The 60,948-nt window shown below is 46.6% G+C and overlaps 1 protein-coding gene and 1 non-coding gene across 2 annotated transcripts; one reads left to right on the forward strand and one right to left on the reverse strand.

Annotated features, from left to right (window-relative positions):
• Positions 1–31,251: 31,251 nt before the first annotated feature.
• On the reverse strand, positions 31,252–60,315 carry JAM3 (junctional adhesion molecule 3). Its single transcript, XM_019954976.2, has 9 exons — positions 60,168–60,315; positions 36,186–36,251; positions 35,618–35,731; positions 34,591–34,743; positions 34,061–34,263; positions 33,552–33,651; positions 32,343–32,472; positions 32,205–32,259; positions 31,252–31,952 (listed from the first exon to the last, which is right to left on the reverse strand). The coding sequence occupies exons 1-9, from the start codon at positions 60,298–60,300 to the stop codon at positions 31,917–31,919; spliced, it is 990 nt and encodes a 329-aa protein (XP_019810535.2). The 5' UTR covers positions 60,301–60,315; the 3' UTR covers positions 31,252–31,916.
• Positions 49,011–49,083, forward strand: TRNAG-CCC (transfer RNA glycine (anticodon CCC)). The gene has a single exon. It is a non-coding gene; the product is annotated as a tRNA-Gly (tRNA).
• Positions 60,316–60,948: the final 633 nt, after the last annotated feature.

Consider the following 60,948-nt stretch of genomic DNA (forward strand, 5'->3'; position numbering starts at 1 on the left):
AAAATGAAAAAAAAAATGCTGACTCTATTGCCCTCAGGCCATAGTGACCTGAGCTGGTGTCACATACCTGGAGCCAGACTGGCTTCATCTCAAGGCTGGAGTGTCCTGGGGCTGAGGGAGCTGGGAGCATGGGGCAGGTAGTGTTTCTCCACAAAGAACATGGAGTGCCTCTTGCTCACTGCAGAGCCCCCAACCTAGAGATACAGGAGGGATAAATTAAGAGTTTTGAATTAACATATACCACTTATATATATATGAAATTTAGAATCAAAGTACATACTTAATAGCACAGGGATGTTTATGAACATACTATATGAACATACTATATAATTATCTATATGTGAAAAGGACCCAAAAGAGAATAAACACCTATGTATAACTGAATCGAGTCCCCATACGCCTGAAACAAACGCAACATCCGAAATCAACTATATTACAATATAAAATTACAAGGAAATTATAGGGGCGGGGAGAGGGGGTAGAGATTGTGCCAAGGAGACGCGCTGCCCCCTTGTGGCCATTTTCTGTAACAACACCAAGAAGAGCTATGCTGCTGAGCTTGTAATATTCATAAGAATCCAGGGGTTGAAAGTGAAAAACACTTGCCCTAGAGAAATTTCCTAAAGGTAGTAATTGAAAAGGAATTCAGAACAAGACATTAGTTCAAGAAGCCAATTTCAAGTGGTAAGTTTAACAAACACCCTTTAAAAAAAAATCACATGAAAGATGTCAACGTTACTAAATGCTGCTGCTGCTGCTAAGTCACTTCAGTCGTGTCCGACTCTGTGTGACCCCATAGACGGCAGCCCACCAGGCTCCTCCATCCCTGGGATTCTCCAGGCAAGAACACTGGAGTGGGTTGCCATTTCCTTTTCCAATGCAGGAAAGTGAAAAGTAAAAGTGAAGTCGCTTAGTCATGTCCGACTCTTAACGACCCCATGGACTGCAGCCTACCAGGCTCCTCCGTCCATGGGATTCTCCAGGCAAGAGTACTGGAGTGGGGTGCCATTGCCTTCTCCTACTAAATTCTAGAGAAATGCAAATTCTAAACTACAGCGAGGTATCACATCACACCAGTCAGAATGGCCATTGTCAAATGCTCTATACACAATAAGTGCTGGAGAGGAAGGATGTGGAGACAAAGGGAACCCTCCTTCACTGATGCTTGGAATATAAATTGGTAAAAGCCACTATGGAATACACTGTGAAGCTTCCTTCAGCCATAAAAATGACAATGAGATTAGATTACTCCCCAACACTGTGCTGCTAAGCTGCTTCAGTCGTGTCCAACTCTGTGCGACCCCATGGACTGCAGCCCACCAGGCTCCCCCGTCCCTGGGATTCTCCAGGCAAGAACACTGGAGTGGGTTGCCATTTCCTTCTCCAATGCATGATTGCATGCTAAATTGCTTCAGTCATGTCCGACTCTGTGCGACCCCATGGACAGCAGCCCACCAGGCTCCCCTGTCCACGGGATTCCCCAGGCAAGAACACTGGAGTGGGTTGTCATTTCCTTCTCCTCCCTAACACTATGCACAAAAATAAACTCCAGATTGTATAAATATCTAAATGTAAGGACAGGTACTATGAAATTCTTGAGAAAAATATAACCAGGGCATGATTTAACATAAATTGCAGGAATTTTTTGTGGATCCACTTTTTAAAATAATGAAAAATAAACCACAAGTCAGAAACCGGAATGAAGTAACCTTCAAAGCATTTGCATAGCAATGAAATCCATAAACAAAAGACAAGGAAAATGATCAGGATAGGAAACATAACCCATTACACATACCCACAAGGAATACAGCTCCAAGACATATAAACAGCTCTTGCAACTCAGTATCAAAAACACATACAACTCAAGAAATAATGGGCCAGAGATTGAAATGGATATTTCTCTGAGGAAGGCCTCCAGAGTGCAACTGGCACATGAAAAGATGCTCAGCATCACAAATTATTAGAAAAAGGCAAATCAGAAGTCCAGTGAGGTGAGTACTTATACAGATCAGAATGGCCTCTCAAAACATCTTAAACAACACATGCTGGAGAGGGTGTGGAGACAGGGGACCCTCCTTGCACTGCTGTTTGCAATGTGCACAGGTACATCCAGTAGGGAGAATAGTATGTAGGTTCATTAAAAAATAAAATAGAAGCTCGTCAGGAGCCAGCAATCCCACGCCAGGCCATAAATTCAGGCAGAATGAAAAGGTGAAAAGATGTGGGTATCCCTGTTATCTCGGGCCCACGAGGTACCACAGCCAATATAAGGAAGCAAGCTGACTGTGGCGTGACAGATGACGGGTACAGATGATGCCATACACGATGCGAATACTCTCAACCACAAAGAAGCAGGAAATAAAAGCCAAGTCCAGCCACAGAGACCAAAGTAGACATGAGCTTTCCAAGTGCAGTAAGGGAGACGGAGATACAAGTATCATATGATATCACTTCTAGGTAAAAACGGATACAAATGAACTTCTTTTCCAAAGAGACACAGCCTCACAGACTAATAATAGAAAAGGAACTTCCTGTCACCCGAAAAGTCAAACGTGGGGCAGGGAGAAGTGAGCTGCTTCACACTAACATATGCACATTACTATTTAAAAAGTCACCAGACCCAGTATGTAACACAGGGAAACATACACAACATTCTGTAATAATCTATAGGAAAAAGAACCCCTCCAAAAAACATGTGTACATCTATGTGGAAGTGAACTAGTTGCGATAGCTTGGAAAGGAAGAAAACAAAAATACCAACAAGATTGTAATTCACCTGTATATTCCAGTTCAAATGATAGGATAAAAGCAGAAAAAAAAAAAGAAAAAATAATTCTGACTCTCAAAAAAATAATTCCAGTTCAAATGATAGGATAAAAGCAGAAAAAAAGAAAAAATAATTCTGACTCTCAGGCCATAGTGACCTGGGCTAGTGTCACATCCCTGGAGCCAGATTGGCTTGTGTCCCAAGGCTGGAGTGTCCTGGGACTGAGGGAGCTCGGAGCATGGGGCACGCAGTGTGCCTCCAAAATGGACTGGGAATGTCTCTTCCCCTCTGCAGAGCCCCCAGCCTAGAAATACAGGTGGGGAAATTAAGAGTTTGGAATTAACATATGCCATTTATATGTATCAAGATCCAAAGTAACTTGAAAAGCAGAGGGAAATTTATTGAACATTCTGTAATCACCTTATGTGAAAAAGGACCCAAATGAATAAACATCTCTGTATGTATAACTGGATCAAGTTCCTGTACACCTGAAACAAACAATATCAGAAATCAACTATATTCCAATATAAAATTACAAGGAAATTACAGAATTTAAAAAACAGAAAAGTGTGGCATGGAGAGGTGGCGCCACCTTGTGGCCACCTTCTGTGACAAGCCCGTGGAGCGCTGTGCTGCTGGGCATTACTATTCACAGGATCCAGGGGCCTAAAGTGAAAAACACCTGCCCCAGAAACGTCCTAGGAGTTGTCATCAAAAAACAATTCGAAACAAGGCAGCCATTCAACAAGCCAACTTTAAGAGGTAAGTTTAATTCACACCCTTTAAAAAAAAAAAGTCACATGAAAGATGGCAACATCACTAAATAGTAGAAAAATGCAAATTTTAAACTACAATGAGGTATCGCATCACACTGGTCTGCGTGGTCATCGTCAAGCACTCTGCAAACAAACAGCGCTGGAAAGGGTGTGGAGACAAAGGGAAACCTCCTCTGCTGGTGCTCATGATGTAAATTGGCAGCAGTCACTATGAGGATACCGTGAGGGTTCCTTCAACCATGAGAATGAGGTGAGAATACTCCTGAACACCATACACAAAGATAAACTCCTAATGGTATAAATATCCAAATGTAAGGACGGGTAAACTCCAAACGGTATAAATATCTAAATGTAAGAACGAGTACTATGAAAATTTTGAAAAAATATAAACAGGACATGATTTGACATAACCTGCAGCAAGTTCTCGGAGAAGGCAATGGCACCCCACTCCAGTACTCTTGCCTGGAAAATCCCATGGACGGAGGAGCCTGGTAGGCTGCAGTCCATGGGGTCGCTGAGAGTCGGATATGACTGAGCGACTTCCCTTTCACTCTTCACTTTCCTGCATTGGAGAAGGAAATGGCAACCCACTCCAGTGTTCTTGCCTGGAGAATCCCAGGGACGGGGGAGCCTGGTGGGCTTCTGTCTATGGGGTCGCACAGAGTCGGACACGACTGAAGCGACTTAGCAGCAGCAGCAGCAAGTTCTTTGTGGAGCCATCATTTAGAATAATTAAAAATAAACCATAAATCAGAAACTGGACTGAACTAACCTTAAAAGTATTTGCATAGCAAGGAAAACTCCACAGAAAAGACAAGGATATCATTCAGGGTAGGAAAAAATGTTTCCAATCGGAAACACCCACAAGGAACTTATCTCCAAAACGTAAATAAAGAGCTCATGCAACTCGATATCAAAAATACATACAACCCAAGAAAATAATGGGCCAAAGATCATAATGGATATTTTTCCAAAGAAGACCTACAGATTGCAGTTGGCACATGAAAAGATGCTCAGCATCACAAAAATTATTAGAAAAAGGCAAATTAAATGTTCAGTGATGTAAGCACTCTTATGTGTTGGAATGGCCATCTGAAAACATCTTAAGGATACATACTAGAGAGGCTATGGAGAGAAGGGAACTCTCCTGCACTGTTCTTTGTAACGTGCATAGGTATATCTAGTAGGGAGAACAGCATGTAGGTTCATTAAAATATAACTTAGAAGTAATTTGCTGCTGCTGCTGCTGCTAAGTCGCTTCAGTCTTAGGACTGAGCAATCCCATGCCTGGGAATAAATCAGAGAAAAGAAAAAACTGAAAATACATTCCTACCTCTGCTATCTCAGCTCCATGAGATACAAAAGCCAAGACAAGGAACCAAGCTAAACGTATCAGGACAGATGAATGGATATATAAGGTGGGGTACCTATACACAATGAGTATTTCTCAACCATAAAGGAGTAGGAAATAATGCCAAGTCCAGCCACAGAAAGTAGACATGATCATTTCCAGTGATGTAAGGGAGACAGAGAGAGACAAGTATCATATGATATCACTTCTGCTGCTGCTGCTGCTAAGTCACTTCAGTCATGTCCAACTCTGTGCGACCCCATAGATGGCAGCCCACCAGGCTCCCCCGTCCCTGGGATTCTCCAGGCAAGAACACTGAAATGGGTTGCCATTTCCTTCTCCAGTGCATGAAAGTGAAAAGTGACAGTGAAGTTGCTCAGTCATGTCCGACTCTTAGCGACCCCATGGACTGCAGCCTCCCAGGCTCCTCCATCCATGGGATTTTCCAGGCAAGAGTACTGGAGTAGGGTGCCATTGCCTTCTCCTAGGTGTAGTCTAAAGATGGATAGAAGTGAACTTCTCTCCCAGAGAGACACAGTCTCACAGACTTAGAAAAGAACTTCCAGTCACCAAGAAAGTAAGATGTGGGCAGAGAGAAGAGAGGTATTTCAGACTAACATATGCACGCTATAATTTATGAAATAAGTCACCAGGACCCACTGTGTAACACAAAGAAACTTACACAATACAGGCTAATAACCTATACAGAATAAGACCCCCCTCCAAAAACAAAAACAAAAACATGTGTACATCTATGTGGAAATGAACCAGCTGCACTAGACTGAAAAGGAAAACAAAAGACGCCAACAAGATGGTAATTCACCTATATACTCCAGTTCTATGATAGGATAAAAAAAGGGGAAAAAAAAAAAAAAACCAACAAAAAAAAAAAACAAAACAGGCTGACTCTCTTCCCCTCAGGCCACAGTGACCAGGGCTGGCGTCATGTCCCTGAAGCCAGATTGGCTTGAGTCCCAAGTCTGGAGTGTCCCGGGGCTGAGGGAGCTGGGAGCACGGGGCTGGTAGTGTAAAGAACCTTAAGTGCCTGTTGCCCCCTGCAGAGCCCCCAGCCTAGAGATAGAGGTGGGAGAAATTAAGAGCTTGGAATTAACATATACACATGATTCCTGGGTCGGGAAGATCCGCTGGAGAAGGGATAGGCTGCCCACTCCAGTATTCTTGGGCTTCCCTTGTGGCTCAGCTGGTAAAGAATCTGCCCGCAATGTGGGAGACCTGGGTTCTGATCCCTGGGTTGGAAATATCCCCTGGAGAAGGGAAAGGCTACCCACTCCAGTATCCTGGCCTGGAGAATTCCATGGACTGTATAGTCCATGGGGTCGCAAAGAGTCGGACACGACTGAGCAACTTTCACTTTCACATTAATATATATCAAATAGATGATCCAAAACTACTGAAAAGCAGAGGGAGGTTTATCAAACAAACACACTGTAATCTACTATATATGAAAAACAACCAGAAAGAGAATAGATTAAGGCCTATGTACAGCTGACTCAAGTTCCTGTACACTGAAACAAACATCAGAAACTGACTCTATTCCAATGCAAAATAACGAGGAATTTACAGAAAAACAAAAAACGAAGTGTGGCAATGAAGACGTGCTGCCACCATGTGGCCATTTTCTGTAATAACAACATTTAGCTCTGTGTTCAGTTCGGTTCAGCGGCTTAGTCGTGTCTGACTCTTTGTGACCCCATGAATCGCAGAACGCCAGGCCTCCCTGTCCATCACCAATTCCCCGAGTTCACTCAGACTCACGTCCATCGAGTTGGTGATGCCATCCAGCCATCTCATCTGTCGTCCCCTTCTCCTCCTGCCCCCAATCCCTCCCAGCATCAGAGTCTTTTCCAATGAGTCAACTCTTTGCATGAGGTGGCCAAAGTACTGGAGTTGCAGCTTTAGCATCATTCCTTCCAAAGAAATCCCAGGGCTGAACTCCTTCAGAATGGCCTGGTTGGATCTCCTTGCAGTCCAAGGGACTCTCAAGAGTCTTCTCCAACACCACAGTTCAAAAGCACCAATTCTTTGGCGCTCAGCCTTCTTCACAGTCCAACTCTCACATCCATACATGACCACAGGAAAAACCATAGCCTTGACTAGACGGACCTTTGTTGGCAAAGTAATGTCTCTGCTTTTGAATATGCTATCTAGGTTGGTCATAACTTTCCTTCCAAGGAGTAAGCGTCTTTTAATTTCATGGCTGCAATTACCATCTGCAGTGATTTTGATGCCCCCCAAAATAAAGTCTGATGCTGTTTCCCCATCTATTTCCCATGAAGTGATGGGACCAGATGCCATGATGTTTGTTTTCTGAATGTCGAGCTTTACGCCAACTTTTTCACTCTCCTCTTTCACTCTCATCAAGAGGCTTTTTAGTTCCTCTTTACTTTCTGCCATAAGGGTGGTGTCATCTGCATATCTGAGGTTGTTGATATTTCTCCCAGCAATCTTGATTCCAGCTTGTGCTTCTTCCAGCCCAGCGTTTCTCATGATGTACTCTGCATATAAGTTAAATAAACAGGGTGACAATATACAGCCTTGACGTACTCCTTTTCCTATTTGGAACCAGTCTGTTGTTCCATGTCCAGTTCTAACTGTTGTTTCGTGACCTGCATACAGATTTCTCAAGAGGCAAGTCAGGTGGTCTGGTATTCCCATCTCTTTCAGAATTTTCCACAGTTTATTGTGATCCACACAGTCAAAGGCTTTGGCATAGTCAATAAAGCAGAAATAGATGTTTTTCTGAAACTCTCTTGCTTTTTTGATGATCCAACGGATGTTGGCAATTTGATCTCTGGTTCCTCTGCCTTTTCTAAAACCAGCTTGAACATCTGGAAGTTCACGGTTCATGTATTGCTGAAGCCTGGCTTGGAAAATTTTGAGCATTACTTTACTAGCATGTGAGATGAGTGCAATTGTGCGGTAGTTTGAGCATTCTTTGGCATTGCCTTTCTTTGGGATTGGACATCACATGGACATCACCAGATGGTCAACACCGAAATCAGATTGATTATATTCTTTGCAGCCAAAGATGGAGAAGCTCTATACAGTCAGCAAAAACAAGACTAGGAGCTGACTGTGGCTCAGATCATGAACTCCTTATTGCCAAATTCAGACTGAAATTGAAGAAAGTAGGGAAAACCACTAGACCATTCAGGTATGACCTAAATCAAATCCCTTATGATTATGCAGTGGAAGTGAGAAATAGATTTAAGGGCCTAGATCTGATAGATTGAGTGCCTGATGAACTATGGACGGAGGTTTGTGACATTGTGCAGGAGACAGGGATCAAGACCATCCCCATGGAAAAGAAATGCAAAAAGCAAAATGGCTGTCTGACGAGGCCATACAAATAGCTGTGAAAAGAAGAGAAGCGAAAAGCAAAGGAGAAAAGGAAAGCTATAAGCATCTAAATGCAGAGGTCCCAAGAATAGCAAGAAGAGATAAGAAAGCCTTCCTCAGTGACCATTGCAAAGAAATAGAGGAAAACAACAGAATAGGAAAAACTAGAGATCTCTTCAAGAAAATTAGAGATACCAAGGGAACATTTCATGCAAAGATGGGCTCAATAAAGGACAGAAATGGTATGGGCCTAACAGAAGCAGAAGATATGAAGAAGAGGCGGCAGGAATACACAGAAGAACTGTACAAAAAAGAGCTTCATGACCAAGATAATCACGATGGTGTGATCACTGATCTAGAGCCAGACATCCTGGAATGTGAAGTCAAGTGGGCCTTAGAAAGCATCACTACGAACAAAGCTAGTGGAGGTGATGGAATTCCAGTTGAGCTCTTTCAAATCCTGAAAGGTGATGCTGTGAAAGTGCTGCACTCAATATGCCAGCAAATTTGGAAAACTCAGCAGTGGCCACAGGACTGGAAAAGGTCAGTTTTCATTGCAATCCCAAAGAAAGGAAATGCCAAAGAATGCTCAAACTACCGCACAAGCTCTGTGTTGCAGGGCATTTAATATTCACAAGGATTCCAGATCTGTAAGAAAAAACAAATGCCCTCAAGGAATGTCTTAGGGGTTGTCATTGAGAAAGAATTCAGAACAAGGCATGTGTTAATGAAGCCAATTTCAAGATATAAGTTTAACTCACACCTTTTAAAAAAAATCACAAGAAAAGATGTCAACATCGCTAACTAATAGCGAAAGGCAAAGCTAAACTACAGTGAAGTATCACTTCACATCGGTCAGGATGGCCATTGTCAAACACTCAAACAATAAGTGCTGAAGGCAAGGGAACCCTGCTATTGGTGCTTGGGTTGTAAATTGGTAGCATTCACTGTGGAGGATATTGTGAAGGTTCCTTTGACCATGAGAATGAAATTAGAAGACTCCTTAACACCATACACAAAAATAAAGTCCAAATTGATTAAATATCTAAATTTAAGGATGGCTACTGTGAATTGCTTGAGAAAAATATAAACAGGACCCAATTTGACATAAATGCAGCAAGTTCTTTGTGGATTCTCCTTGATGGATGAAAGCTTAGAGTGTTCCGCCAGATTTCTGGTCTCTGAAGGATAAGGTTTAACTCAGGGACCAAAGATAGTCTCAGTCACTCAGAGCTTTGTGTAGTAGAATTTTTATTAAAGTGATAATGGCAGAAAAAATCTTCTGACATAGACATCAGAAGGGGGTAGATTACCGCCTTGTTAGTTTGAAGCAGGGCATTATATACTTTTCTGTTAGCTGTTGAGAATAGAAAAAAGAAAAAAAAAAAAACAAAAAAACTCATGGCTGTGAAAATTTTTCCCACACCCTTTCCTGTAACATACATCCTGGGATGACATCAGCACGAGATTCAGTTCAGTTTAGTTCAGTTCAGTCGCTCAGTCGTGTCCAACTCTTTGCGATCCCATGAATCGTAGCATGCCAGGCCTCCCTGTCCATCACCAACTCCCGGAGTTCAATCAGACTCACGTCCATCGAGTTGGTGATGCCATCCAGCCATCTCATCCTCTGTCGTCCCCTTCTCCTCCTGCCCCCAATCCCTCCCAGCATCAGAGTCTTTTCCAATGAGTCAACTCTTCGCATGAGGTGGCCAAAGTACTGGAGTTTCAGCTTTAGCATCATTCCTTCCAAAGAAATCCCAGGACTGATCTGAGAAGTACCAAAGGATGAAGCAATCCCATTTTTGGGCATAGATCCAGAGAAAACCATAATTTGAAAAGACAGGTGCATCCCAATGTTCATGGCAGCGCTGTGAACAATAGCCAAGTCATGGAAGCAACCTAAGTGGATAAGGACACGTGAATCAGCAAACAAGACTGGGTACTCACACACAGAGCAGTATCATTGAGCCACTAAAAGGGTGACATCATGCCATGTCCAGCAACAAGGAAGAAAGTAGAGAGGATCATAATAAGTGAAGTGAGACAAAGAAAGACAAGTATCATATGATATGATATCATATGGATATATAGGAACTTCTTTCCAAACAGAAAGGGCCTCACAACATAGCAAAGCAACCTCATGGTTACTGAAGGGGAAAGGTGATGTGAGGGGCAGTGAGAAATGAGCAGGTGGAGATGAATATACAAAAATAATCAACAAGGACCCCTAATCAACACTGTGTAATAAACTATATGGGAAGGGAACCCAAAAAAGGACATGTCCACATCTATGGCAAAGGGAATCATGTTGCTGTACAAAAAACACCCTACGACATTATAAGTCACCTAATTCACAAATACAAATTATGAAAAGAGAATGTTGACTCTGTTCCCCTCAGGCCTTGGTGCCCTGGGCTGCTGGCACATCCCTGAAGCCTGGGCAGGCTTGGTTCCCAAGGATGGACTGTCATGGGGCTGACAGAGCTGGGGAGGATGTACCAGCCAATGAGCCCTGCCCCATGGACCTGGCATGCCTGCTCCCCTCTGCAGGGGCCCACAACATCCAGATCCAGGGGGTCCTCCTGCAGTGAAACTATGCCTACTGCACCCAAAGGATGTGGAGCCTCTGGGCTGGAAGAGATTTGAAAAGCCCCAAGGGCTCCATGTCTCGTGGTGTTGGGGTTCCCACCTCCAGCCTCCTTCCTTGGGGTTCTCCCACCTATGGATGAAACCACCCTCCACAGAGTGGGTGTTAAAGGAATTGGGGTTTGTCCAGGGGATGGGGGAAGGAAGAATGAATGGGACACAGGCCTTGGGTGTTTCTCCTGGCACTTTCCACTCTGACAATCTAGGAACTGGACTTTCCCTAAGGCTACGGTTCCCCCAGTAATCAAAGTTGGGCATAAAGACATGCTGCCCTGTGCCCATTTCCACAGCAAATTTGAAACCAATGCTGATGGGCACTTAATATTCACAAGGCCTGCGGGGCTGGAAATAAAACACACCTGCCCTCAAGAACTGTCCTAGGGGAGGTCTTCAGAAAAATATTCAAAACAGGGCAGGTGTTCAAAAAGCCAATTTGAATAAGTATGTTAATTCACATTGTTTATAAAAACATCACCATGTAAAGATATCAACATCACTAACTGTGAGAGAATGTGAGAGAAACATAAATCAAAACTTGAGCGAGGTATCACCTCACACCGTCAAAATGGCCATAGGCAGAAACTCTACAAACAACCAGTGCTGGAGAGGGTGTAGAGCAAAGGAACCTTCCTGCACCGATGCTGTAAATGGGAACTGAGAACAGCCACTGTGGAGGACATCGGGCAGCTTTCTTAGCAATGAAAATGAGTGGAGTTAGAATACTTCCTAACACCATACTCAAAAAGAAACTCCAAATAGATTAAAGATCTAAATGAAAGGACAGCTACTATGAAACTCTTGTGGGAAAAAGCAGAACAGGCTTTGACATAAAATCCAGCATTTGTGATCCACCTCTTAGATTCATGAAAAGTAAAACAAATGTAAACAAATAGGATCTAATAAACAATAAAAGCATTTGCACAGCAAAGGAAACCATCACTGAAAGAAAAAGACAACCCTCAGAATGGAAAGTATTTTTGCAACCAAAGACACTCATAGGGAATTTATCTCTAACACATACAAAACACTCCTACAAATCCACAGCAAAACAAAACAAAACAAAACAAAAACCTAATAAAAAATTGTCCAAATATCTCAATGCACATTTTCCCAAAGAAGTCATAGAAATGGCCATAAAACACATGAAAAGATGCTCAGCATCACTACTTCTTAGAGAAAGGCAAATCAGATATCCAGTGAGGTATCACCTCACACTGATCAGAATGACCATCTCAGAAAATCTACAAGTATAAATTCTAAAGAGGGTGTGGAGAGAAGTGAACCCTCCTACACTGTTGGTGGGAATGTAAACCGGTACACCTACTGGGGAGAACATTATGGAAGTTAAAAAAAAAAATAGAAGTACCACCTGACACAGCAATTTCATTCCTGGGGTAGATCCAGAGAAAACCAAAATTTATAAACAACACCTGCACCCAAAGATCACGGCACCACGGGGTACAATAGCCAAGACGTGGGAGCAACTTAAGTATTCATGGATGGGTGAATGGATACATAAGATGGGGTATACACACACAGTCAGTATTACTCAGACATTAAGAAGGATGAAATAATGCCATTTCTAGTTACAGGGAAGAAACTAGAGGTGATCATACCAAGTGAAGTGAGACAGGGAATGACAGGTGTCATATGATACCACTTCTGGTGGAATCTAAAAATGGATACGAATGAACTTCATTATAAAGAGAAACAGATTCACAGACTTAGGAAAGAAACTTATGGTTACCCAAAAAGAAATACAGTAGCGGGCAGAGAGTAATTAGCTGGTTCCCATCAACATATACACCTTAAAACAGGGGCTGCTGCTGTTAGTCACTCAGTCGAGTCTGACTCTTGGCCTCCCATGACCTGTAGCCCCACCAGGCTCCTCTGTCCATGGAATTTCCCAGGCAAGAATACTGGAGTGAGTTGCCATTTCCATCTCCAGGTGATCTTCCCAACCCAAGGATCAAACCCGCATCTCCTGCAAGTCTCTTGCAATGCAGGCAGTTTCTTTACCACTGAGCCAGCAGGGAAGCCACAAAACAGATGCTGAAGGGCTCCTAATAGTCACTAGTCCAACAGGGCTTTAAATGACACCTGCCCTCAAGAAATGTCCCTGAGTAAATCTCACAGAAGAATTCCAACAGGGCCAAGTTTCAAGAGGTAAATTGCACTCACAAGGTGAAAAAGAATAAAAGCACATGGAAACATGGAAAGATACTCCACATCAATAATTATTAAGTCAACATCAATCAAAACTACAATAAGTTATCACCTGACACTGGTCACAATGACCATCATCAAAAAGATCTACAAAGAATAAATACCGCAGAGGGTGTACAGAAAAGGGAATCCCCCTACAATCTTGGTGGGAATGCAAAAGGTGAAGCCACTATGGGAAAGAGCATGGAGGTTCCTTGAAACACTAAACACAGAGATAGCATATGATCCTGCAATCCTGTTCCTGGGCTTAGATACAGAGAAAATCACCATTCAGAATGACATGTGCACCTCAATTTTTAGGGCAGCACTATTTACAATAGACAAGACACAGAACCCACCAAAATGTCCATTGACAGAAAAATGAAGACTAAGTGGTACATCTGTACACTGGAATACTGTGCGTGTGTGCTCAGTGACTTCAGTCGTGTCCGACTCTTTGCAGCCCTATGGATTGCTGCCCACCAGGCTCCTCGGTCCAGGGGATTCTCCAGGCAAGAATACTGAAGTGGGTTGCCATGCCCTCCTCCAGGATCTTCCTGACCCAGGGATAGAACCCACGTCTCGTTCATTGTAGGCGGATTCTTACTGATAAGCCACAAGGGAAGCCCCACACTGGAATACTACTCAGCCATAAAACAAAACGAAATAATGATACTGGCAGCACCATTGATGGATTGAGACATTTTCATGCTAAGTGAAGTAAGTCAGAGAGAAAGAGACAAATATCCCAAGATATCACATGCTGGTGGAATCTATAAAGTCATACCAATGAACTAATTTACAAAACAGACTCACAGCCTGAGAAAACCAAATTATGATAATCCAAAGAAAGTTAGAAGGGAGGAATAAATTAAGAGTTCAGGATGAAAAATGCACACTAATATATACCAAATTGATAATGAAAAAGGACCTACTGAATAGAACAGGGAGCTCCATGGTAAAAAAAAAAAAAAAAAACTGTAGCGTCCTATATAAGGAAAAAAACAGAAAAATAGATATACTTCTATGTATACCTGAACCAAGTTCACATACACCTAAAACAAACAGAACATTGGAATTGGAAATCAACTCTATTCCAATATAAAATAACAATAAATTATAAATTAAATTACATGAACTCAGTCTAGAGGAAACCAGACCGTGGCGACCCTATGAATTAGGTATGTGATATGCTATGATATGACTGTCGCATCACCAAAGGTTTTCACTCAGCAGAACACAGAGCAGCAACTCACTCAAAAGTGCCTGACCTCAAATGAATGGGACAAGATGATGAGAAGAAAAAGGACCACGGGTTAATCAGGGCAACATCCTCAATTCAGACGCTGGGAATCTCAGAGGGGACAAGACACACTGCAGGTAGAGAGCAGGCTTGGGGTCTCCAGGTGCAGGATCCTGACCCGTGCAGCTGGGATGAGACCCACACAATCCCCAGACCTGGCACCTGGGGACACAAGTCCACAGTCTGTAAGGTGACACCTCCTCCCCAGGCCCTGCACCTGGGGTGGCATGACCCTTGGACAGGACACCAGTTTCCGCTGGTTGGGTCCTTAAGGTAGAAATGAGTGGGTTGCGGTAACCTCCTGGGATGGTAGAAAGAAGTGCAGGGTCGGTCCCCTCTCCCCACACTTTTCCGGAGAAGTCCTCCTCTTTTCCCTTTGGTTCTGTGTGATATTAACTGCTTTTACAGCTGTCATGATAATGTTGAACACACTATTTAGTTTTGGCAAGCATGGTCCTTTCTTGTCCCACTGAAATGCTGAGAAAATACAACACGTGCAAGGCAGGAAGACTAGGGGCAGGTCTGGTTTCTGTTGAGTAGAAACAGTCAATCTGATGAAGATCACAGCAGCAGCCTCACCTGCTGCCCGTTGACTTCTTCCCCGATCCGTGTGCCCTGCAATCAGTTCATCAGGGGAACCTGCCTCCCTACTCAATGTGAAGGCGCTAGAAAATTGGAATAATTACCAGGTAGCCCACCTGAGGAGTCTCCATGAGCCCCAGGGAGGGTGAACCTAGCAGGGGGAGAGACTCAGAGCCCACTGCAGCCCCGACCCTGGGAGGGCCACGGAACCCCCTCAGAGAAGAGCACGTTGCCCAGAGAAGCCACCTCAGGTCCAGACCCCAGACATCTGAGCACTGACATTCAGACGCAGGCGCGGAGTTTTCCAGGACAGAGGCAGGCCAGGTCCCACCCAGGACTCCAGTCCTAGCGCACAGAACAGGGTCAGGTGTAAATGTTCTCATTGTAGAAAGCCCATGGTCTCATCTACACATCATCAGTGTATACAGGACTTAGGGGTGTAAATCCACCATGTAGACTGAACTTGGTCAGGTTTTAACTAGTTTAAAGCTGCTCTCCCAGGAGGCACAGGTCACACACTGGCAGAATCACTCATTGTTGGAGGGGGTTCACCCTCATGTGGGAAATAGGATGTATATTTCTTGAAGAAGAAATTGTTGCTGGGCTCCACACTGCACCTACACCAGGGAACTGAAAGAATCCGTGCCATTGCAACAGGCAAAAGAAAAATGTCTTCTCTGACCATGTGATGGCCAGGATCCAGGGGAGAGCCAGGAACTTCTTACAGTGCAGCCTGGTGTCCTGTAAAGCCAGGACGTGGCCTGATTCCAGCATTCCAGGCTTCCAGCAGGAGGCAACCACACTGGAAGCCTTCTGGAAAAGGATATTCTTTATCAGAATAAAAATATATTGTTGAAATTACAAGTATACTAGCTATCATTTGCAAACCTAAAATGTTCTTAAAAGCTTGCCACCCTGATCTTTGTGGTTCCCCTTGGTTCCTTGGTATTCAGATTTTCTAGGTAGAAGCAAGCCATCATTTCAAATTAAGTTTCTTCTATTTATATTATTTCTTATCAATGAAAAGTCACACTTAAAAAAAAAAAGAAAATTCCTGGAAACAATTAGTGATTCAAAGAGTCCATAAGCTGTGTATACTTCATCTTCTAGCAGTTTCATTTTTCTCCCTGAAGAAACCTGAAAAAATAGGCCCGCTGATTTTTTGCTTCTCTATTCAAACTGAGATTAAATGAAACATAGTCATATCAACAGGTGAGAATCTCTGAGGTTTGAGATGTCATACCAGGGTAACAGTGCCTGGAGAAAAGGGAATGCTCCTACGCTTTTGGTAGACAAGCCACATCCTAAAAATAAAGCTTAAAATAAAGCTTTTGGGTGCAACGTGATTCCTTTAGGATCTGTTATGGGCTGAACTATGTCTCGCTGCAACCCAAATTCTTATCTTGAAGCCCTCACCCTCAGCACTTCAAAATGTGACAATACGTGGAGATAGGGTCTGTAAAGAGGTAAGTTAAAGTGAGGCCAATCTGACTAGTGTTCTTAAGAAAACAGGAGGTTAGAACACAAGGGATGATGTGTGTGCAGAGGAAATATCATGCAAAAACACAGTAAGAAGGTGCTCACATACAAGCCAAGGAGAAGCCTCAGAAGAAAGCAACTCTGCCAGCATCTTGGTCTTGAATAGCTACCCTCCACAACTGTGAGAAAAACATCTCTGTTGTTTAAGCCACTTAGCCTGATGCTGTTATGGCATCCTAGCAAACGGACACAGGTTCTGTTTACACTTTCCCATTGTTTTTCCTTTCTGCTCCCAGACTTGATAATGTCAAGTTTCCCGTCATCCAGCTCACTGACTCTCTTGCCTGCTCAAACATGCTGTTTATCCACTCCAGTGAATTTTTCATTTCAGTTACTTACTTTTCAGGTCCAGAATTTCTTTTTGATTTCTTTTTATAATTTCTCTTTGTTTATACTTTGTTGCTCATAAAAATTCTCCTGATTTCCTTTCCATGTCTTCCCTTAGCTCTGAGCATATGTAAGACAAATGATAATAGTCTTTGTCTAGTAAGTCCAACATCTGGGCCTTCTCTGGGATAGTTTCTATTCACTCATTTTGCTCCATTGAATGAGCCACATTCTCCTGTTTCTTTTGTATGCTGTGACTTTTTTGTTGAAAACTAAACATCTATTATGAAACAGTTCCTATGGAAATCAAATTCTCCCTACCCTGGGTTTGCTGTGTGTACTCAAAATTATTGTTGTGGGCTGGAGGAGTCCGTTTGTCTTGAGTTCCAAACATTTTTCTCAAACATTATTTCCTTTTGAGGATGATCACTGAGGTTTCTTTACGTCATCTTCAAATTAAGATCCCCTTGACTGCCAAGAGCTGAAATAAAAACGAGGGGAGAGGAAGAGAGGGAGGAGCTCCCTCTCCCAAGTCTTTGCAAACTGGCTCTGCAAAGAAGGACGTTTCTCCTCCTTCCCCCTTCAGCTAGGCTTGCTCTGAGTGCAGGCATTAACGTGAGATCCAGCATGGTTGCTTTCACCCTAGTATCCCTGTCTCACCACAGCTCCTCTCCTCAGCCTCAAGTGCTCTGTTGTAGATAGACCTCCACCAGTATCTTTTTCAGGCAATTGAGGCTTTGTCATCCCCCTGTCGGAGAAGGCACTGGTAACCCACTCCAGTACTCTTGCCTGGAAACTCCCATGGACGGAGGAGCCTGCTAGGCTGCAGTCTGTGGGGTCGCTAAGAGTTGGACACGACTGAGCGATTTCCCTTTCACTTTTCACTTTCCTGCATTGGAGAAGGAAATGGCAACCCATTCCAGTGTTCTTGCCTGGAGAATCCCAGGGACGGGGGAGCCTGGTGGGCTGCCGTCTATGGGGTCGCACAGAGTCGGATACGACTGAAGCGACTTAGCAGCAGCAGCAGCAGCATCCCCCTGCAGCACTCACAAGCAGTGCCTGCTGCCTTTCCCACCCACATCCCAAGTCACGGAGACTAAGACACGCCCCTGATGCCCATCCTTCACTATCCCCAAGCAGCTAAGAACAATGGACATGATCATCTACAAACAGGATTTGCTCTGCTCCCTCCACTTTGGTGAGAGGAGGAGAAGCGGGTGGAGCGTCAAGGGTTGAGTACATGTGTTAGGAAGCTTTCCTACCATTTTGAATATCTTTTTTTTTGATCGGGCATTTACTTGGTTACTATGAATTTTCAACTATTTCCAGGACTACAAAGCCTGTTCAGCTCCTGTTTGCTTCTCCAATGTTTCTGTTGGGGAACAAGGGCCTGGAGTTTCCTATTCTACCTCTTCCTGATGTCATTCCAAATAAGCACTGCTGCTCTTTTTTTTTTATTATTTCATCCATTCTTATGTATCTTTGCACCTCCAATTCCCTACCATCATACGTGAGATGCAAGGCTTTTTGAAATGTTATTGACTGCCAGTGAAGAAGAGACATGATTTCAACACAGTGTGATAAATATCATGAAAGAAGCCTGCAGAGCATGACAAAGCTGGCTAGAGTGCCAGGATCCAAGCTGAGAACTGTCCCACTCACTGTCTTTGCTCTTTTGGTATCATTTCTGGGAAATGTACATTGGGAAACTGGCAGATTTGGGTTCCATGATTTCCCAGGATTCATTGCTTTAAGTGGGACTGACAATGTGTTTTCAACCCAGAAGAACTAGGTGATCTGTCCAGGACAGAGGACTGATGAGTCTTGGGCTTAAAAGTTTCATTTTCAAATCTATTCCATATGCTAAAGCTATGAGCTAACAAGAAATCTGGGCACTATTTTTAATATTCCTACTGAGTCTCAGTGTGATTTTGTAGCCCTCACTTTTTCCAACTGTAAAATATTATCAGAATATTTCACCAATTGTTACTACTGTTTAGTCACTAAATCATGTCTGACTCTTTTGCAACCCCAAGGACTGTGCCCACCAGGCTCCTCTGTCCATGGGATTTCCCGGACAAGAATACTGGAGTGGGGTGCCATTTCCTTCTCCAAGGGATCTTCTTGACCCAGGGATTGAATCTGACTCTCCTGCTGGCAGGCAGATTTTTACTTCTGAGCCACCTGGAAAGCCCATTTCACCAATAATTGATGATAAACACTTAGAAGAGCAGTCATTTATTATCATTTTTATCATTATATTTTCTTTATAGGGACCAACATCCTTCTAGTGGCCCAAGAACATTAAGTTTCCAATTTAATGGCTCTAACCCTGAGATCAGAAATTATATTAACCCTGAATACCATGAATAGAATAGTATGAGTGAGAATCCCAAGAAAATTCAATGTCTGAGAAAGGAGGATGTGAGGCAGGCTAAAAAAGAAAAGGGAAGGAAAGAAAGGGAGCAAGAGGAACTGAAAAGGAGAGGCCTGAGAGGCAGCAAAAAAAAAAGAAAACATCAAAGTGATGATTCCTGACTTTACACCAAATGCAGAAATTCTAAACTTTTGAGCATCAACATATGCTCACACTCAGCTGGCAAAGGCTGTTGGTCTTCTGGCTCACTGGTGTTTAAACACAGCTGGAGGTCAGATCAGTTCTGAAGATGCGCACACGGAGTCTACTCCTGGGTGGCCCGTCTCTGAAAGTGAGCAGAGGTGACAAAGGATTTATGAAACCCTACAGAATGGCATTTCCAACTACGTTAAGGAGAAAACCTGACCTCAAAGTGGTCTGTTCTCCAGCTGATAATAATTACAAAAATATATCAGCTTGGTGCTGAGCCAAGGCTAAAACCCAGGAGGGAAATCTGTTTTTCCCCCTTTCTTCTTTCTTTTCCTGTAAATAACACCCAAAAGGCTCTGATTTTATTTTTACAAGCAAAAAACACCACCGCTTGGCCACTGTGAGAGTCAATATGTGCTTTCTGCCTGGAGGTAGCTCGTACTAACCTGCCAGCCACGCCGCCCACACAGCAAGGCGGGAGGGCCAGCTTAGAAGCTGAGGGCACAGGCCAGCATCACGGGCCTGTCTTCCTGTTCTTGTCCTCTGTGACCCTCTTCATATTGTTCTAGGAGCAGCAGTGGTCATTCCATTCTCCACGGGGCCTAATTGCTCGAAAAATATTTAATTCATATCTCCAGAGGCATCATGCTTTGATGGCTTATTACAATGGCATTCTTTCTTATTCTTGAAACCAAGTCCATCAGAGGTGGCACAGGCCAGGGCTGGGGACAGAGGTGAGGATGACTCTGACCCCTTCCTCAGTTCACCCTTCAAGACGGTGACGGTGAGTGGCGTCTCCAGGCTATGGAGCAGCAGCAAGGGACTGGCCTTCGCAGAGGGTGAAGCTTGTCCTGAGACTCCGAGTCCAACACTCTTTCCACCTCACTGTATTTCTACGGTTTCTTCTTGTCCCCACGACTCCATCAAAGAATTTTTAAAACGTGGCTGGTTTTATATGTGGTGCACGTGTGACAGGAAATGTGGCAGATGATGGAAAAGTCTCAGAATTCTTCCTCTACAATCTAACCACTTATTGCCCTGATGCTAAAGGACACTAAAATGGTCCCCTAAAGGCAAGGCTATTCCATGATGTGTCAGGGCCAGGCCCCATGGTGCCGACCACAGCACGTTACTAGAGCACCACGGGCACCCACCCCTTCTCTGTAAGGCTGACAAGGTATAAGCAGCAGGACTTGGGGAGGAAGAGACAAAGCCAAGACTCAGGTGACACATGGACACGCCCGGCCATGAGCAGTGGTGTCTGGCACAGGTCTTCCCGTAGGCAGAACTGACCAAGGCTGACTGCGGTCCTAACTGGTCACTGAGCCATGTCCACCGCATGTCTCAGACCACGCCGTAGTGCCCTTGCTGAATCTGGGTGCTGAGTCAGGGAGTTAAGGTGCTACTGTGAGGGAGGGGGCCAACTTGGGATCCCACCTGGAGAATTCAGACAGGCCCCCAGCCAGGAGGTCTGCACTCAGACACAGACAACAGAATCCTACACACAGGGATCTGCGGGGCCCGAGAGCCCGGCCTTAGCCAGAAGCCGACAGAGAGATGGTGGTGGGGCGGGCACGGAGGCGTTTCACTGCACGAAGTCACCGCTTGGACACCCTTCTTTGCCCCCTTGGCTGGGGCGCCAGTTCAGCAGATGCAGAGTAGGAGCCAGAGGGCCAGGTCAGTGTCTAGTCCCAGTGTCATCTGGTTAGGAGACTGAGCTCTGGAAGGATAAGGACCCCACCCCTGCAGACAGTGGTCTGCAAGGGAAACGGGTGCTCTTCCTAAGAGACTGTGGTGGGCAGCGGCGAGGCTGCCAGATGGAGAACGCATGTCAGGGTCAGCAAGGGGAGGAGCAAGGCCTGGACACGCACCAGCAGCAAGAGTGAGGTCGGGGCTGCTTGTGGCTTGACCATTCTCCTGCTGAGAAGGAGAACTGAAGCGCTGGGGTTTTTCTCAGAACAGGACTGACACCTAGCCTGATGAGGAAAGAGCCAAGCAGGAGGGGTGGCAAGGCCTGGGTGCTGTCGGGGTTTTACCCTGTGGGTTGGCTCAGCACTTTCTGAACGCACTGCCCCGTCCCAGATCCCATCAGGGGCGGGGTGACCATGCACCCCGATGGTTCACATCTACTTCTGTGTTTATGTCCAAGAGGTACGGCCCCTGGACTTGACAGGCTTCCTGGTTCCAGGAGAGGGTGCCACCCACATGGGGGCCAGTGGGCAAGGGGAGTCAGGGCCACGCAGGCCCAAGTCCCTGCCAGGCTGCCCCACAGGGCAAATCCCAATGCCCACACTTGAACCAGCATCACTACCCCACACAGGACTCAGAGCATTCTGAGGTTAATCTCATCAGTAGAAGGAAACAGCTGTACCTGGAATCCAAAACAAAACCTTAAAGGCAGTTTTGCTGACTTAGAAAGGCCTCACAGGATGTTTAAGTGGATTTAGCACAGTTCGGGACTCAGAGATCTAGGACAAAGAGATGGAGTCTCAGGGGATGTAGAGCCCCCTGCCGACCCCCGGGGGAGACAGCAAATCAACAGAAAACTAGAACACATGCAGAGTGCTCAACCAGAGGTGGCAATCCAGGGCTGCAGGCAGAGGGGCCTTGAGGAAGAGCCAGCCTCAGAAGTAAAGCAACCGAGGAAGGAGAGGCCCCAGTCTGAACCAGGACGGTGTCCGCCTGAGCCTAGGGGCCCGGGATGCATGAGAAAGAGGCAGAGACACAGCCCTGAAGGGTGATGAGCCTCACCTGACTGCTGGCCAGCCCTGCAGTGAGGCCTCCCTGGCACCCCACAGGCCCCTTGATATAAGTCAGTGCAGCCTCTCACTAAGCTGGATGGTAGGCCTTCCTGGAGACTTGCGGCTCTGTCCTCTGCCACACTCTCTGTTCCCTGGCCTCCCTCCCTCATCTATGCAGCCCCCACTAAGCTCAGGCCCTCAACTCCCCACCTCCACCTGCTCCCCCCACCATGGACGCATGGCCTCAGGGCAGGTGTTGGAGGTGGAGGTCTCCAGCAACCCTTGGCCTCCTCTGCTTCCTCCCAAGGCTGGAGTCTCCTGCTCCAGCATCTGGAGGCACACGGGACTCACCCCCAGCACAATCTGACATGGAACTGCTCTAGAGAAAGACATGGGGACCTACATTTTTTATAATCCCCCCTGTCCCTGGGTGCCCATTGTCAATGAAGGGCAGTGGGTGCCCCCAGCCCCTGCAGCTGCTGGTGACCGCTCTCCCACAGCCGTTTTACTACCCATGTCCTCTCTGGGGCGGGCCTCGGCACTGGGGGCGCCTTCTGGTGCCGGTCTTTCCGGCCACACGCCCCTTCCAGGACCACTTTGACTAAGCTGGCAACCTACCAGGTCTTTGAACCTTCAGTGGTTCCCCTCGGCTTCCGAAGAGCTTACCTGTCCTTGCGGTGGTCTTTTCCAAAAGCTGAGCTTTGCAGTCACACATGGGACCAGTGTCTCAGTCCACCACTGAGCATCTAAGTATCGTGGGCCAGTTGGTTAACCTTGTAAAGCCTCGGTTACTTAGGTCAAATGGGGGTTCTAAACTCTCCTTCCCTGGTATTTGTGAAGATTAATTTAGTACCTGCACCAGCTGTTACCAAACCAAACTAGGGTCTGCTGGGGTAGGGGTGGGGAGTGGGGGAATCAATAAAGCCACATTGGGAGCTCAACTCAGTACTCTGTGACAACCTAGAGGGGTGGGATAGGGGTTCAAGAGGGATGGGACATAGGTATACTTGTGGTTGATTCATGTTGCTGTATTGCAGAAACCAATACAACACTGTAAAGCAATTATTCTCCAATTAAAAAAAAAGCCAACCTATTGATGCCAGGGTGCTGGAAAGAAAAGTTCAGCATTTATTGTAGGACCTGGCCAGAAGTTCAGGCAGCTTGTGCTTAAAGGACTCAGAGGCCCCAAAGCCTTTTTTTTTTTTCTGATTTTTTTTTAATTGAAGGATAATTGCTTTACAGAATTTAGTTGTTTTCTGCCAAATGTTCCCCAAAGTCTTTTAGTTCAGTTGTTCAGTCATTTCTGGCTCTTTGTGACCCCATGGACTGCAGCCTGCCAGGCTTCCCTGTCCATCGCCAACTCCCGGAGCTTACTCAAACTCATGTCCATGGAGTTAGTGATGCCATCCAACCTTCTCATCCTCTGTCATCCCTTTTCCTCCTGCCCTCAGGCTTTCCCAGCATCAGGGTCTTTTTAAATGAGTCAGTTCTTCACATCATTTGGCCAAAGTATTGGAGTTTCAGCTTTAGCATCAGTCCTTCCAATGATATTCCGGACTGATCTCCTTTAGGATGGACTGGTTGGATCTCCTTGCAGTCCAAGGGACTCTCAAGTCTTCTCCAACACCACAGTTCAAAAGCATCAATTCTTCAGTGCTCAGCTTTCTTTATAGTCCAACTCTCACATCCATACATGACTACTGGAAAAGCCATAGCTTTGACTAGATGGCCCTGTGTTGGCAAAGTAATGTCTCTGCTTTTTAATATGCTGTCTAGGTTGGTCATAACTTTTCTTCCAGGGAACAAGTGTCTTTTAGTTTCATGGCTACAGTCACCATCTGCAGTGATTTTGGAGCCCCCCAAAATAAAGTTATATGTAGAGTACATCATGAGAAACGCTGGGCTGGAGGAAGCACAAGCTGGAATCAAGATTGCCGGGAAAAATATCAATAACCTCAGATATGCAGATGATACCACCCTTAGGGCAGAAAGTGAAGAGGAACTTTCATCACTCTTGATGAAAGTGAAAGAGAAGAGTGAAAAAGTTGGCTTAAAGCTCAACATTCAGAAAATGAAGATCATGGCATCTGGTCCCATCACTTCATGGCAAATAGATGGGGAAATAGTGGAAACAGTGTCAGACTTTATTGTTTTGAGCTCCAAAATCACAGCAGATGGTGATTGCAGCCATGAAATTAAAAGATGCTTACTCCTTGGAAGGAAAGTTATGACCAACCTAGATAGCATATTAAAAAGCAGAGACATTACTTTGCCAACAAAGGTCAGTCTAGTCAAGGCTATGGTTTTTCCAGTGGTCATGTATGAATGTGAGAGTTGGATTGTGAAGAAGGCTGAGCGCCGAAGAATTGATGCTTTTGAACTGTGGTGTTGGAGAAGACTCTTGAGAGTCCCTTAGACTGCAAGGAGATCCAACCAGTCCATCCTAAAGGAGATCAGTCCTGGGTGTTCATTGGAAGAACTGATGCTAAAGCTGAAACTCCAATACTTTGGCCACCTCATGCGAAGAGTTGACTCATTGGAAAAGAGCCTAATGCTGGGAAGGATTGGGGGCAGGAGGAAAAGGGGACAACAGAGGATGAGATGGATGGCTGGCATCATCGACTCGATGGACATGAGTATGGGTATACTCCGGGAGTTGGTGATGGACAGGGAGGCCTGGCGTGCTGCAATTCACGGGGTCGCAAAGAGTCGGACATGACTGAGAGACTGAACAGAACTGAACTGGAAATAGTCTGTCACTGTTTCCATTGTTTCCCCATCTATTTGCCATGAAGTGATGGGACCGGATGCCATGATCTTAGTTTTCTGAATGTTGAGTTATAAGCCAACTTTTTCACTGCTTTCCACCAAATATTCCCCAAAGGCTTTCAGGGGTTATTTTAAAGACCAGGTGATGGAAGGGGGTCAAGAGGTGTGTGGAACCAGGTTGCAGACATTCTTCTGACTGGTGAAGTAATCAGGAACCAATATCCTCAACCTGGTTCCAACCCATCCAGGTGTTTGTGAGCAGTACACAGTTAACTTCTTCCACTTGGTGGGGTTTCAGTCTCTGCAAAACAGCTCAAAGGACATGGCTCAGAATATTATCTGTAGCACCTGAGGAGGAGCTAAAGTCCTTGACTTTGTTTAATGGCTAAACTGTGATTTTGTTTTGGTTGACTTTCTGCATTTTCTTACCTCATTGCATTTATTCTTTGACTAAAGTTTTCTACGGACGAAAGGCAGGTGGAGGGTGTGGGGCAGGGGTGCGTTCTGGGAAGGCCCTGTAGGGTCCTGCTGTTACACTAACTGCTAAATAAATGCTAACGGCTCACCCTTCACTGGCGAGCTCAGTGCTGTTACTGTTGTGTTGGTTTCTAAGCAGACGATGCTTTGTTTTCTCCCTAGACCCCTTCAGTCACAGTGCAGGGGGCGCATGGAGCCTGGCCGTGCGGTGGGCATGGTGACAGAGGTAGTGGGGACGGGGTGGGGGCATCCTGGGGCACTGGCATCCGCTCTCACGTGGAGACAGGTGGAGGGGCGAGCCCTCTGAGCACAAGTGGATTTGGACACAGATGCCTTTGGTGATGAGGGAGCCCCACCAGCACATGGCAGTGGTGGCTCTGTGTCCTCAGCACTCACCTTGTGCTGACCGAGCACCAAGTGAGGACTTAACCCAGATGATCTCATTTAAACCCTGAAACTCCCCTGAGGGAGGTGCCTGTCTCCCTCCCAGAGACAAAGGTTCTCAGAGTAGCTTACACAGCTGCTGGGATGAAAAGCCCAAGTTGGACCACGGTGGGAGGGTGAGTGGCAGTGAACGAAGCGGGCAGCGGGCAGGGCAGCATCTTCAGGGGACGGGAGGGATGGCAGAGAGAGGGTGGGATTCGGGGGCTCTGAGCTGTGGGGGGTGCGGGGGTGGGGCTCAGGCACAACAGGTGGCTGGGGAGGAGCCGAGGCTGTGAGTGCTGGTGCTTGGAAGGCGGTGAGGGCAGCCGTCGGGTCCTACAGGGGAGCTCAAGGAGGGAGGCCAGGCTCTGGCACTGCCCTGGTGGACACGCAGCTGGACATGCACCCACCGTTGCTCAGCTTCTCTACTTGAAGGCCTTTGCTAACCTGCAAACCATTCTTCTGACCCAGGGACCAGCAGTAATACATCCGGAGAGGACAGGAAGTCAGAAGCCAGTCCCTCCAGACCAGGACACACGCCCCAGGGAAGCTGGATGGCATCGAAAGCCCCAGACCCGGGGAACAAAGTAGTCCCTGGTGGTTCCTAGAGCTGTTCCCTCCTGGGGGGTCCCGCCCAAGGTCCCATTCCTCCTATTTCCAGGCCCTCAAAGGCTTTCCAACCCACACAGGTACTTCCCTGCAAGTGAATGCAACATCTCCCACAAGAGGCAAGTGCCACAGGGCCCCTGGGATGTTCAGCCCCCAGAGCTGGAAAAGAAAACCAAACTGAGTCTGTTAAGTTCTCAGAGGGCACGTGGCCACCAGCCCACACTTTAAATGCTCACCCATGGCAAGGGGCTATGATGAATAAAACTGCTGTATCCATTTGTGTGCAGACTTTTGTATGAACATCAGTTTCCTTTGCTCTGGGACAAGTGGCCAAGAGCACAAAATCTTGTTGTATGTTGTCTCATGGGGAGAAACTAGCTGTTTTCCAGAGTTGGGCTGGACCAGAAATTCCTTATAGGAAAGTTTTCTTTCTAAAGTTTTGTTTTTAGACTTAGTGGGGGTACCGTGGACCACTCTGTATTACCTGTGAAACTTCCTGTGAATCTATCATTATTCCAACAATAAATTGGAGAACACGACTCTATTTCTAAAATGATGATCCTCAAATCAGTATGGCATTTGGAATCTACTGGGTATGCCAGAAAGTGATGTAAGTTTTAAAAGTGTTGATATTTACACCAGCATAGCAGACAGATTCTTTACTGTTTGAGCCACCAGGGAAGCCCATACACCAGAAATCATATACCTAATAACTATACATATTTAATGATTTTTACTTAAGGCCTCCTGAATTCTTTCAGTGAACATGTCAGGTAAAACATCAGCTGGTGTAACTGCATTCATGACCACAGGGTGTGAAGGGGATGCTTGTGTGGTCACGGATAATCTGCAGTGCATGTCACTCAGCAGTCCTGTCTGAGGTCTGGCTTTCAGACTCTCGAACCATGAGCATCGGGAGTCTGCTCTGCTACCCGACTGAAGGTTAGTGAAGAGAGTCAGTCAGGGTGACGTCAAGATTTCCCCTTTACCAAATGTAGCATTTTTTATCTTGGGAGATTCCTACAACTGAATATGACACGAGGGCCCTGTCTTTGTATTCCCACTGTTTTTCATTTTTCCCACATCCTCACCATCATCACTATTTAAAAATATTGCTTATCCCGGTACAACATATACAACATAAAACTTACCATTTTAACCACCCTTACATGTATAACCCCAGTGGCAATACATTCACATGTGCAATCAACACCACCATCCATGTCCACAACTTGTTCACTGTCCCAGACACTGTCCCCAGCAAACAGCAGCTCCTACTTCTCCAGAACCTGGCCCCAGGCAACCTCCAGGCCACTGTCTCTGGATTTGCCTACTCGAGGGACCTCACTAAGTGGGACCCTACAGTATTTGTTCTTCTATGTCTGAATTATTTCTTGCAGGGGGGGGGCGGGTGCGGTTTCCAAGGTACATCCATGTAACAAGCATCATTCCACTTTTAAGGCTGAAGGATATTCCACTGCACGTGTACAATCATCCCTTGGTGATGAACCAATGTCTTGGTGAACCAGGGCATTGGTTCCAGGACACCCCTCAGGAGCAAAATCCATGGGTGCTTAAATCCTTCATATAAAGTGGCCTAGTATTTGCATATAACCCACACCACCTCTCAAGTACTTTAAATCATCTCTAGGTTACTTATAATGCCTAATATAGTGTCAGTGCTATGTGAAAAGTTGCTGAGGCTGTGATCGCTGGTGCTCAGAAAGTGGTCACGGGAGCCGGAGCAGGGAGGTCAGGCTCCAGCACTGCTGTGGGATCCGCAGCTGGACACACACCACTTATGCTCCACCTGCCCCAGCTTCTCTAAGACATCTGCTGTGGGGGAGATAGAAGACCTGAAACAAAGCTTGGGTCCCTTTTCCCTAAGGGAAAAGATTTGGTTGTATTCTTCTCAGACATTCTGTCTGTTAAATGACTACTGATAAAGCCCTGTGGTAAAAGTACTCGGAGGCTGTACTCCCTGTACTCCCAGCTTCTCTCCCTGAAGGCCTCTGCCAACCTTCTGCCAACCATTCCCCTCACCAGGGACCATCACATTCAGCTCGGAAATCAGCTACATGGTCTCACCTGGGCCAATGCTTCCCCTCACAGGCCAGTCCCTTCCAACCCAGTTCAGAAGTCGTGCAGCCAGGCCTGCTAGAAGCCCAACTGACTGCTTCTCCCCGGAAGCTGCCACTGTGAGCAGTTCCTTATAGTCAGTACATAGCTTCCTATGTCTGATGTCAAAATCCTGACTATATTTTGTTATTTGTAAATGTCAAACTTTTTAAAGATTCTTCAAATGCATAAAGGTTAAGCATGAGTACAGTCTCTGAGTACTTTTAGCACAGGGCTTTTATCAGTAGTCATTAAACAGACAGAATGTCTGAAAAGAATACAACCAAGTCTTTTCCCTTAGGGAAAAGGGACCCAAGCTTTGTTTCAAGTCTTCTATCTCCCCCACAGCAGATGTCTTAGCATAGACTGCAGTCCCTGCTTAGAGAAAACCTGTGTTTTTTACCAGAGCAACAGGAGCACTGCTTTACGTCTAATCCACTTAGGGCTATCCCTGCGGTGGAGGGGGCCTTAGGTTCCTCTGTACCACCAGTCTCCTTAAAACACTGGCAGGTGTGTGCTCTGTCCAAGAATGAGCAGAAAGAAACTGGGCTGGCTCAGGTTTCATCCCAGTTCTGCAGGAACAAAAGCACAGGGTTTCTGTTTGTGTGCGCCACGTGTGGAGTGGTGGGAGGATGAGACAGTAGATGCTGTCCTGACCCCCAGCTTCCCATGTGTGAGTGGGCATGTGTGCACATGTCTGCACGGCATACTCCGCATGTACGCACAGCGGGGTCAGAGGGTGGCCCCTGGGGGAACGCCCTCACCTCCGTCCAGCCTTTCGAACCCAGGGTGTGCCTGACCCGAAGCAGGAAGGAGGGAAATGAAGAGGCTGAGCTGCTGCCTTTTTTTTTGAGAAGCTTTTATAAATGAGGTTTAACAAACACCAACGTGCAGGTGTGTTAGTAGCACAAGTCCGTGGCACCGGGCGCAGCCGCAGCCACACCAAGGCCACGGCGGCAGGGGCGGCCTCCAGGCTCCTGCCTCATTTACACCTTAAAATCTCCCGAGACTCCTTTTCTGTCTGCATGTCGACAGTGACGGGCAGCGACCTTCCAGACCCACACTCACTCCTCTCTCCTCTGTCAGAGCCAGGGCACGGGGCAGCGGGGTGGAGGTTTTAGGGTCCAAGAAGGCCACCCCGTCACCAGAGCTGCCCTCGGGACAGAGGGTGCCTCCCTCTCCGCCGAGAGGAGTTGAGAAGGAAGGATCCTCTCAGGTCTAGCGCTTTCAAGTCACAAACTCAGAGAAGATGCTACCCCAGGAGGATGAAGAGCTGTCTTCCGCTGCTACCAGTTCTCATGGCAGTGTCCACACCACTTAGAAAAGAAAGGTCAACACAGTCTTGAGTGTTCAATTAAAAAACCCAAAGTATAAAAAATCATGACCCTGAACGTTTAGCCCCATGATGACTATGTTCTTCTACGTGAAAACCATCCGGTGACAGATGAGCGGGAGCAACCTTCTGCGAAGCTCCTGCTCCAAAAGGCTTCATGTCAGGAGTGAATGCAGCGGCGTGTCTGAGGCTGGGAATGCCTGCTCGCAAGGAACAAAGGCCTCTGGATGGTGTTCCTGACGTCCCTCGAAACAGGCAGCGGGTCGGGTGGACAAAGACTTCATCACCGTCAGGAAACTGTCTTGGACCCAGGCTCATGCTTTGCCCACCGTCAGTTGGGCCGTCGCCTGGCTACCCTTCCTGCCATCTTTAGAGGCTGGCCTCATGACCCCGAACAACAGCCTCCTGGGAGATGAGACGGAACCTGCACTGTCTTCATGGCAGAGGGACAGCGGAGGTTGCTGTCTTGAAACAAATGTAAATGTGGTTGACAGGTTTGATTTCAAAACTGCCTTTGGCCCTGGACCATCCCATGAACTGCATAAGTAGTGTGTGTGTGTGTGTGTGTGTGTGTGTGTGTGTGTGTGAAAGTCACTCAGTCATGTCCAACTTTTTGTGACCCCATGGACTATACAGTCCATGGGATTTTCAGGCCAGAATACTGGAGTGGGTAGCCTTTTCCTTCTCCAGGGGATCTTCCCAACCCAGGGATTGAACCCAGGTCTCCCACAATGCAGGCAGATTCTTCACCAGCTGAGGCACAAGAGAGGCCCGCATGAGTAAGTAGAAGGAATTTAAAGGCCTGACAGCAGAGCTGCTTTGTTTACTGAGCCACGCACAGCCACGGAGCTTGGGCTCCGGGAAGCCAGGCTGGGGGACCACACGGAGGACCCACCCTTGGACCCCACCCTTCCAGCCCCCTTGGCACTATCCTGGGTGGACCTACATGGCAGGTGAAGGGCACTGTCAGAGCTGTTCTGCCCAGGGCCCGTGTCGCGGCATCAGGTGGATGAGGGCATGAGGGCTGGCCTGGAGGCTCAGGAGCCAACTCCGCTCCGAACAGGCGTGCGGCTGGCGCACCTGTGTCTCAGGGCCTGGGGTAGGGGTGGGGGTAGGCCCAGGGAAGGTCACCCAGGAGCCCTGTGTCTCTTGTGCACGGACACAAATAGACCATGAGGTTACTCAGCTGGAGTTTTCTCAAAGGTTTCCTAAGCCACCAGTGGTGTTTCCAATTGAACAGGAGCAGTTTAAGCTCCTAGTTTAAGTTGAACTTAAAAAAAAAAAAAAGATACAGTATTTAACGGCGTACGACAACTTATTTACAATTTAAATAGAAATTTTCAATAATCAAAATACATCTTTAGCAAAAATTTAGACTGTAAAATTTTATAAAATAAACACCCATAGAAAAGCAGAACATCATGTCAGTACCATTTCAGATTCAGCACAAGATGAAGGCTCTCCAATGCTGGGACCCTCTGTGGATGAGCAGGGTTCCCACAGCTAAGAAGATCCCTCCTTCTAACAAGCTGTTTACTGTCCTGATTTGGGCTGCTGTTATCAAATGCTGACCCAAAAAGAATCCCTCAGATGGACACCAGGACTATCTTGGCAAAGCCTGGGGATGAAGTGGCCCCGGGGCCACTGTGAAGCCCTGTCACTGCAGCCAAGGCTCGGGTCATGACCCTGGCTGCCAGCCCTGGATGCTCATGCTGGCGTGGCCCCACCACGGGACAGGTCACCATGCCTCCTGAGCCCAGGCTGCCCACCTCAAGGCTGGCAGACCCCATGGGGTTGGCTCCGCGAACCCGGCCACTTCCTCGCCTTGTGGTGACTTGCCCATCTCCAGGAAAACTCTTTTATTCGTGTAGCTTGTTAAAAAGTAAGAAAGGAGTAGCGGTCAACTTTGGCCAAAACAAAAGCTTTTGTGCATGTGTCTAGCCCCATCTGGCGCCCCTTGCGGGGCTGCTCCTGGCAGGGTCCCCCGTGGAGGTGTCTGTGTGTGCACACTGCCGCGCCACCATCTAGATCACGAACGAGGACTTGTGTCTGAAGTCACCCTGAAAGGCCAACATAGCAGGTTAGAGGGTGGCCAGCAGGTAGGAAAGGAGCCTGACACCACTTCCCTCGATGTGCTTTTAGATGGGAATGGCCACAAGGCCTGCGGACCGAATGCCCCACAAGCACACCGCCGGGGGCATGCTGAGGGGCTCGTGTGCTGGACATAACTCAAATCTCTCTCCTGGGGACCCGCCTGGTTTTCGGGGGGATGCCATCTTCCCTGTGGAGACACCGTCTCCAGGCTCCCTTACCTCCTCATCTGTCCTGATGTAGTTAACTCCATCTGGCTTCCCTGGGTTCTTGTAGCTGAAACAGAGCAGAGGAGCTGGGTGACGCCTGACAGGCCATAGCAATGCTCAGGGCACGCTGTTCACGCAGGACAGGCTCACCTTTCCCCGCTCCGGTCGTGGCTGATGAAGTAGCCACGTCTATAGGCACAGCAGATGCCCCCTGTGATGAGGGCCAGGACGGTCAGCACGACTAGGACCCCCCCAATGATGCCGCCGATGTTGAGGTCATCTGGAGAAAGCGAGGGGTGAGAAGATGCTGTCCCCCCACCAATACCACCCCCAGCCTGGAGCAGCTCTGCCCACAGGCTGTGACACCACCTGCTGCACCACAGCCGCCACAGCCACGGAGCATGGCCTGCGCCCTGGGGAGTAACAAGCCTCTGGGGCACATCCTAGGGCTTTCTTAATGAGAAACGGTTCCCCTACAGATCAGAACTAGGAGCCAGAGTCCTAAGGAAGAAAAACCCCTAAATTTCGAGGGCTTTTCTTTGCTGATTATTTAGCTTCAAGTGGTCGTTAAAAGGGCAAATAGGAGCTAAGAACATGGCCTTGCAGCCACCAGCCATCCCTCAAGGAGACCCTCAGCTGCACTCTCGAGCTTCAGTGTGGGGCCTGAGGCTGCACCCTTTGTGCAGATAAAAGCACAGTGGAAACCACACAGGGGTGTATCGACCAACGCTGTCCAGGCTGGGAGCTGCTGCAGTTCTCCCTTGTCTGGTAGAGGGTTCTTGAATGTGAGCACATGGTTAAAGATGCATTTGAATTCTGATTTCATAACGTCAGTTTCCAAGCTCCGTCTCTCGGGTCAGGAACTCTGGGGCACAGCCCAGGAATCTTCTTCCTGCCCAAGAGCAGCTCCCCAAATCTGGCAGCAGCTGGGGAGTCCCCTGGGGACCGGTTCCACGGGGTCCCTGTGGGGACCTGGGGTGGGCCCTGGACCCTGCCCACCTCCACTGAGCCCCGACAGCCCAGAGGAAGAATCACCCCAACAGCATAAATTACTGGGGTGAGCCCTTGTTTCTGCTTACTGCAAAAAAGTTAGACTGGGTAAATTCCTAGAGACCTTACACAACCTTACGTTTCCATGATTCTATCAGTTACCAAAGAAATGGAGTTCAGGATACTTCAGTGAAAGCTGTGGGTTGAGCAGAGAACCCGTGGGTCAGTCCTTCAGAGGGTCCTCCCACCAGACCCGGCAGACTCCAGGGAGCCCGTGCGCACTGCAGAGAGCAGCTGGCACTGAGCTGAGGGCACCAGCGAGTGTGACCGGCCCGCCAGCCCCCGGGTCGAGGCTCAGCAGACACTCACACACTTCCATGTCCTGCTCCTCGCAGCGCGCCGAGCCCGCGTCGTTGGATGCGATGCAGTAGTACTGGCCTGAGTCCTCCTTGTGGACGGCGCTGAACACCTGCCAGGCGTCGGGAGTGAAGGGAGACCCAGTGCTGTCCCACCTCCCCACCAGGGGCTGTCCCCAAACACGACAATGTGGCTCAGTCTTGCCCACGACACCATGAGCAGCCCGAACACACCAACAATGTTGCAATGTCATTGTGTGGCCAGTGAGAAAGGCCCACTGCCTCCCGACTCTGCTCCAGATGGCGCTGGGCAGGCTGCCCTGCACTCCCCTTGGCCACTGTCCCCTCAGCTCTGCCTGCCCTCCTGCACCCACTTACAGGCTTTCCTGTCTATAAAGGGCGGGGTTGGGGGGAAGTGGTGGTTCCTGATATTACAGTCTGTAGCTCTGGTCTCCTGTCTGCTCACAGGTGCTCTGCCCACAGCACAGACGCCCATACCGCACCTCTTCCCGGAGCTCTTACCAGAGTGCCCGTCTCAGGGTTTAAGACGAAAGAGGAGTTTCGAAAGCGGGGGTTGGCCCTGGAGTCTGTGGGCAGTGGCACGTCATTGCGGTACCAGCTGTAGTGCGGCCGCGGGAAGCCCTCGCCCTCCTGGCAGGACAGGGTGGCCGCCTTGCCCACAGGCACGGCCCTTGGCACCCTGCACACCGGGGCCACCGGCTTCACTGTGGGAGGAGAGTGGGCGGGGGTGAGAACCAGCAGCAAGGCCTGCTTTTACCCGAGCCCACTCAGAAAGCTGCTCCACAGCGGGAATCCCAGCCCCCGTGAAGACCCCCAGCCTTTCCAGTGCCTCCGGCTTGTGAGGGGCGAGGCAGAAGCTCCACTTCCCTCCGCGCCCCCGACCTGTAGCTCTCAAAAGCCCTCCCTGCCTAGCCCCTGTGGGTCCTGCCACACCCACAGGGACGTGACTCTGGAAGAAAAGGAAGCTGGTCTTTTCCACCAGCAGACGCCGAGCCGAGGGCAAGGGGCCTCTGCCCTGCGTGCACCCCCACCTTGCACGGTCAACTCGATGACGATCTCGTCGATCTCCTTGCGGTCATTCCGAGCAACCACCTCGCAGCGGTAAAGGGCCGAGTCTTTCCTCGTCACGTTCCAGATCTTCAGAGACGTCTTCCCCAGCAGCTCTGCACGGTCGGTCAGGTCTCCTGTGAGAGGAGAGGCACTGAGGGACTCCCTGCAGATGCCTGGCTCCCCCTAAGGCTTCCCCGTTAAAGGAGAAAACTAGTCACCCGGCACCAAAAGACAAGGAGCATTCCACAGACAGTGCTGCGACCACAGGGTACCCCCGTGCAAGAGCGACCTGGACCCCGACCTCGCAGCCCACACCATACACAACACACCTTACTGCACGAGCTACACTCAAACCCTTAGGAAGAAAGAGATGTGAACCACATGACCTTGGACTAGACAGTGATCTCTCAGATATGACGCCAAAAGCACAAGCCCTGCACAACCCCTAACACACACAGTTATATTGTTCCAAATTGGGAAAGGAGTACGTCAAGGCTGTACATCGTCACCCTGCTTATTTAACTTATATGCAGAATACGTCATGAAGCTCCCTATGCTTCCATGTCTTTGTGCCCCACATGCTCCTGGCCCAGCACCCCCTGCAAAGAGTCAGACACAACTCTGTACCCCCGCCTTGCTCTCCTGCGAGGTGTTATCGGCATCCAGGTATATGCAGTGGTCACTGCTGTCCCGCTGCTGCTGAAGTCACTGAACTTGTAAGTCATGGCTCACGAGAGGGAGGTGGCCTCAGAGAACGTTCACTAGATACCTCAAAGAGATGGCTGCACGGAAACTAAAGTCCTCCTGAGGAGGTGATATTTACTGAAGCAGAGAGGCAGCTACAGGGAGGCTCCACCCCTATCCTCACCACTTCTGCAGGCTCGAATTCGCCATAGGAAAACAGACAGAAAACCAATTCCGGCTCCAGATGTAGGTCCACGCAGAGCCAAGTCTTGGCCACAAGTGCACGCCAGGGCCTTCTGTACAAAGAGGACCACAGGATCATACCCTGAATCTTGTTGTCGAAAAACACATAGGTGGTTTGTTCATCTTGGATCTTCTTCCATTCAATCCTGGGGTCATTTGTCTGTGAATCCGTAATGATACAAGATAGTTCCACACCTAATGAGAAAGGGGTTAGAAAAAAGGGAGAGAGAACTCTCTGTGATTGTGGAACAATTTCAGGTTCACCTGTATACCCAGACCCTACGAGCTATGTCTATTTAGGTCTGTCGTGTAGATTAAAAATCCAGCTAGCGCCAGACTCTGAGAAAATTTAATTTTAGCCAGAAAAACAATGAAGATGATTAGCAAAGAGAGTGCACGTCCCCCTCATCCTGTGCTTCTACGTCAGAATGCTCTTGGCCATGTAAATGCAGACGTGCCAGGGACCAGGTGGTGGCCAGCAGGGAGCCTGCTGAGTTGCCGAGAGCCGCCGAAGCCGTGCTGCGCTGACACGCGTGCACACCGGGGGTGCCGACGGGCCTCTTGGGCATGCACGTCCGTGCGCCTGTCCTGTGTCGGCCGCCAGGCCACCGAGTAATGCCCCTTTGCCTCAAGCCTCCCTTGTACTTACTTTCAAATTCCTGAACCACTGGGGTTCGGTTGCTGGATTTGAGATTCACAGCCCCGATCAAGCAGCCTGAGAGGAGAAAGAAAAGCCAAGTCAGAGACGATGTGGCTCTGAAACGGCAGAGAGCCTGCATCTGAGGCCAGATTTTCCTTCATGGAGGCTGCAGTCACTAGCCACAGAGGATAGAAGACATCCTATTCCACAACCAAGTCTTTTAAGATATGGCAGGGTGACGGCTTTCTCTCAGTCTGACCTTTGCCAGAAGGAACCCGGAGAAAGGAGAGTTTCCAGAGTGCGCTCTCTTTCTTCGCCCCAGAATAAAGACGCTAGAGCTCTCAGGACCTTCCCTCTAAGTATGTATTTGTGAGGGACAGTAAGAGAAGAGCTACACATTGACAAACTGGACGACCCAGAGGAAACGGACAAATTCTTAAATTTATACAACTTTCTAAGACTGAATCATGAAGAAAGAAAATCCAAATAGACCCATCACTAGTAAGGAGATTGAAACTGTAACCAAAACCTCCCCTAACACAAAAGTCCGGGACCAGACAGCTTCCTTGGTAAATCCTAACAAACATTCAGTGATTTGATACCTGTCTTTCTCAAACTACGCCAAAATGGAAGAGGAGGGAAGGCTTCCTAACTGATTTGTCAAGGCCAATATCACCCCGATACCAAAACCAGACAAAGGTGACACACAAAAAGAATATTACAGGCCGGTATCTCTGAGGAACATAGATGCAAAAAACCTCAGCAAAGTATGAGCAAACGGAATATAACAATACATTGAAGAGATCATACGCCACGAACAAGTGGGATTTATCCAGGAATGCAAAAATGGTTCTACTCAACGTTAGATATGACTGAGCAATTCCTCCACTCCTGGATATTTATCAGAAGAAAACAAAACATTAACTATAAAAGATATATGCACACCAATGTTCACTGCAGCATTATTTACAGTAGCGAAGATACAGAAACAAACTAGGTGGCCATCAGTGGAAAAACAGATAAAAGGTGTGTGTGGCGGGGTGGGGGTGGGGGGCAATGTGAATGTATAAATCCGAGTGGGATGGAATATTACACCGCTATACAAAGGATGAAATCTTGCCATTTGCAACAACATGGATGAAACTTGAGTTGTTATTCCAAGTGAAACGTCAGATGGAGAAAGACAAGTACCGTGTGATTTCAGTCACCGGTGAAATAGGAAAGCAAGCAAAGGAAATGAGAAAATAAATGAACAAACCAAAGGATGATAGGTCAAGAAGAGAGAGTAACGGTTACAGAGCGGGTGGGGACGGGTGTAGGTGTGAGCAGTACAGTGACAGATGGAAACTAAACTTTTGGTGGTGAGCAGCTGTAGTGGAAACAGAAATATAATGTTGTACACATGAAGTTTATATAATGTTATAAATCAATGTTATCACAATAAAAAAAATTTTTTTTTTAATTTTATCTTGCTTGGAGTCACTGTTAATCTTTCTATCATCTCCCAGATCCACATAGGCCTTCCTGCCATTCCTCCCTCTGGCCTGGCACTTCCCAGTAGGATGGCATGGACATTCTGGGTACAGTTACCAGCCACGCAAGGGTTCACTTCGCTGGATTTGCTGTTTATCTAACCTGTGGTTCCCAACATTAAAGGCTTTCTCCAGTCTTGAGTAAAATAAGAAAAATAACAACATGGTGATTTTCATGAAGTTTAGTTGAGTGAAGCTAATGGATGAAATCAAAATATGCTATTTGCATGGTGATCCCTTTCAAAACTAGCTCCTGACTCTCCATGAGTTTAAACAATGTTGTAATTGGTTATCATGGTCTCAAAATGTTTTAGCCGATTTTCTTGGGTGAAAAGATTAAGTAGGTACACTGACCACCTATGAAGAGTCCTTCGGCTGCTTGGCCTCTAGGAAAATCTGCCATCCCTAGAGACGGCCTTCCTGGGCCTCAGCTGACAACACAGGTAAGAATATGTGAAGACCTGTGCTCTGAGCTCCAGGTCACAACCATCCATTCAATAAGCCAGAGAGATGGTGGGGCGGGCATGGAGGCGTTTCACTGCACGAGTCACCGCTTGGACACCCTCCTTTGCCCCTTGGCTGGGGCGCCAGCTCAGCAGATGCAGAGTAGGAGCCAGAGGGCCAGGTCAGTGTCTAGTCCCCGTGTCATCTGGTTAGGAGACTGAGCTCTGGAAGGATAAGGACCCCACCCCTCTAGACAGTGGTCTGCAAGGGAAAACGGGTGCTCTTCCTAAGAGACTGTGGTGGGTGGCGGCGAGGCTGCCAGATGGAGAACGCATGTCAGGGTCAGCAGGGGGAGGAGTGAGGCCTGGACACACACCAGCAGCCAGCATGGGGTCGGGGCTGCTTGTGGCTCGACCATTCTCCTGCTGAGAAGGAGAACTGAAGCGCTGGGATTTTTCTCAGAACAGGACTGACGCCCAGCCTGCTGAGGAAAGAGCCAAGCAGGAGGGGTGGGAAGGCCAGAGTGCTGCCGGGGTTTCACCCTGTGGGTTGGCTCCAGCATCTCCTGAAAGCACTGCCCCCTCCCAGGTTCTGTCAGGGGCGGGGTGACCATGCGCCCAGCTGGTTCACATCTATGAGCACAGAACCAAAACCAGAAGCAAGGAGTTTCAATGCACAGTCCCTACTTCACTGCTCAAATAGTCCCTTATTTATAGAGAGAGCAGCAACAGCAGGTGAGAAGAGGATCTGGGGCTGAAGGAAGCCTGATTCAGACCCTGAAGTCCCGCTCACATTACTCTGTTCTGCAGGACCTTCCTTAGCCGAGAGGCCAGGGAAACAGCCTTGAGGAAGCCTCTGGAAGGCATGGCAATGGTGTCTTGTCTCCAGCAGCTCCCTCCTTCTTCCAGGAAGCCAGGACACTGAATCTGGGGAGCAGAGGAGCGGGCAGGCAGGGAGGAGGCCTCGCTGGGTCCTGCAGCCTCCTGTCCCCGTCCCCCACCACCCAGACGCCTGCGTCGCTCTCCTGGTCTGGAACAATGCCACAACTCTGAGTAGCAAGTACATATTTCTACTTTGTTTTGCAAGACCCCCAGGCCTGGGGGTCTGACGCCAGGCAGGCTGTGGGGGGATTACTTCGGGGCCCCATTTAAAAGCCCACGTCCTACTCCACCTTCTTGGCCCGAGAGGACATACCCCAAATTCTAACTCAGCAGGCTGGGAAGGGCCCGGGTCTGTGTCTCTCCAAGCCCCTCATGTCAAACCAGGGCCACCCCAAGTGCAGAGCCCGGTCCCCAGAAGCACAGGCCTGTTGCTGGGTATGAGGACTCGGCTTGTCCCCCCTTTGCTTTCTCAAGAATCACTGGCTACCAAGTGCTTCTGGATCCGCAGGCCGAAGGAACTGATAACAATAAAAAACGGTCATAGAAAAGTAGACTGTGAGCTGGAACAGCTGCTGAGGTAAGGCCATCTCGGCCGCAGGCAGCCAACTCCACAGACGGTGCCCTGCTCTGGTCACTTGCCCCGGAGCCCACACTGGTGCCTATGTCCTGAGGCAGTCTGAAACAGAGGGAAAATGAAACCCCAAAGGCACCACCCAACCCACATCCATACACATCAGATGGCGAAGTGCAAACTGCCCATCTTCTCCTCCCGTGGAAACAAAACCAATCTGAATAGCAAGACAGGCCTGCTGGCTCCTGGGCCAGGCCAGGCGGGGGCCTTCCTTTTGCCTTCTGAGTGCCTGCAACCATCTTAACTGCAGAGACAGCTCTCAATGAAAAATCACACTGATCTGGGTTTACATTCATTACTGTAAACTGAGAGGGGAAAGCGACTCTGTTAGAAAATGTTTCCACTAAAGCCGGATGCTTGGCTCACTCGGGACTCGCCTGCCTGCGTGTGTCTGTAAAGAGTTATATTTAGCTGCTGACATTCCGTCCAGTCCAGCGAGCGGGCCTGGGGCCGCGCGGGCGCACAGAGGCTCCACCGCGAGCCGCCTCGCAGGTCCCAGGACTCCGGGCTAAATATAAACAGCAGTGCAGGCCTTCCAGTGAGAAGGCTGCACATCCGCCCTTCGAGACCACGCCTGCGTGCCTGGTGAGCAGGGCCTGTCCCTGGAAGAAGGCCTCCCATCACAGTACGTTTTCAACATTGCTTCGGTTCCTTAAGCAAGTTTTATGGAATTTAAGAGCAGGGGGAGAAGGTCCATGTCAGTGATATTTTCCAGACACATTGTAGAGGGTTCTGATGAGAACACAGGCAGCTGAAGCTCTGGTTAAAGCTGGCCTGTTGTTACTCTGGCTCAACTAAATGGTTATTCAAAGAGACCCTTACAAATCAAGTATGAAGAGAACCAAGCAAGCATCATGGAGTTCCAGGTAAATCTGACTGCGATGGTCCAAGTGTTAACTTGAGAGTGTTTGTGTTGTGTGTGTGTGCTAAGTTGCTTCAGTTGTGTCTGACTCTTTGCGACCCTATGAACTACAGCCCCCGAGGTTCCTCTGTCCATGGGATGCTCCAGGCAAGAATACTGAGGTGGGTTGCCATTCCCTTCTCCAGGGGATCTTCCCGACCCAGGGATAGAACCTGTATTCCTTAAGTCTCCTGCACTGGGAGGCGGGTTCTTTACCAATAGTGCCACCTGTGATTAGTATTAAATTGTGGACTTTAACTGCACTGTCCTCTTTAATGTGTGTGTGTGGGATGGGGTGTGGGCAGCGCTCATCCAATCAGTCAGGAGGCACCAACAAATCAAAAATGCCAGTCTCCCAGGCAGGAGGGCACTCTCAGCCCTCCTGGTCTCCAGCCTGCAGGCCTTCCCTGCAGAGTTTCAAGTCACCAGCCTCCATAATCACACAAGCCAGTTCTTAACAGTAAATCTCTGTGTGTGTATAGAACATACATACGGAAAGGAAATGCATTCTGTTCTAGCCACACACACACACACACACACACACACACACACACACACACACACTCTGTTTGCTGCATTTCTCTGGGGGACCCTGACTTACACCCTGGACACAGAGCATCTTGTCTTGAATCCCAGATTTATTGGGCACAGCACGTGTACCCCCGTGACTCTAGACAGAGCCTCAGCACTATCACATCCTGCTCCAGGGCTCCGCTAAGCAGCAAGACGTCAGCGAGGCCCTGCTGACGCCAATTCAGATTGCTATTTCCTTTAACTCATCTCCAGGCCAAAGCCATAGAAGATTCCTGACCACAGCTCCCACTAACCAGGCCAGGGCACAGCAGATGAAAAGTCTATCAAGTGGTACCTGGACAGTGTCTGAAGAGCTAATGCCCTGGAGGGAGCCCTCCCCTCACCCTCCCTCCTCAGGCAGAGGGGTTCACACAGTCCAGGGAACCCTTCCAGGGTCACAGTGGGAGGAGTCCCATCACTAAAGTAAGCTGAGGGGGGCAACCTGGCGAGGGGGAGGAGGAATGGCTGGGTCCTATATGTCCCTCAGCATCAAACCACCCGGTAAACCAGAGCCTGGGGGGTCAGCCTAGACGGGCAGAGGAAGGAGGGCACAGCCAGGGTGGGGGTGGAGGTGCTGGGGTGGGGAGGAGGGGTCTGTGCACACTGGTTTTAATGCCACTGGACTTGAGGTGGAAGAATACATTCTATTTCTTCTCTAACACCAGTGTATGAAAACCATTTCCTACTGATGGCATCTGAGTCATACACAGAATAAACAAATTATTATGAAGCAATTTAATTTGCTTTTTCTTATCTTAACAAAGAGTGACACTTTCAATCTACTTATATTTTAAGTTCAGACCAGATTATACATTCAATAAATACAGCCAATGCAAAAAAATATATATATTTTTAATTTTACATTAAAGCTAGTTGTAAGGAGACAGAAACAGGGCAGTATGAGAGAAAAATCTAGAGTTTAGAGACAGAGGCACAGTCAGGACAAAATACATAAAGTTTACTATATAAATGCACATAAAAATAGACATATAAAAAGGGAGAAAGTGCAAAACTGTAAAAAAAAAAAAAAAAGTAGATAGAAGAGGAAATGGAATACAGATCAATGGTCGGCACGAGAGACTGCTGAAACATCTGCAGGGGTGGCCTCGGTCTGATTTTTTTAACTGGTCTTCACCTGCTCCACTAGGAACAGGAAAATCAGACATGCCTGTCTAGAGAGGAAATTCTTCCCTGGGAAGCCACATCAAAGACACTATCATTCTGGGACAAAAATCAAGTAAAGCCATGGTCCTCTTCACTTGTTTTGCTAACAATTTCAGTCTAACAAAACAAGGACTCCAGCCCTGGCTGACCTGCAGGGTATTTCATGTCAAAAGCTGCTCTGAAGGAACGACTTTAGCATTACGTGTTTTATTTTAGTAAAAAAAAAAAAGAATACACTATAAGGACCCATGAAATCATTTATTCTAATAAATAACTTCAATTTTAAAAAAGAGGTGAGGGGCTGCCTGATAGACATAACAGGGTGTGGTGCTGTGATGGCGCATCTGTGGCCAAGCGTTCACCAAACCCTTCAGAACCGTATACCACAAAGAATGAACTTTGTATTTCATGAACACTGAAAAGTACAGGGACTTCCCTGGTTGCTCCAGTGGTTAAGAATCCACCTTGCGATGCCTGGGGCACGGGTTTGACCATGAGATCCCATGTGCCACAGAACTAGGCCCATGCATTGCAAATGGAGAGTCCACGCGCTGCAATCAAAGAGCTGCGTGACACAGTGAAGACCTGGTGTGCCGCAACTCAGACCCGATGCAGGCAAACATATACACACACACATACATATACATATCATACAAGATGTCCTGGGAACCAGGATGGGATGCAGACTGACAAATGAAACTAACTGTATTACGAGTGAAATAACCTCACTTAAGGGGGAGGGGAAGAAAGGAATTGACAGAAATAACTTTGGAAAATATGTTCTGAATGGATATAACAAGGCTACTAAGACAAGAACGTTGCACAAACACTGCACTCTAGTTGATAAAGTTACGTCTTACAGCAGTACAGGTGAGCAACTCTGAAAATACTTTACACATATAACTGGGTTAAACAAATAAAAACTATAAGGGCCACCATCAATAATGAGAGACAAATTCTTCACTGTCAGAAAAAAAAAGAAGTTATGAATATGCAAGGGGGAAGCCAGAAATAGCTCTGTAGCGCTAGATCAGTCAGAGGCACTAATACAAACTAATGTTTATTTCATGTACACAAGTACAGAAATAAATACAAACGTGTGTGCATACACGGGTCACTAAAAACACACACACTTCCTAGCCCCGTCCTCCAAGAGCCTAGAAGTCCTGACACCTCCATAACAAAGAACACACTCAGTACTCAGATCCTGATTTCTAAATACCATTCCCCGGTGAAGGGAACTAGAATTCCTTGGAGAAATAGCTAATTCTGAGGCTGGGGTGGGGAAAATATTACAAGATAAGCCTGGAACATCTTGTAGTGCCAGAAAGTGAGGAAGTGTTAAAACAAACAAACAAAAACATCAAAGGACCAGAAGCCAAATTGAAAGAGCTTCCAAAGACTAAAGCTGGAAGATCTGAGCACAAAAAATAAATGACAGACTGTGTTACAACACAAAGAATAAAATAAATATCCATGAGTCCATATGATATGCATATGCTAATGAATACGCAAATGGATGGGACAGAAAGAACTTTCTTTATGGAAGAATCCCAATTAATAATGTAGAATGAATGAGGGAAACAGAAAACCATCTTTAGAATAACAGAGTAATAGCTGCTTCCGGCAAGATCCATTGATGGTTGCCAAAATTAGTGGGAAAACTTTAAGGAGAAACAGAACATTTGGACAGTTTCAGAATATCTGATCCCCCAAATATTTAATAGCTATTGTGGTGGTTTTACATATGAACACAGATTATTTGATATTCTGCCCTGTAGGAGGTGAAGTTTAACACCCCTCTCCTTGAGGTAGGCTGGCTGAACCTCAAACAGTGTTAAGGAGAAATAGTAACTTCACAGGGTAGAAACCAGAAGCCACCACCTAAACCCAGAGATCCAGGCAGCATTATCAATGACACATCATGGTGATATTATAAGAAGGGTGCTGTACCTCTGTGGTAGTCACTCAGCCACCCCCTTAAAATCTATGACACAAGTCTAATCATTAGGAGACATCAGAAAAACTCTGAGGAACATTCTACAAAATATCCAACTGCTACTCTTTTTTTTTTAATTTTAAAAAAGTGATTACAGGTTTTTCTATTACATCCTAGTTTAGGGCTTCCCTGATAGCTCAGCTGGTAAAGAACCTGCCAGCAGTGCAGGAGACTCCGGTTTGATTCCTGGGTCAGGAAGATCCGCTGGAGAAGGGATAGGCTACCCACTCCAGTATTCTTGGGCTCCCCTTGTGGCTCAGCTGGTAAAGATCTGCCTGCAACGCGGGAGACATGGGTTCGAGTCCTGGGTTGGGAAGATCCCCTGGAGAAGGGAAAGGCTACCCACTTCAGTATTCTGGCCTGGAGAATTCCATGGACTGTATAATCCATGGGGTGCAAAGAGTTGGACACAACTGAATGACTTTCACTTTTGTTGATACAGAGTTCTATTATTTTTCTGTTGACCAATCATGATACAATGGTATTAAGTGAGTAATAGTTATATAATCACAATAAGTAAAAGATGTTTATCAGTTTTCACAATCAATAGCCAGACAAAAAATAAAAGATAATTACAATTGCAAGCCGTAATGGGAATATGACTAACTTAACAATACAAAATAATTACATACAATTGAGGGAGGGGGCTCAAGCAGAGTGATGTGGTAAGTGGAAGTGTATAAATGCACATGTTTTCATCTACCCAGCCAGTCTATGTCTTTTGGTTGGTGCATTTAATCTATTTACATTTAAGGTAATAATCGATATGTATGATCCCATTACCATTTTCTTATTTGTTTGGGGTTTATTTTCTGTAGGTCTTTTCCTTCTCTTGTGTTTCCTGCTTAGAGAAGTTACTTTAGCATTTGTTGTAAAGTTGGTTTGGTGGTGGATTCTCTTAACTTTTGCTTGTCTGGAAAGCTTTTGATTGCTCCATCAAATCTGAAGGAGAGTCTTGCTGGGTAGAGTATTCTTGGTTGAAGGTTCTCCCCTTTCATCACTTTAAATCTTGCCTTCCCTTCTGGCTTGTAGAGTTTCTGTTGAGAAATCAGCTAATAGCCTGATAGGAGTTCCCTTGTATGTTATTTGTCATTTTTTCCTTGTTGCTTTTTAAATATTTTATCTTTTTAAATTTTTGTCAGTTTTGACTACCATGTGTCTCAGTGCGTTCCTCCTTGGGTTTATCCTTCTTGGGACTCTTGGTGCTTCCTAGACTTAGTTGACTATTTCCTTTCCCATGTTTGAAAAATTTTCAGCGACTCTCTCTCCAAATATTTTCTCAGGTCCATTCTCTCTTCTCCTTCTGGGACCCTTATAATGTGAATGTTGGTACATTTAATGTTGTGCCAGAGGTCTCTTAGGCTGTTTTTATTTCTTTTCATTCTTTTTTCTACATTCTGTTCTGTGACAGCGACTTACATCATTCTGTCCTCCAGGTCATTTATCTGTTCTTCTGCCTCAGTTATTCCGCTATTGATTCCTTCTAGTGTATTATTCATCTCAGTTTGTTCTTTAGTTCTTCTAGGTCTTTGGTAAACATTTCTTGCATCTTCTCAATCTTTGCCTCCATTCTTTTCCTGAGATCCTGAATCATCTTCACTGTCATTATTCTGAATTATTTTTCTGGAAGGTTGCCTATCTCCACTTCATTTAGTTGTTTTTCTGGGGCTGTATCTTGTTCCTTCATCTGGGACATACCTTTCTGCTTTTTCACTGTGATTAACTTTCTGTAATATGGTTGTTGTTTTAGCTGCTGTGAGATGGTGCTTCTTCTGTCTGCCCTCTGATGGATGAGGCTAAGAGGCTTGTGTAAGCTTCTTGATGGGAGGGACTGGCATGGGAAAAACTGGGTCTTGCTCTGGTGGGCAGGGCCTTGCTCAATAAAGCTTTAATCCAATTATCTGCTGATGTGTGGGTTTGCACTCCATCCCTTGCAGTTGTTTGGTCTGAGGCGACACAGGTCTGGGGTCTGGGATCACTTTTTAAAATCCAGATGCATATCAGAATTACCTTAAAATTTTTTGAAGAATAAAAATGCTCAGGTATTGCTTTTTTTCTCTGGAGCTCCAGATTCCTAATCAGCAGTCATGTTTAAAAACAACTAGACTATATGACGATCTTTTACTTTTATCTAGTTTGTTTCACTTTTTCTATTTCATATTCAGTGCTCCTATTTCATTTAGTTTATGTTCTCCAATTTCTCCATCTCTTCATTTTTTTTTGGTATTCTTTCTCAATTTTTATCAAGTGTAGTATAAAAGCTTTTGTGTGTATATATATATATATATATATATAAATACATATACATATTTTAGAAAATGTATGAATTTTTGCATAACTAAAAAAATTATATTTTGATTCTGCTTGTTTAACTTAGTATGAATAGAATGCTAGATTTCTAATTTAAAAATATATATTCAATAAGCAACAAAGGTTTACTGTATGGCATGGGAACTATAGTCAATATCTTGTAATAACCTGTGATGGAAAATAATTTCAAAAATAATATATGTGTATTTTTTTTATATATGTGTATTTGTATAACTGAATCACCCTGCTCTGCACCTGAAACATTGTAAGTCAATTATACTTCAATAAAATATACATATTTTTTAAAATCACAAATTAAAAGCAAACTGTATACAAAATAAACAACGATGTCCTACTGTATAGCACATGGAATTATATTCAATATTTTATAATAAGCTACAAGGGAAAAGCATCTGAAAAAGAATAGATATATATATATATGTATAACTGAATCACTGTGCTGTACACGTGAAACTAACATTATAAACCAACTATATTAACTTTTTAAAAATAAATTACATGGCATATATACACACTCTTTAAATACATTTGATTTTTTTCAAAAATAATTTGTAAAATGAAAAAATAAAGCAAACTGGAGCTTGGGAAAAAAGCGTTGTTCTCATTCCAGATAAACAATAAAGCAGGAATCTCTGTGTTCTTTTGAAATAATTCATCTCAATGGAGAAGGTTGTCATTTTTCGCTTCTGTAGACCCACAAATTCAGAGAAGGAAATGGCAACCTATTCCAGTATTCTTGCCTGGAGAATCCCGTGGATGGAGGGGCCTGGTGAGCTGCTGTCTATGGGGTCGCACAGAGTCGGACATGACTGAATTGACTTAGCATGCATGCATGCATTGGAGAAGGAAATGGCAACCCACTCTAGTATTCTTGCCTGGAGAATCCCATGGACAGAAGAGCCTGATGGGCTGCCATCTATGGGGTCGCACAGAGTCGGGCTTAGCAGCAGCAGCAGACCCACAAATTACCAGGACACCCACACACCCGATTTCCCTCTGTTGTAACGCAGGTCCAGTGTGGTCCCTGAGCCAAGCCACAGGGTGACGGGGACCCAGCCTCTCCTCCTCTAAACCTCCTTATCACACGGCTGTGATTTCAGAACCCAAGAGGACAACAGGTCTCTAGAAACAGAAACATAGCTTGTACGTGACAGGGCCCATCTCATGTGGCAAAATTTAACAGGGGAGAGCAATTTAAAATGAGCTGTACACTCTGGATTAGAAATGATGTGCAGGTTCCAAGTCAAACTACAACCACAATCTAAACAAGAACGTGGTATGTATACAAATACACAGATACACAGGCTGTGCACCATCTCACACACATGCACGCTGACGTCCCCAGGAGCACTCCTGCGTGCCGGGTGCTGGGCGCCCCAGGAAGCAGGGCAGTGCTGACTCTCCCTCCCCCGACAGAGAGGCCACTGGGGATGAGGGTCAGCTGTGGCCCCAGACATGTGCTCTCGCCCAGGCTTGTGACTTGCTGAGTCCCCAAGGGCTATTCTTCATTTTCTCCCTACTTTCCCGGGACCAGCCCCTAGCTAGCGCTCCCACGGTCACCCCAGCTCCCCATCTCAGGACGTGGGATTCCTGTGGACACAAAGGCCTGTATACTCACATGACATTCTCCTGAACTCATCCATTCTTCATACTTATTCATCTAAAAAGATGCTTATTTTTAATGTAAACACACAGATTTATATTGGCAGCTTCTTCACTTAAAGATATGCTGGAATTTCCACTGAAACGTTTTATTATTCAAAGTTTGCTAGGGCAGGCATATGAATGTCCCCAGGAAAAAGAGGTCTAATCTTCTCTATAAACATCGTGGAACCACTTTTTAAATACAAGAAAATCAGGTAATTTCTTCTTTAATCTTGAAACTTAAAACTAGACTTCTGGGGTTTTTTTTTAAGAAAAAATCAGGACACCAATCTGTACTTCAGATGAAATGTCTTTCCTATATAGAGAAAATAAGTGTAAAAACTTGCTGTCTCATCAAAACAAGCCATCAAGGAAGCTTCAATATGAGAAAGTTCCTCTAAATCAGGATTGTAGGCTAAAGAACCAGAAGATTAATGAAACTCTAGGACTCACAGGGAACAAAGCCGAGAACGGTACCGTTTACATCTGCACAGCATTTTATAATGTACAGACCACTTGCACCCACAGTCTCGGCTGAACTCTGGAAAATCCCTGAAAAGTGGATATTATCTCCTCTCCACAGATAGAGGGCTCAGATACACTGCTGTTGTTCAGTCACTAAGATATACCAGCAGACAGGTATAGCTTCAAAACTGAATATATCAGAGATCAAAGTGGAAACCAGGTCTTCTGACTCGCAATTATTTTAAAATAAGTTAAGAAACACAAGGATTTCCCTGATGGTCCAGTGGCTAGGACTCCGCACTCCCAATGCAGGGGTCCCAGGTTCCATCCCTGATCAGGGAACTAGATCCCACATGCTACAACTGAGAGCTCGCAGGCCACAGCTAAAAGATGTCATAAGATCCTCCAAGCCAGAACGAAGACCCAGCACAGCCATATAAATACATAATATTAAAAAGGGAGAAAAGGAGGCCATGGTTTCTCATCTGTCCGGGCTGTTATATGTTTGAACAGAAATCTCTGTCAACCCCTATCTAAAATGGCCAGTGAAGCCCCTGCCTCTTTCCCAAACAAAAACTAAGGACAGACACTCATCTCCGTGCTGCGCTAGTGCAAGGCCACCTGACGTAAGGAGAACAGCAGAGGGGAAGAAGAAGACACTCTTACCTGATTGCTGCTAAGGCGGCTAAGCTCTGCAAATCTGAGGATACTGCTAGGATGAAACTCGGGGTTTGAAAGGGGCCTCTTTGTAATAATAGTGGAGTCCAAAAGCCTAAGCCTGATGAGGTTCACTTTCGATTTGCCTCTGAATAATTGAGGATCAAACACAGTGCAGTAACATAGTTATGGGCTTCCCTGGTGGCTCAGTGTTAAAGAACCTGTCTGCCAGTGCAGAAGATGGGGGTTCATCCCTTGGTCAGGAAGATCCCCTGGAGAAAGGCATGGCTACTCCCTCCAGTATTCTTGCCTGGGAAATTCCATGGACAGAGGAACTTGGCAGGCTACAGTCCAAGGAGTCACAAAGAATAGGACAGGTCTTAGCAACTAAACAACAACATGGTAATAGTATCAGCAGCAGCAGCAACAGTTAGCACTGACAGTAAATCTCTACAACCGAATGCTGAGAACTTATCATTATGCCCAACCTCTGCTAAGCGCTTATGCAATTACACTAGTTAATTGTAATTTTACTATATTAATTGGTATAATTTTTGTTACCACTCATGCAGACACTTTGATAGGAGCATGATACATAGTCAATGGGCTGCAAAACAATCCCACAAAGTTATATGTTTTTCTACTCTTTTATGGCTACGGATGTTGAGTTGGACAGGTCGTAGAGTAGAGCTAAGATTCAAGCTTCATTCTAGCTTATGTTCTTCCTGCTGAACGTGAATTCAGAAAGCAAGAGATTACTCTAGGCTAGAGAGCTAAGAAAGGCTTTATGGAGAAGTACGCTGAGCTGGATACTAGGGAATGAACAGGACTGAACAGGAAGAGGGTGATCTGCATTGGGGTGGATGGGCCATGATGATAAAGCGGAAACACAGCACATAAGGTGACTCAGAAGCCGGTGATGAAATGCCTTACAGAGCCCAAGACCATGTTCCAGATTGTATGATTCCCCGATAAAACTGAATTGAGTAAATACACTGTAAGGATCAATTCTTCTCTTTATGACATAACCATAATCTTATAAAAGAAAAGGAAAACACTACATTTCTCAAGACTCCCAACTCCTCTATGGAGAGGGCGGGTGTGGACACCCAAGTGCCTCGACTTCGTCACCCCAAGCCCAAACCCCGTGAGCCCCACAAAGGCGGTGCTCCCCACTGGAGCCCAGCCCCCACAGAGGTGGGGCAGGCAGGAGGACCAGGACAGGGCATCCCAAGTCGAAGCCTCCAAGTGCCGGTTAAAGCATCTTCCTCAAGGGTTCATGAGAGGCAGAGTCAAAACTGAGCCACTCATGAGGACAGAAGCACCAAATCCTAACAGGTTTTATTTACCCCGCGTTACTCTGCACGTAGAAAGTGTACCTGATGAGAACAGCACAGAAAGCAAAATCTGTGAGCCGAAGGGAAAACAACACACATACAAACACAGTCCTCCTGGGGAAAGCTGCCAGCCTCAGGGTGCTGCAGGGGGTGGGGGTAGGGGTTAGCCACACGCCACCAGGAAGGTGCGTGTCCTGGCTTCTGTGAAGGCCGGATCCCTCAGCCGATGTCATGAGGTGTCCTTTAGGCCTCTTGCCTCGTCCCCACTGCCTATGGTAGAGACAGACGGACAAGGACACTGAGGGAAATGGAAGGGCGGGCCCAGCGAGGGTTTCACTGTTTTTCCTATGGCCTCATTCTGCACACCTCCCGGAGCTCTGCTAACATGATGAAGCACTGCAGAAACCACAGACTGAAGTGTCCCTACAGCCATCTAAATCAAGTCTTCCCTCTGACCTAACCACAGAGTGAGGCAAACTGGCAACGTACGGAGATTATGACCACATGTTTCACAACAACAGTCACCATCTGTAACACAGCCTAACAGAAAATTTGGGCTGGAATAGAGTTAAGGGGAAGAAGAAACAATAAAATAACCCTCCTGGATGTATGCTGGTCCCAAACCCCGCATATAGTCGGTATCGACTCAGAACACAGGCCCTGTGCCCTTGAGCAGGCCGCTCCCCCTGAGGGGACCTTCTGGGGTTTGTAACCCACCCCCCAAGACAGCATATAAAATGTCCATATATATACATGAAAGTACCATGTGGAGGGAAGGGCCCTGAATTTCACCACCTCCTACAGTGTTCACGACTCTGCAACATAAACGACTCTAAAACAGCACCCGGTGAATTAAAGACATGAACACTTGTTCTTACTGAACTGCTGCTTCAGAGATTCATGGCGAAGGGGTTCCACCAGCAGTGGACTTGAAAGCGAGACCGAATGTGGTCAGAGCGAAAACTCCACAATCTGATGCGAGATATCAAACAGTAATCACCAGCCCAACCAAACAGTGGTCCACTGTTTTCTTCCTGGTAAACAAACATAGGAACTCTCAAAATACTAGATCTAGTAAGTAAGGTCACAGCAGATTAAAAAACAAAAAAAACCCAAAAAAACCTGAGGTTCTGAAAGATGAATCATCCTAACCTCTTAGAGTAGAACAGGGCTTGAAACCAAGGTTGTGTGTGTGTGTACCAAGTCACTTCAGTCATGTCAACTGTTTGTGACCCCATGACTGTAGCCCACCACACTCCTCTGTCCATGGGATTCTCCAGGTAAGAATACCAAAGTGGGTTGCCGTACCTTCCTCCAGGGAACCTTCCTGACCCAGGGATCGAACTGGTGTCTTTTGAATCCTGAACTGGTTTCCTGGCTCTAAAAGCTTCTAAACTTTCAGAAGATGAAGACATTTCTATGAATTAGGCTTTCAAAACTTTCACTTACACTTGTAATTAACAAACTAATTCAACGAATCCGTCAACAGAAATGTGAATGTGTTGGTGGGAGGGGAAGAGGAATGCTGCTTAAATTACTTTCAAGTGACTTGGATTAAAACCAATATAATTAATATTTCCCCAAGGTCCCCAAATGAATCACATGCAAAGCTGGGAAGCGGGTCCAGAATGCCTGACACCCACACGGGCTCCCTCCTCCACCCAGAAAAGGATCTGGGAGGCAGTGCACAGCATAGCCTGGGGTGGGCTATCCCTCTCGCCTCATCCAGCAAGAATCTGAAAATCTGGGAAGCTCCTTCCCTGTGGAGAGGGGAGAGCTCCTCCACCAAACACTTGTCTAGTGTGGAACAGCAGTAATTCTCTAAATTTCAAGTTGCTGGGTCTCGAATCGTTGATGCTCACTGCTCTTCAGATAAACCCACCCACAGACGGGGATGACAGCTGTGCAGCAGAGTGTGTGTGTGTCTAAAGGACATTACAGCCCCATCCTGGCAGCACTCAGCAAGGCTCCTTCAACCCCTTCCCCTAAACCTATCAGAACCTCCGTGGGGGCACATGTGCTCCCTCCCCCCCAAAAAAGCCAGTATTTTAACTTCATCTTACACTTGAAAAATGAAAACAGAAGCATTACCTTCATAATATAAAAGTTTAGGATGGTGTGTGACTTAAGTTTTTCAGGAGGAGGCCAGAGTTCCTGTTTACAGCAGTGGTTTAACTACACTCCAGTGAGACCTTATGCAGACAAACTGTAGTTTTTACTGTACCTCTGGGCTCATGGGAAACAAGTAAACAAGTTCAGCTGTAGGCTGAACCCAAGAAGTAATAGGATGGGTGGGCCGTGACCCTGAGGGTCATCATGGAGACTGTGCAGCTGGGCCAACAGGAAGGCAGAGCTGAACCTGAAGTTTCCAGACAATGCCAGGGACCCTGAAAGCCATCCCAGACGACTGCCGCCCAGCACAAGCACATTCTCTCACAAAACACATCCCAGAGCTACATAGATTGCGATCAACCAGACATCAGTTTACAAGGAAAGAGAAACAAGCCACGACGAGTAACGGTCACGAGAAACAACAAGCATCAGGTTTAGACTCCAGAGAACTTCAGATATTTGAAGTCTCACGTGTAGAATATAAAACAGTTTTGTGCGAAATGTTTAAAAACAAAAAAGAAATGAAAAATGAGCAAGTAAAATAAACTAGATTATAAAAAGAACCAGGTAAATTTTTTGAAATGAATATAATGGGTTAAAAAAAACCACTTCATACACTGGTTAAACAGATTATAGACATGGTTGGCAAGAGAAACAGTTGTAAAACAAAATTTAATAAATAACCCAGAGCAGCAACAAGAAAGAAGAACATGAAATTATGACAGAAAGGTTAACAGTCTGGGAAGATGAAAGACTGAATATATCTAATCGGAGTTCTAAAAGGAAAGAATTAAGAAAATAGAAGCTAGGCAGTGTTTGAATTGACCCTCTCTGAGAATTCTCCAGAAAGATATAAACTCACAGATACACAACTTATAACAAATTAACAAGGAGAATACAGGTAGTAACATTGCAGCATGCCAAAGAAAAGACGAGATCCCTAAAGCAGGTGGAGGAAGACAGGCTGATGACCTGAGAGCAGTTTCACAACAGGAGCAAAGGAAGCCAGACAGCATCAGTATCACGGAGACCAGGCTCTGGGTCAAAGCAGCTGTCACCCAATAAATCTATATCTCAAGAACAAAGGTAAAAATACATTTTCAGATATGAACAAAACTGAATTCAAGAGACTTCCGCTAAGGGGAATGGGCATGAACTACTCTGGAAGCTTCCTAACTGACTCTCCCTCTCCAGCCTTCTTGAATGCAGTATCAGGCCAACACACCTAAAAATATTCGATCAGATCACTTTCTGCTCCAAACTGCCATAGGAATTTCTAGAACCTACATGACAAGGTCCACATTTTTCAGCCTGGCATTGAAAGCATTTTTCAGTCTCACAGTCTAGTTACTCTGCGACATTCCCTTCCATTGGCGATCTGGCTCCTTGACTTACCAGCTGTGACCGGGGCCAGGTGACCAACCTGCGCAAGTGTCAGGTTCAGCACCTGCAAAGTGAGGCTTATAGGGACTGACTGCTGAGATGGACTAAGACTCCCGTGAGGTGGCGCAGTCAGCGGTGCCTGGCGCAGCCTGCTAATAACTGGCAGCTGTCCTTAGTTATCATCATAACTCACTGGTCCCAGAATACAACACATGCATTCCCAGCACCTCTGCTTGTGGCATTTCCTCCACTTTCCTGGCCCCTAACACCTCCACTCCCCCAAATCTGCACTAAGTCAAGCAAATTACCCCAAAAGGTGCTGCTTCTTGAAATGTCCCTCTCCCAGGTCAGCCCAGAGTTAAGAGCTCTCACTTCTGTACATGTAAAACACTTACCCGAAGGGCTGCTCTGTTTGTTAACCACCTAAGCCATGTACTGCTTCTGGTCTGGGCAAGCACTTATGTTAGATGTCCCTGTTTTGCTGATGTGAAAATGCAAGATTGTGAAATAATTATGGCTTGGCTGATTAAGCTCCAGCACCCTTGTAGAGATGCTCTAGACGAGAATCAAGGGACCAAATTTTAAAAAAGAAAGAAAGAAAAGGCAGTTGTCTTAGGTTGTGTGGCATTATTTGTAATCCTCCAGACAGCTGCACTTCATTCTAAAAGACGTCAAAAGTTTCCCTTAGAGAAAGACATCCAAGGAGGAAGTCGTGGCAGGCAGGAAGACGTGATAAGGGAGCTTCAGCTCTCGGCTGACTTCAGGAAACATCTTTCAGAGTCAGTTTCCCAAGGAAGTCAACTTGACCTGGTATTCCTATCACCCAAGACAAAGAAAACTGGCCCCCCAGGAGCTGCCCGACTGGCACAGAGGAAGGGATCCTCTAAACACGGGCTTGTGCAGAACAGGCAGACCAAAGCGGCTACTTGGATGATTTCACTTGTTTGTTCAAAAACGGAGACGCAGGTATTCTCATCAGTGCACTCTCAGTCTTCCCACCAAGCACTTGCTGAGGACACCACAGCTGGCGCCCCGACCCAGAAGCGGTGACAGCAAGTCTCTCAGATGAGTCACAAAGGATGCCTGATCAAACCGAGCCCCAGGGCTGCCCCTCCTCCTCGCTCTGCAGCTGGCATGAACTTCGGAGCCAGAAGGAGCCACAATCACAGGCTAATGCATTAAACTGTTTTCCCATTTTAAAAGAAAATCCTTACCAACTGTCAAACTTAAAAGTCCACTATGTTATTGGAGGACCCCCCAAATGAAATTTTTTCCATTATATATTAAAAAATTCCTTATAAAATAATCAGCCAGGTAAATAAGGGAAAAGTAGAAAACAATCAGCCATAAGACCTGCCAAAGAAAAACAGAACCCCCATCAACATTTTGATTATCTTTCAGTTTTGATTATCTTTTCAGGTCCTCCAAACATCCCCTCCAAGATGTTTTGTGTTGTTGGAATCATAAGGTATATGACTGTGTCACTTAAATGACTTCACAAGCATTTCCCCATGTTTTCCTTCTTAACATCATATAACTGCATAGAGTGGGTGAGAGAAGATATTTAAAGTAAACCAAGTCGAGAAATACCATCCTCATTCTTCCACAAAAACTACTGAGGTAAAAACCAAGAATCTCCAAAAGTTTCTGGGGTCACGAGATAGATACATAAAAAATGCTTGGATGCATTGGAAGTGTTTAAGAAATGTTAACTGACTTTTAAGTGACAAAGACAATACTTACTATAGCCATCCCTGGAAAGATACAAAAGAAATTCAATTCAGCCTCTGTTCCCAATGAATTTTTAATAACATTGAGAAGATAAAATGCATTTATACCCAACAACAAAAGCACAACATAATTCGGTGGGCAGTCATCCTGGCTTGAGGAGCCTTATTCATGTCTGCACCCCTAGCACCACGGACATATTACAGACACACACTCAATGTCTGTTGCACAGACTACAAGCTCAGCTGTTTAGAAACAGGAAGGATCACTGAGAGCTGAGTGAAGCTGGGCAAAGCAGACAACACACACATGGCAGGGCTTGATGTGGGCAATATTCTGCAGAAAGAAAGCTGAATCACAGAAGCCTTGGGATACTCTGAAAATGAAAGATGGTATGAGAAAAAGAATGGACTTCCTCCTAGTTCAGTCTGTAAAGAATCTGCCTGCAATGCAGGAGACCCGGCTTCAATTCGGGGGTTGGGAAGATCCCCTAAAGAAGGAAATGGCAATCCACTCCAGTATTCTTGCCTGGAGAATCCCATGGACAGGGAAGCCTGGCAGGCTACAGTCCATGGGGTCGCAAGAGTTGGACATGACTTAGCGACTAAAACTGCTACCAATCTATTAACAAGTTTTATGCTTCTACATAACTAGCTTTGAAACCTCGGCTGTTCATATTAACTACTCATAGGAACATAATACATAACATACGGTTGTTGTTTTGTCCCTAAATTGTGTCCAACCCTTTTGCGACCCCATGGATTGTAGCCTGCTGGAGTCCTCTGTCCATGGGATTTCCAGGCAAGAATACTGGAGTGGGTTGTCATTTCCTTCTCCAGGGGATCTTCCAGACCCAGGGATTCTTCACCCCCTGAACCACCAGGGAAACCCTGCAACACATAGTAAATACTCCTTAAAGACAAACACCAACACAAAGTACAACAGCATTCCTAGACATCAGAAACAAAGGTCAATTCTCAGAAGGCTTTCTGTGTGTCAGGACGTGTTAGAAAGATGCAGTAAATTAAGGCTTTAGAACTGCATATAGAGAACCACAGTGGATACTGTCCTTGCTAAACTGGGTGTAAAAGAATGTGCTTACCAAAACTTTCTTTCAGGAATGCTTTAGAATCCACTGAAGCTATCTGTATATATTACGAGGATCCAGAAGGTAGACACAAGAGATGTGAAATCTGCGCTCGGCCCTAACAGCATCACATTCACCACCTGATCACAAACACGTCTTGAGAAGGGTCCAACTTCACGACGAGGGTATCATTCAGCAGGCTCCATACCTCCTGACTTCATCCACACACAAACTTCTCTTTGTTTTACCACACTTGTGCTTGTGAAAAAATGCAAAGAATTTGTGGGGAAGGAATTTGCTAATATTACATCTCTAACAGCTGCTGGCTCGATTGTACTAAATCCACAGCCTCTACAGTCACATTATATGGCCATCTCAAAAAGTGGGTGTTAAGACACATCAGGTTTCTTTCAAAAGAAATGATTTAAGCCTACCCTGTGAGGCTGCTTAAGAGAAAGTTTCCCAGAGCTTGGGGTGGCATGTGTGATCTGTCTGTCTAGATGTAACGCTGCAATTACTTATGATTAAGTACCTCTAATAGCTTCCCACTCAGTTTCCCCAGACTGAAGCGCTCAGAACAAATGCCTTCAACAGGCCCTCTGGGAATGAACAGCTGGTCTGAAGCAGTGCATGCTTCAGGGCAGGTGGTCCTTGTTTTTCTGAACACACACATGCACACACATGTCTGATAACAATTATACCAGATATAATTAATTCAAGAGACTGAACACAACATGAAAGAAGAGGTCATTTTAAAATGTTTCAGAAGTCCAAACAAATGCAAATGGAAAATTTAGAACTTATTTCAAAAATTTCCTGAAATCATGATTTTCAGATTTTGCTAAACTTTAACAAATTGTCTTAGCCCAGGAATACAAACTGTAACTCTCTTACCTCTAATGAAGCATCTCTCTAAGACATTAGAAGATTTGGAAACCCAATGGCAATTACCACATAATCATTCAAAAAAGACGTGTGGCATAACATTTGCAAAGAGGAATTGCACCTGTCACCAACTCAACAAAAGAATACTTTATCTGCAAACCACACAGCATTGAACATTTAAAAATTTGGTTAAAATGATCCATAACAAGAACTCCACTGTCAAATGGAACAATTTAAGTAACAACAACAACAACAACAAAGGATTAACACAAATGGTTGACGATTTCCAAACTGACACGCGAGGGATGTCACCCTGAGCAGGTTACTAAATCTCTCTGTACTCAAAATGATACGAACAACCTCTTAAGAGTTGTTATCAACGTTAAATGAATACATATTAAATTTTTACAACAGAGGTTGGCAAAGGGTAACTAACAAAGAATGTATTATATCAGGAACCAGATTTTTTTAATGAGATCACTCAAAAATAACAGCAATTAAGAAGAGTAATCATAAAAATAAAAGAGATGCAGCTGTGATGCCCTGTGAACGAATAATTTTCAAGGTATTACCGTATAGTTACAGCATAAACAAAATAATAGAAAAGAGCTCCCTATTAAAATGACAGCCACATCCCTTCAGAGCATATTAATACATCCTACCACTTCTACTCTTTGTCATTCATCCTACTATGCAAAATCTGATTAGTCCTCTTATGCTTCACAGGTCAATTCCAATCTTTAACATCAAGGAAATCACAAACGTGCATTTCCAGGAAACCAAAATAAGAAGTTAGTAAAAATAAGTTTACTGGGATTTCCCTCGTGGTCCAATGGTTAAGGGTCCTTACTCCCAATGCAGAGGGTACAGGTTCCATCCCTGGTCTAGGGACTAAGATTCCCCCATGAGGCATGGCTAGGCCAGAAAAAAATTTTTTTGTTTAATTAAAATTTAAAAAAAAACGAAGCTGATGTGAAGGCCTTAGCATCCACTAGTTTTACTAACAAACCAACTTGAAACTCATTCCTGAACTAAACTGCCAAATGTTTCTGCAGTAAAAACTGCAAACTTTGATGTGAACAGATCTTTTCAACAATGGCGAGTTGTTCCAGTCTGTGAATAGGACAGTGTCCGTGTGACCAACAAAGCGGGGAGGGGACATTCCTGACACCCTTGTCCCCTGGCTAGCCTTTGATCATTCATCTCTCCCAAACACACGTTTATGGAACCCGCTTTCAGGCGCAGTATGGGACACGTATTCCCTGAACTCAGCCCTCACCACAAAGTCCTGCTCCCCGGCTTCTGCCGGGACCCTCACTGTTCTCACCACCCCTGAGGACCACTCCCCTCACTGAGCCTTCAACATAGGAGCCTTTGTTTTCCTAGTGCGCCCACCTCACCCCCAGCAGTCACTTGGGGCCTTGATGTGTACACTCTGAAAACACCATGGGATGACGATGGCAAGTAAGCAGACAAGAAAGTGACCCGGAGAACTGGGAAGTCCTGCGGATGTCCCAGGCAAGCCGGCGCGGCGCCCGGGACCGGGTCTGAGTGTCCCCTGCTCCTCAGTATGCTTTCCGGACACTGCGTTGAGGACTACGTGGGACCGCGGTCTCGAGCGCCCAGCGCACGCCCACGGCCCCCAGCCTGCGGTCCCGCCGTTCCGCTGCCCAGGGCCTCCAGCCGGGGCGGGGGTCGGGGGACAGACCAACGCCCGGCTCGGGCGGCCCCCGCGCCACTCCTGGGCGGGCTGCAGGGCTCGGGGCCGGCGGGACAAAGGGGGCCGGGGACCAGTCGGCTTTGTTCGCAGAGGGACCGAGCTCGGGGCCACGGGACCCGGCCCGGACCCCGCACCCCGGGACGCCCTACACCCAAACCTCCAGATCAGATCTGGACTCCCGACTCCGGGGCCCTCGGCCCCCGGGACTCCCCTACACTCCCGACCTCCACACCTCCCGACCGCTTCCCCGACCTGTCGCGTCTATCCCAACCCCAGACCCGCACCCCCAGCCCGGGACCCGCATCCCTGGGACCCGGGATCTCCAGGACCGCTCCCCGCTCAGCCCGAACGCCTGGATCCCCGCATCCCTGACCCCGGACCTGAGCCGGACCCCCTCACCCCCGAGACCCTTCCCTGACGCTCCCGGCAGCCCTGATCCCCGGGCCCCGGCGCCACCAGACCCGCTCCCCGCGCCTGGTTCCCTCGGGCCGCGTCTGGCGGAGGCCTGCGGACTCACCCCGCACGAGCAACAGCAGCAGGACCAGGGAGGGCCTTCGCCTCAGCGCCATGTCGAGCGCAGCTGAGGGGCCGCGGGCCCGCTCCCCGCGCACGCGCCCTGCCCGCGGTCCTGCGCCCGCCCCGGTCACCATAGCGACCACGGCGGCGAGCCGTCGCCATGGTGCATGGGACGCCCGAGTCTGGTTGCTATGGAGGCAGGGATGCTCTGGACTGGGCCCCTGGGGTCTCTTTCAAAGAATTTGGTGCGAGGAGGTGAAGGAGCGCGTTCAAGAGTGGGCGGGTTAATTCCCACATTTATAAAACGAATCCGTCACTACAGATCTGGAAAGGAATGCTCCATTAAAATTTGAGAAATGAAGTTCTTATTTCACAAATAAGATTGGAGCCCAGTTGTCCTAGAAGCATTTTTGCCTGTGCCTTTTTTGGAAAGAAAAGTTAAAGTGTTAGTCGCTCAGTCGTGTCCACTCTTTGTAACCTTTCCTCCTCTGTCCACGGACTTCTCCAGGCATTCCCCTCTCCAGGGGATCTTCCTGACACAGGGATCGAACCCGGGTCTCCTTCATGCAAGCAGATTCTTTGCCATATGAGCCCCTTGGGGCCTGATTCTAAATGTGATGAGAGGGGAAAGTGCTGAAATCTATATAAAACACAAGGAAGACATGCATTATATAGTACATAAAAGTGATATATTTCTAAAATAAAAGTTTGTTAGATCAAAAGCATGGCTGTATATTTATTGATCCATTAGTTCAATAAGCATGACAGTTTATTGTGCAGAA

This window comes from Bos indicus, chromosome 29 (assembly GCF_029378745.1).
Source record: "Bos indicus isolate NIAB-ARS_2022 breed Sahiwal x Tharparkar chromosome 29, NIAB-ARS_B.indTharparkar_mat_pri_1.0, whole genome shotgun sequence".
NCBI lineage: Eukaryota > Metazoa > Chordata > Mammalia > Artiodactyla > Bovidae > Bos > Bos indicus.

Coding starts and splice junctions, on each gene's coding strand:
- JAM3 (XM_019954976.2), bottom strand. CDS start 60,300: ATGGTGACCGGGGCGGGCGCAGGACCGCGGGCAGGGCGCGTGCGCGGG. Junction 34,264..34,590: donor CATCGAGTTGACCGTGCAAG/GTGGGGGTGCAC, acceptor CTCCTCCCACAG/TGAAGCCGGTGGCCCCGGTG. Junction 32,473..33,551: donor GGAGCAGGACATGGAAGTGT/GTGAGTGTCTGC, acceptor CGCTTTCTCCAG/ATGACCTCAACATCGGCGGC.